Source organism: Hordeum vulgare, chromosome 7H, assembly GCF_904849725.1.
Source record: "Hordeum vulgare subsp. vulgare chromosome 7H, MorexV3_pseudomolecules_assembly, whole genome shotgun sequence".
NCBI classification, from domain to species: Eukaryota; Viridiplantae; Streptophyta; class Magnoliopsida; order Poales; family Poaceae; genus Hordeum; species Hordeum vulgare.
The window spans coordinates 165,448,675-165,520,763 of record NC_058524.1 but is presented as its reverse complement, the minus strand read 5'-3'; the positions used below and the strand labels follow the sequence as shown (position 1 = coordinate 165,520,763).

General features: G+C 45.2%; 1 protein-coding gene across 1 annotated transcript; it reads right to left on the bottom strand.

Moving 5' to 3' along the window:
• Positions 1-36,841: 36,841 nt before the first annotated feature.
• LOC123409854 lies at positions 36,842-39,863 on the bottom strand. The gene is made up of 2 exons (XM_045102724.1): positions 39,556-39,863; positions 36,842-38,997 (listed from the first exon to the last, which is right to left on the bottom strand). The coding sequence occupies exon 2, from the start codon at positions 38,891-38,893 to the stop codon at positions 37,208-37,210; it is 1,686 nt and encodes a 561-aa protein (XP_044958659.1). The 5' UTR covers positions 38,894-38,997; positions 39,556-39,863; the 3' UTR covers positions 36,842-37,207.
• Positions 39,864-72,089: the final 32,226 nt, after the last annotated feature.

The following is a 72,089-nucleotide window of genomic DNA, read 5'->3' as shown; positions in this document are numbered from 1 at the left end:
TGTATATGCGTATCTCTATCAAGATTCAATATGAACAATCCTCTCACATTCGGTGCATGACCATAAAAGAGGTTACTCATAGAAATAGAACAATCATTATTCTCAGACTTAAAAGAGTAACCGTCTCGCAATAAACAAGATCCAGATATAATGTTCATGCTCAACGCAGGCACTAAATAACAATGATTTAAGTTCATCACTAATCCCGATGGTAGTTGAAGTGACACTGTGCCGACGGCGATTGCATCAACCTTGGAACCGTTTCCTACGCGCATCGTCACTTCGTCTTTCGCCAGCCTTCGTCTATTCCGCAGTTCCTGCTTCGAGTTGCAAATGTGAGCAACAGAACCGGTATCGAATACCCAGGCACTACTACGAGAGCTGGTTAAGTACACATCAATAACATGTATATCAAATATACCTGATTTTTCTTTGCCCGCCTTCTTATCTGCCAGATACTTGGGGCAATTGCGCTTCCAGTGACCCATACCCTTGCAATAGAAGCACTCTGTTTCAGGCTTAGGTCCAGTCTTGGGTTTCTTCGGCGGATTGGCAACAGGCTTGCCGCTCTTCTTCGAATTGCCCTTCTTGCCTTTTCCGTTTCTCTTGAAACTAGTGGTCTTGCTCACCATCAACACTTGATGTTCTTTACGGAGTTCAGACTCTGCGACTTTCAGCATCGCAAACAACTCGCCGGGAGACTTGTTCATCCCTTGCATGTTGTAGTTCAACACAAAGCCTTTATAGCTTGGCGGCAGTGATTGAAGGATTCTGTCAGTGATAGCTTCTTGCGGGAGTTCAATCCCCAGTTCAGCTAGATGGTTTGAGTACCCAGACATTTTGAGCACATGTTCACTGACAGACGAGTTTTCCTCCATCTTGCAAGCATAGAATTTATCGGAGGTCTCATACCTCTCGATCCGGGCGTTCTTCTGAAATATGAACTTCAACTCCTGGAACATCTCAAATGCTCCATGACGCTCAAAGCGACGTTGAAGTCCCGGTTCTAAGCCATACAAGACTGCACATTGAACTATTGAGTAGTCCTCCTTACGCGCTAACCAAGCGTTCTTAACATCCTGATCAGCCGTAGCGGGTGGTTCATCTCCTAGCGCAGCATTAAGGACATAATCCTTCTTTCCAGCTTGTAAGATTAGCTTAAGATTACGAGCCCAGTCTACAAAGTTGCTTCCATCATCTTTCAACTTAGCTTTCTCTAGGAACGTATTAAAATTGAGGATGACACTTGCGTGAGCCATGATCTACAACACAAATATATTCAAAGTGGACTTAGACTATGTTCAAGATAATTAGAGTTCAACTTAATCAAATTACATGCTAAACTCCCACTCAAAAAGTACATCTCTCTAGTCATTTGAGTGGTTCATGATCCACCTACACTATCCCAAGTCCGATCATCACGTGAGTCGGGAGTAGTTTCAGTGGTAAGCATCCCTATGCTAATCATATCATCTATATGATTCATGATCGACCTTTCGGTCTCATGTGTTCCGAGGCCATGTCTGCACATGCTAGGCTCGTCAAGCTTAACCCGAGTGTTCCGCGTGCGCAACTGTTTTGCACCCGTTGTATGTGAACGTTGAGTCTATCACACCCGATCATCACGTGGTGTCTCGAAACGACGAACTGTAGCAACGGTGCACAGTCGGGGAGAACACAATTTCGTCTTGAAATTTTAGTGAGAGATCACCTCATAATGCTACCGTCGTTCTAAGCAAAATAAGGTGCATAAAAGGATTAACATCACATGCAATTCATAAGTGACATGATATGGCCATCATCACGTGCTTCTTGATCTCCATCACCAAAGCACCAGCACGATCTTCTTGTCACCGGCGCCACACCATGATCATCCATCAACGTGTCGCCATCGGGGTTGTCGTGCTACTTATGCTATTACTACTAAAGCTACATCCTAGCAAAATAGTAAACGCATCTGCAAGCACATATGTTAGTATAAAGACAACCCTATGGCTCCTGCCGGTTGCCGTACCATCGACGTGCAAGTCGATATTTCTATTACAACATGATCATCTCATACATCCAATATATCACATCACATCATTGGCCATATCACATCACAATCATACCCTGCAAAAACAAGTTAGACGTCCTCTAATTTTGTTGTTGCAAGTTTTACGTGGTGACCAAGGGTATCTAGTAGGATCGCATCTTACTTACGCAAACACCACAACGGAGATATATGAGTTGCTATTTAACCTCATCCAAGGACCTCCTCGGTCAAATCCGATTCAACTAAAGTTGGAGAAAACGTCACTTGCCAGTCATCTTTGAGCAAAGGGGGTTACTCGTAACGATGAAACCAGTCTCTCGTAAGCGTACGAGTAATGTCGGTCCAAGCCGCTTCAATCCAACAATGCCGCGGAATCAAGAAAAGACTAAGGAGGGCAGCAAAACGCACATCACCGCCCACAAAACCTTTTGTGTTCTACTCGAGAAGACATCTACGCATGAACCTAGCTCATGATGCCACTGTTGGGGAACGTCGCATGGGAAACAAAAATTTTCCTACGCGCACGAAGACCTATCATGGTGATGTCCATCTACGAGAGGGGATGAGTGATCCACGTACCCTTGTAGATCGTACAACAGAAGCGTTTAGAGAACGCGGTTGATGTAGTGGAACGTCCTCACGTCCCTCGATCCGCCCCGCGAACAATCCCGCGATCAGTCCCACGATCTAGTACCGAACGGACGGCACCTCCGCGTTCAGCACACGTACAGCTCGACGATGATCTCGGCCTTCTTGATCCAGCAAGAGAGACGGAGAGGTAGAAGAGTTCTCCGGCAGCATGACGGCGCTCCGGAGGTTGGTGATGATCTTGTCTCAGCAGGGCTCCGCCCGAGCTCCGCAGAAACACGATCTAGAGGAAAAACTATGGAGGTATGTGGTCGGGCAGCCGTGAGAAAGTCATCTCAAATCTGCCCTAAAAGCCCCATATATATAGGAGGAGGGAGGGGGACCTTGCCTTGGGGTCCAAGGGATCCCCAAGGGGTCGGCCGAGCCAGGGGGGAGGACTCTCCCCCCCTAAACCGAGTCCTACTTGGTTTGGTGGGAGGGAGTCCTTCCCCCTTCCCACTTCTTCCTTTTTTTTTCTTTCCTTTGATTTTTTCTCTCTTGGCGCATAGGGGATTGGTGGGCTGTCCCACCAGCCCACTAAGGGCTGGTGTGACCCCCCCCCAAATACCTATGGGCTTCCCCGGAGTGGGTTGCCCCCCTCCGGTGAACTCCCGGAACCCATTCGTCATTCCCGGTACATTCCCGGTAACTCCGAAAACCTTCCGGTAATCAAATGAGGTCATCCTATATATCAATCTTCGTTTCCGGACCATTCCAGAAACCCTCGTGACGTCCGTGATCTCATCCGGGACTCCGAACAACATTCGGTAACCAACCATATAACTCAAATACGCATAAAACAACGTCAAACCTTAAGTGTGCAGACCCTGCGGGTTCGAGAACTATGCAGACATGACCCGAGAGACTCCTCGGTCAATATCCAATAGCGGGACCTGGATGCCCATATTGGATCCTACATATTCTACGAAGATCTTATCGTTTGAACCTCAGTGCCAAGGATTCGTATAATCCCGTATGTCATTCCCTTTGTCCTTCGGTATGTTACTTGCCCGAGATTCGATCGTCAGTATCCATATACCTATTTCAACCTCGTTTACCGGCAAGTCTCTTTACTCATTCCGTAATACAAGATCCCGCAACTTACACTAAGTTACATTGCTTGCAAGGCTTGTGTGTGATGTTGTATTACCGAGTGGGCCCCGAGATACCTCTCCGTCACACGGAGTGACAAATCCCAGTCTTGATCCATACTAACTCAACTAACACCTTCGGAGATACCTGTAGAGCATCTTTATAGTCACCCAGTTACGTTGCGACGTTTGATACACACAAAGCATTCCTCCGGTGTCAGTGAGTTATATGATCTCATGGTCATAGGAATAAATACTTGACACGCAGAAAACAGTAGCAACAAAATGACACGATCAACATGCTATGTCTATTAGTTTGGGTCTAGTCCATCACGTGATTCTCCCAATGACGTGATCCAGTTAGCAAGCAACAACACCTTGTTCATAATCAGAAGACACTGACTATCATCGATCAACTGGCTAGCCAACTAGAGGCATGCTAGGGACGGTGTTTTGTCTATGTATCCACACATGTAAATGAGTCTTCATTCAATACAATTATAGCATGGATAATAAACTATTATCTTGATACAGGAATTATAATAATAACTATACATTTATTATTGCCTCTAGGGCATAATTCCAACACAACCTAGTAATGATAAGGATGTGGAGATTGAACCTAGTGTTGATCTTGATAACCCACAACTTAAGAACAAGAGATACGATAAGAACGACTTTATTGCTAGCAAGCATGGTAAAGAAAGAGAACCATGGGTTCAGAAACCCATGCCCTTTCCTCCCAAACCATCCAAGAAAAAGGATGATGGAAATTTTGAGCGTTTTTTTGAAATGATTAGACGTGTCTTTCTGCAAATGCGTTTGACAGATATGCTCAAAATGTCTCCTTATGCTAAGTACATGAGCGCTTTGTTGAAATGATTAGACCTGTCTTTCTGCAAATGCAAACCATCCAAACTGCTTTTCCTATCAGCATTTGCGAGGATGTGCCTGTTGTGGTTGCTAATGTTACTATCTTAACGGACTTTGTTATTTTGGATATTCCCGAGGATGATGCCATGGCGGTCATCCTTGGATGACCCTTTTTAAACACTACAAGGGCTGTTATTGATTGCAACAAAGGCAATGTCACTTTCCATGTTAATGGTAATGAGCACACGGTGCACTTTTCGAAGAAACCATCTCGAGTACATTGCATCAATGCTATTGAAAGAACTTCATCAATTCTTATTGGGAGCTTTGAATGCCCTATACCTACTGTCAAGATGAAGTATGATTTACTTGTTGGGGATATGCACATCCCCGTTGAGGTAACCTAGTGATTATTCGAAAATTCTTTGGTTTCATGCGAGTCGAAAAAAGTTTGTCAAGGAGACTTGATCAACCTCATTGACGGATTTCTTTTGATGACCATGAGATGTATGAATCTAGGAGTCACAACCCTCTGTTCCGAACTTTTACTTTTTGTTGTTTAGAATAAAAATGATAAATTTAGCTTTATTTTCCCGTTTTCTGCTTTTTGCGCCCCTTAGAAAAGTGTCCCAAAAATAAAAGTTCTTCAAATGCCCTGAAAATCAAGTATGATTTTTTCTGGAATTTTTGAAAATTTCTGAGATAGAGAGCTGGTCAGGGGGATGCACCAGTGTGGGCCACAAGCCCAGGAGGTGCGGGCACCCCCCTGGCCGTGCCTGGCAGGCTTGTGGGCCCCATGTGGCCCCCCTCCACTTATTCCAGCTCCCATCTCCTTCTCCTACCTCCAGAAAAAATCATTCCACAGCTCAAACCCGTGTTCTTGCTCTTCTTGCTGCATTTTTCGATCTCCTTGTGCAAAGCCCCATTCACCAAACTGTTTTGGGGGGATTGTTCCTTGGTATGTGACTCCTCCATTGGTCCAATTAGATTTTGCTCTAGTGCTTTATTCGTTGCATATTATTGCTGCCTTAGTGACCCTGTTCTTGAGCTTTGCATGTTAATTTTAGTTGGTCCCAAGTAGTTTTGATGCATGATATGGCCTCTAGGCACTTGTAGGAGTAATTGCTATGAGTTTTGTTGATCCTTGTTCACTTTTATTTTGAGTCACTAAAAATTTCAGAAATTTTCAGAGAAAGAAAAAGGAAAAGATGAGGAGGTTCCTAAGAGGCTCTTCAAGCCGTGACCCTAAGGAAGAGTCCTCCTATGGTTGAGTTCAAGTTATATGATATCCCCCAGCGCATGTCACTTCAGAATTTTTGCAATGTTTGCAAATTACCTTATGTTGCGGATATTCATGAACCTCGCCCACGGGACTTTGAGGCTTTCATTGATACTATTACTGTAGGAGAGGAGAGAGGAGTGTCTTGCGCTAGAGTTGTTGGAATTATGCCCTAGAGGCAATAATAAATGTATAGTTATTATTATAATTCCTGTATCAAGATAATAGTTTATTATCCATGCTATAATTGTATTGAATGAAGACTCATTTACATGTGTGGATACATAGACAAAACACCGTCCCTAGCATGCCTCTAGTTGGCTAGCCAGTTGATCGATGATAATCAGTGTCTTCTGATTATGAACAAGGTGTTGTTGCTTGATAACTGGATCACGTCATTAGGAGAATCACGTGATGGACTAAGACCCAAACTAATAGACGTAGCATGTTGATCGTGTCATTTTGTTGCTACTGTTTTCTGCGTGTCAAGTATTTATTCCTATGACCATGAGATCATATAACTCACTGACACCGGAGGAATGCTTTGTGTGTATCAAACGTCGCAACGTAACTGGGTGACTATAAAGATGCTCTACAGGTATCTCCGAAGGTGTTAGTTGAGTTAGTATGGATCAAGACTGGGATTTGTTACTCCCTGTGACGGAGAGGTATCTCGGGGCCCACTCGGTAATACAACATCACACATAAGCCTTGCAAGCAATGTAACTTAGTGTAAGTTGCGGGATCTTGTATTACGGAACGAGTAAAGAGACTTGCCGGTAAACGAGATTGAAATAGGTATACGGATACTGACGATCGAATCTCGGGCAAGTAACATACCGAAGGACAAAGGGAATAACATACGGGATTATACGAATCCTTGGCACTGAGGTTCAAACGATAAGATCTTCGTAGAATATGTAGGATCCAATATGGGCATCCAGGTCCCGCTATTGGATATTGACCGAGGAGTCTCTCGGGTCATGTCTACATAGTTCTCGAACCCGCAGGGTCTGCACACTTAAGGTTCGACGTTGTTTTATGCGTATTTGAGTTATATGGTTGGTTATCGAATGTTGTTCGGAGTCCCGGATGAGATCACGGACGTCACGAGGGTTTCCGGAATGGTCCGGAAACGAAGATTGATATATAGGATGACCTCATTTGATTACCGGAAGGTTTTCGGAGTTGCCGGGAATGTACCGGGAATGACGAATGGGTTCCGGGAGTTCACCGGAGGGGGGCAACCCACTCCGGGGAAGCCCATAGGTATTTGTGGGGGTCACACCAGCCCTTAGTGGGCTGGTGGGACAGCCCACCAAATCCTATGCGCCAAGGAAGAAAAAATCAAAGGAAGAAAAAAAAAGAGGGAGAAGTGGGAAGGGGGAAGGACTCCCTCCCACCAAACCAAGTAGGACTCGGTTTGGGGGGGGGGGGAGAGTCGTCCCCCCTGGCTCGGCCGACCCCTTGGGGTTCCCTTGGACCCCAAGGCAAGGTCCCCCTCCCTCCTCCTATATATATGGGGCTTTTAGGGCAGATTTGAGACGACTTTCTCACGGCTGCCCGACCACATACCTCCATAGTTTTTCCTCTAGATCGTGTTTCTGCGGAGCTCGGGCGGAGCCCTGCTGAGACAAGATCATCACCAACCTCCGGAGCGCCGTCACGCTGCCGGAGAACTCTTCTACCTCTCCGTCTCTCTTGCTGGATCAAGAAGGCCGAGATCATCGTCGAGCTGTACGTGTGCGGAACGCGGAGGTGCCGTCCGTTCGGTACTAGATCGTGGGACTGATCGCGGGATTGTTCGCGGGGCGGATCGAGGGACGTGAGGACGTTCCACTACATCAACCGCGATCTCTAATCGCTTCTGCTGTACGATCTACAAGGGTACGTAGATCACTCATCCCCTCTCGTAGATGGACATCACCATGATAGGTCTTCGTGCGCGTAGGAAAATTTTTGTTTCCCTTGCGACGTTCCCCAACAAGAGTTGCTAGTGTACATTTTCCCGTTCTTCGGTATCTCTCATTATTTGTGGGAAAATGTTTGATTGGCCGTGGGAAAGCTGGGGCTCTTAGCTCCCCATATCTTGCGGTTTTGTGTGAAGCTCTTTATAATGATAAAACTTATAGCTTCGGCGCTATAGTGGCTCAACGGTTGAACACGAACCGTACTAAAGGCGCTGTTTATGGAGGTACCTATGCTACCCGTCTTACTAAACATTTTGAGGTACCTATTAGACTGTACGAGGAAGAAGAGATGCTTCTTCCTGAAAGATATCTAGATTATGATAGCACGGTTCGCCATGACTTTCTTGATAAAGATATAAATAAGAGGATGATTTATAACTTGGTATTTAGTCAGGGTACTCGTGAGACTATTACTTTGCCTGCTCCTTCTTTGTTCATTCTTCATCTAGGCAGGTACATTATTATGCCCTCGGACATCTACGCATATTGGGGCATAGCGCCACCACAGGCGCCCGTGCCCGAGCTACTAGTCGAGTACCAGTCGCCAGTTTATCAGTGGGAGCCAAAGGAGCTCACCCAGCAGTGGCACCCTCAGTACACTCCGCAGTACCCCGGAGATGGTTATTTCCCTCCATGGGAGTAGACCAACTTGGGCCAAAACCCTAAGCTTGGGGGAGTACGTGTTTCTCACCGACTTTATATTCATGCTCACACATTCACTTTGATAGTCGGTGTTCACACCTTGCCATTGTATCATCCATGCTAGTTTATTTCTTTTTCTCGCTTTCTTCTCGTGTGTCTGTTTGAATTTGAGAAAAACAAAAAAATAGTTGTAAGTTTACTTTCCAGCTTGCTTAGTGGTGTTTAAAAAGAAAACCCAAAAAGATTTCCCGTTCTTCTTTTGCTTGTTGGGAGCTTTCCCGTGTAAATAGTTTTCTTTTTCTTTGGGTCAAGGTAGAAGACCATGGTTAAAATGTTTAGTGGCTCTCACTTGCATATCTGTTTATTCGTCAAAGAGTCGTATTACTTTGTATTCTCCTTTTTGTTTGCTTGCAGATTCCAGCTTAGTCCAATGCAAGAACACTCTCATTATTCACATCATTCGGTCGTGCAAGTGAAAGGCAATAATGACGATATATGATGAAGTGACTGAGCCTGGAAAAGCTGGTATGAACTCGATCTATTTTGTTTTTGTAGATATGACTAGCTCATCGTTCCTAATTCAGCATTGTTATGAGAGAAACATGTTTGCAATGACAACTTAGAGATCATAGTTTCTAATGCCATGCTTAATTAGCTAGGAGCTTATAATGGTTTGTCTTGGATGCCAACATGAATTTCAAGATGATTATGATGTAGTATGATAGGATGGTATCCTCCTTTGAATGGTTCAAGTGGCTTGACTTGGCGCATGTTTACGCATGTAGTTGAAACAAAATCAACATAGCCTCTATGATATTCATGTTTATGGTGATTTATGTCCTGCTCATGCTTGCACTCAATGTTGGTTAATTTCAATGCATATTGATGACCGTTGTCGCTCTCTAGTTGGTCGCTTCCCAGTCTTTTGCTAGCCTTCACTTGTACTAAGCAGGAACACTGCTTGTGCATCCACTTCCATAAACCCAAAGTTGTTCCATATGAGTCCACCATACCTACCTATATGTGGTCTCTACCTGTCGTTCCAAGTAAATTTGCATGTGCCACTCTCTAAAACTTCAAGTAATAGTCTGTTTTGCATGCCTGAACCGCTCATGTGGTGACAACGTGCGGTCAGTATCTTCCATGCTAGGCGTGTTATCCTCGATATGTGTTTATTCACTATCACTCACGAGAAAGGGGCCGGTAATTGGAATGCCCAATTCCATTCTCAAATCGAAAAGATAATTGCAAACAAAACTCCCCCTGGATTGTTGTTGGTATGGACGGCACCCGAGGATTCGGCTAGTCGTGGAGTGCGATTGATTGGTGGTGGGGGAGTCAAAACTTTACTTTTCTGTTTGGGAACCGCCTATAATATGTGTAGCATGGAAGATGGTGAAAACTCTTGGTCATCGCGTTGACAATGAAAGCATGCCACCCAAAATTATTTATCTGTGTCTTCAAAGCTTGAGCTCTGGCACCTCTGCAAATCAATGCTTCCCTCTGCGAAGGGCCTATCTATTTATGTTTCTGTTGAGTCATCCGCTCCTTATAAAGGCACCAATTAGAGGGCACCTCCGTCATTTTTATGCTTTGCTATTAATTGTTATTGATTATGACTGTGACTGGATCTTCTTTCCCATGAATTACAATGTTCAGTCAACCCTTGGTCTTTGAAGGTGCTCTGCATTTATGTTTTGCGGTCTCAGAAAGAGCTAGTGAGATACCACCTGTTCATATTGTGTTATGATTGTTTTGATTGAAGTGTTGACGTTTGAAACTCATTATTATTGCTCGCTAGTTGATTTTGCCATTGATATGAGTTTACCATGAGACCTAAATGTCATTGCTTATGTGGCTAGCCTATGATCTTGCTGAAAATCTGAATATGGGTTAGACATAATTACAACAACAAGATCAAACTGAGTTCGTAAAAGTTTTTCTTTTGTCGCTTTCAGTTTGTTAACTGAAGTGCTTGAGGGCAAGCAAGGCTTTAAGCTTGGGGGAGTTGATACGTCTCCATCATATCTACTTTTCCAAACTCTTTTGCCCTTGTTTTGGACTCTTATTTGCATGATTTGAATGGAACTAACCCGGACTGACGTTGTTTTCAGCAGAATTGCCATGGTGTTGTTTTTGCACAGAAATGAAAGTTCTCGGAATGACCTGGAAATTTACGAGGATTTTTTGTGGAATATATGAAAAATACTGGCGCAAGAATTACCTGGAGGGGCGGAGCCAGGAGCTCAGGCTTGTGGGCTCCTGGCTTCGTCCCTCGAGGTAATTCTTGCGCCAGTATTTTTTATATATTCCATAAAAAATCCTCGTAAATTTCCAGGTCATTCTGAGAACTTTCATTTATGCGCAAAAACAACACCATGGCAATTGTGCTTAAAACAACGTCAGTCCGGGTTAGTTCCATTCAAATCATGCAAATTAGAGTCCAAAACAAGGGCAAAAGAGTTTGGAAAAGTAGATACGATGGAGAAGTATCAGCCACCACCCTGCGCCACCGCCGCCCCTTCTCCTCCTCTCTATCCCGCTGGGCCGTCACATCTCGACGCCTCCCATCCCAGCCATCATGCTCCTGCGTCGTCGGGCCACCACCTTGTGTCCTCGGGCTGCCAGATCTTGATGCTTCTCCACCCGACCACCCAGCTCCTGTGCCGCCACCGCCCCTTCTCCTCCTGTCCATCCCGTTAGGCCGCCTCATCTCGACGCCTCCCCATGCGGCCACCCTTCTCTTACGTCGCCAGACCGCCACCCTGCGCCGCCGCCGCCCCTTCTCCTCCCCTCCTTCATGCTGGGCCGCCACATCTTGATGCCTCCCCGCCCGACCACCGTGCTCCTGTGCCGCGGGGTCGTCACCCTGCACTGCCGCTGCCCTTTCTCCATTTAAATCTAGGTGCGTTTTAGACATTTCAACAGACTATTCATACAACAATCACATGCTAGAATTACAGAAAATAACTGGAGAGACAATTCTGTGGCCAGACGATTCTGTGGGCAGTCTCACAATTATGATTCTGAAGAATAATGAGGTGAAAAGAACTGCCTCTAAGTATGATGTTGAGCTCGCCTACGTCCAGGATTGTGCGCTGACGCACTCTTCTCGGGTGACCTAGCCATCCCGGGTCGGCGTTGGATAACACCATGCTAGATCCTCCGATCGACACCGGCTTCACCAATGCCATCGTCTAGCACCACTTACCACAGATCACTCGAACACGTGTCTCCATCGCCATCTGGCAACAAACCTCTAAGCCTTCATAGCGGCCCGCCTCAAAAAGGATCTCCTTGCCTGCGTCGGCATCATGCAGATTTTTCCTGATGACGCGCCTAAACGGCTAGGGAGGGAGAGAATCTAGGTGACGACAATGGTTTCCTGGTCGCCACACAACCGCCTCTCTCACAGAGGAAAATGTTTCACGTTGGTTAGGACAAATATTATCTCTATCATCTTGTGTAGTGCAACTCATGTCTAAACTATCTTGTGTACCGATTCTCATTGCTATCATTTTTGTCCCTTCGTTTTTAAGCTTTCCAGGTTTGTTAGTGGGCTTAAATTGTCCCAACTTCATATAATTTTTGACTCATACTCCCTCCTTTCCGGTTTATATGACTCATCTCAAAAATTTCAGATCTTCATTATATTAGGCTCACTTTGAGTCCAGTTGAGTTAAAGTGCTTTGAGTTCTATGCCATATTTAATTCATAGAGATAAGAAAAAGAAAATTAGTGGTCATGCATGCATCTTTTTCTACATACATCATGCTGGTCCAATGAAAGCGAATGTGCTACACTTATTGCTCCAGGAATACAAATGTGAAAATAATTCACCTTGGTTGATGAGATTTCAGATTTGAGCTCTATAAACCGGAGTAGCTTCTTATTGCCTCTCCATTACATGTTTGTTTTTGTATGGCATGCCTTAATCTGTTGATAAGGTAATATAAGATGGTGGCTCAATAGCTCACCTATTTATACCTTATTATCCCCTCTCGTTGATGCTAGAGATTATGTGAATTTCAAATTGAGAATTCTAAATGAAGAAATTATGAATCTATGAAAATGAAGTAATAAATATAGAAAATAGACTTGGCAGAATTCAGAGTTGGAAAGGTGGAAAATTATTTCACAAAACATGTAACCATACATGCATTGCACATTTTTGTTAGCATCAATTAGCATGCACCATGTAAAATGATGTGGGTCGAATAAATTGTTCCTAGAGACTTCACACATGTGCATAGCAAATTAATCGATAGGTACGCATGCTAGTAATAGACAACCATGAATGCGACAAGATTTTTGTATGGCTTAAAATATCAAAACTAAAATGGAGTATCTACTCTTGATAACAAAACAATTTGATTTTCTAGAGTGTTTAGACGTGCAGGATAAGGCCACTGTTCTCCACTCTTGAACGTGGATGGTTCAATCATTCGAGCGATGATGGTCGAGCTACAATGTTATAATTGTGAAATTTGTTCAAGACATTGTTCTTCCTTTGATCTCAACCTAGTCCCAAACATACCCGATGGTCTGGTGTGTTGCTTAGGAAATCCATGTTGAACCATCAGTACGATGATTTTAAAGTGAATATATGATCAATATACATATATGTATTTTCCTCCTAGGGGTTGTCACTCATAGTTTCCTTGGATATATATTTTCCCATATGTTTGTCCCTCCATCTACATAATTGCGTATATGCTTCGGGATTTGAATACTAAATTACTTATAGAACAGTGGATCTATACACATTTTCTTTCTAAAGATAATGGCCTATATACATCTAGGTTTTGCTCATATAAGATATGTAGAATCATGGGCTAATCATTTTTTTTCATTTGTAATGGTACAACTCATGTTTGATGTACCTTGTGCATCAATAAATTAGCACTTCTCTCTTCTTTCCCCATTGTTCTGTAATTTTTTCAAGTTAAATTAGTGGGTTTCATTTCTCCAAGTTCACATTATTTTGAAGTCATAACTTCTTATTACTACATATTTTGATACTTTATAAATGCATGGCCTCAAACAAATATTTTGTAGTAGCTTTATATATGGGAAATATGGTAAGTAAAAGAGATCTTCATGCACATGCTCTATAATAATAGTAGACGTGCTCCAAATCAATAGTACATGAGAATTGGACAAGGCTTGATTATGCGGTCCCTCTAGCATTGATAGTACAAGGGTGCTCCCATGCACTATGTCTCCTCATTCCTTACTACCCTAAGTCTCTCCATATAGTACACTGCACATTATTTGTACCTCAAAGCTAGAATGACTTGCCCAACAATAAAGATGTGTTATTTGAGAATTTGTTTTTGATTTGTATGCGCTGAGACTAAGTTATGAAGAGCAATAAAGAGAGTGCATAAGAGCACTGAGAATGGGAACATGGAGGAAAACCCCGCTTGTTTGCTTGGGCGCTTTCTTGATGCCTCTCATTCCTATCGTTCTTGTGCACTCCTTCCTCTTTCGTTTGGCTTATGAAATATCATTGAGGAAGAAACCTTAGACATATGTACCCATATTTAGATAGCATGATACCTCAAAGGCGAGCCGGGAAGCGAAAGAAAGAGGGCACAAGAGTAGTGAGAATAGGAACATGGAGGAAAGCCTAACTTGCTTTGGTTTCATCTCTAGTGTTGGAGATGAGACCTTGATTTGGTGTTTCCCGATGCCTCCCATTCCTATTGTTCTCAATCACTCCTTCCTCTTCCTTTTTTGGCTTGCTTTGTTGCTTTAGATTAGAAACTAGATACTTGTGTGCACATATTCAATGTGAGGGAAAATGCGAGCTAGGAAGAGTAAGATAGAGAGAGCATAAGAGTAGTGGGAATGAGAACATGGAGGAAACCATAACTTATTGGTATCCATGTCTTTTCTTGAGGTAGAAATCAAGTTTGGTGTTTCCCGATGCCTCTCATTCCTATTATTCTTATGCGCTCCTTCCTCTTCCTTTTTGTTTACTAAATATCTTTAGCATGAAAAACAAATATATCTGCATATATTTAGGTGATATGAGATGTCCACTATGAGATATGAAAGGGAAAAAGAGGGTCTAAGAGCAGTGGGCGTGGAAACATGATGGAAGGTTAAGGACCTCAGTTTGTAGTCTAACTATAAAAAATGATTTTGTTCCGAGTATTCCTCATGTCTCCCATGCCTATTTTTATTTGGTGCTCCGTCATATTCTTTTTGTGTGAGAGAATACAAAAAGAAACACACTTTTAAACTTACCAACATGAGACAAACAAGTTTAACACACAGAATAGTACAACTGTTCACTAGTTTCCTTACGTTGAACTCATGTTGTAGACATAAATCGCATCAATGATACAACTTTGTCGACCATATAGTGAAGAGTCTTAATAGAAACCAGAGTTAGAAATGTGGAAATTAGCTCACAAAACTTGTAAACATACATGCATTCTAGATTTTGTTAGCATCAATTAGCATCTACCCTTTAGATGATCTAAATCAAATAAATTGGTCCTAGAGACTTCAGACATGCACATAGAAAACTAATGGATATGTACTCATGCTAGCAATAAACGACCATGAATGCAACAAGTATTATGGGCAGGTTAAATAAAATCAAAACTCAAGTGAAGTATGTACACTTGATAATAAAATAATTTATTTTTCTAGATTGTTTAGACGTGCGAAATAAGGTCCCTTTCCTCCATTCTTGAATGTGGGTGGTGATACGTCCCAAACGTATCTATAATTTATGTTTGTTCCATGCTCTTTTGGGTAACATTGTTATGTGTTTTGCTACACTTTCATACCTTTTTACACATATTTGGACTAACCTACTAACTCAGTCCACCCAGTACCAGTTTCCGTCTATTGATGTATTTTAATTGCAGGGACTTTACCCTAATTTCCAGAGCCCGAAAAATCCCAAGAAAAATATATAAAAATTAGTGTGACAGAAGCTTCAGGAAGCACCAAGGTGGGACAAAGGGGAGCCAGGCCTCACCCAGACGGCCACCTGGCACGACCCCCCTCCTGGCCGCGCCACCAGGTCGCCTGGGTGGCGCCTTCCTTTGGCCTATATTTACTTCCGGAAGCGAAAACCCTAAAGATGTATCCCGCACCACAAATTTCACCACCGTTCCGCCGCCGTAGCGCTTCCGAGATCGGGAGTGCAAGGAGACCTCTTCCCGGCACCCTGTCCGAGGGAGGATTGACCTCCGGGAGCTTCTCCACCATCATGGACGCTTCCGAGATGTGCCGTGAGTAGTCCTCCTTGGACCATGGGTCCGTGAAGAGTAGCTATGTGATGTCTTCTCTCCAATATTGTGCTTCAATGCTTAGCCCTTGTGAGCTGCCCTACATGATCAAGGCATCTATGTAATTTACCTGTTGTTGCTATGGTGAGTTTTCTGAGATCCGATGGATTATGATATTATGTTCAGATTGTGATGAGTTATATATTTGGTTCTTGAGTAATTCATGCATGTTCTTCGTTGCTTTATATTGCTTTGGCCAAGTAGTAGATTGTAACTCCAAGAGGGAGGGTTATGCATGATTGTGGGTTCATGCCCCCTGATGTCTAGCTTGGGTGACATAAACATGAGACTAGGGGATTTGCTGTTGCCACCAGGGAGAAAACAATGGTGCTTGTAACCACGGTTGCAAGGATTGTTACCTTATGCAAAGTTTGTTAATGCAGTTGTCCGTTACTTTGAGTTTACACTTTGGGTGGGGCTTGCAACTTAATACCAGCGAGATGTTCTGGATAGATATCTCAAGGTGGATGATTAGTGAGTAGATGTTGATGGATAAACGGTCTACTTGTCTTGGCGTACTGCCCATACTCATGAGCCTCTAACTTTCTTGTAGCATGATTAGTGTCGTGGGTATAAGTCTGATAGTAGATGTGTAGGGTACGAAAGGATGGGCAGAGCCTTAGCTACGGCGAGGTTGTATGAGTTCAGGCCCCTCTACGGTGGAGGTAAAAGCCCTACGTCTCAATGCTCTTGGGAGCTTAGTGTCGAGTGGAATATAGGTTACAGTAAATGCCAACCCCTGCACCAGTGGGGAAGGGCGGCTTATATAGAGTGCGCTGCCCTTCACAACAGCCCGGTGGACAGGGGTGGAGTAGTGGCGATTAAATGCCTACGTTATAGGTAACATATGTCTTAAATGCTAATAATGGTGTATGAAAACGTATGACCGTTGCCCTCCAGGGAGGTTACGATATACAGAGTGGAATCCAGTCGGTACGTTTAATATGCTCCGAATGCTCGTCACCGACTGGATGATGGGGGAATCGTCACCGACTGGATGATGGGAAGTCCTTAGTTCAGTCGGAACTGTCTAAGGGCCTTGTCCTTTATGAAGGGTAGTCCTTGGGTAGGACCTATAGGGCAGGCCTATGACCCTACCTGGGGACTATAACCCCATCATTAGTCCCCGAATGGATCGGGGTTGGGACGACTAAGTGATGCCTGGAGTACGGATCCGACTGGTATGGATGTGACTTTGGCGTTGTTTGCCTCGATCCATTTTATCCTCTCGACCAGTGATCCGAGTGAATATATCCGCGAAACGAACCGTCATGGACCGAGTGCTTCCGCGGAATTTTTCGATGTGACCGGTCAACTGACAACGGCGGATTTTCTGGGATCCTCAAATTTCGGTTGCCGCGCGCTCAGCGGGGATGACGACATCGTCATCGAGTAGTTTCTGCTGCCTCGATTACCGCGCCTTTATCTTCTCCACTAATATCGCAGCAGCCGGTCGGGGGATAAGATTTTGGGGCCACCTGTTAGTGACCCAGTCGGAAGCTCATTTAAACCTCTCCAGCGGGGGTTTCTCGTTGCGCTCCCCTGGTTACTCGCACTCGCCTCGCTTCTCCCGTAGCTCCCTGTGCGCTCCAAGCCTCCTCCTTCCTCTCCTCCTCTGCGGATCTGCTGCCTCCACCATGACGAAGGGGAAGACGAGCAAGCTCGAGTCGCAGAAGAAGAAGAAGAAGAAGGCCCCTGCTCAACGGCGACAGCGGGCACTGCCGGCGGGTTGGATCCAGGGGGATTTCCTCCCCTCCACGGTGACGGCGGACGACCTGCTGGAGCTGGTGGAGCAAGGCATGGTTGCCAACAAGTCGTGGAGGCTCCCGGCGGAGGGCGAGACGGAGCCGGCGCCGCAGGAGGGAGAGCGCGTCTTGCTGCTCAGCCACATGTACAGGGGCTTCTCTCTGCCTCCTCACCCCTTCTTCAGAGGTATTATGAACCACTTCGGGGCGCAGCTCCATCATTTTCCTCCAAACGCGATAGCCCATCTCGCCGCATTCGTCACCCTTTGCGAGTGTTTTATTGGATGTCCCCCCCATTGGGGGCTCTTTAAGTACATCTTTCCGCTAGGTCCCAGACTGTCAAAAAGCTTAGCCAGTCGGACGACAAAACCCATCTCCTCCAGCTGTGCGGGGGCTTAGGCTTCCAAAAGAAAACGAAGAGTAGCTACCCCTCTCTCTAGTTGTCCGAGTCAGTTAGGAACTGGCAGTCGACATGGTTCTACTGCCAGGACATAGCTTGTCCGAATGCCGCGACTGGGTTGCCACCCTTTAGCCTAGACCGTCCGGCCCCTCCCAGGCAGCTTGCGCTCACAAAGGTGGAGAAGATCCAGATCCAACCTCTGGTCGACGCACTGATTGCTGTCGTCCGCAAGGGGGTCACCGGCATGGATTTGCTGGAGACTTTCCTGGGTCGGCGCATCCAGCCGCTGCAAGCCCGACACCACGCCATGTGGCACTACACGGGGCCTGAGGACTCCACTCGGACTCATCCAGAATGCATAACTGGGGAGGTTGTGACGGCGTGGGTCCGCGGCATCACAGGCGCCTGCGATAACCCCAGAGGAGCCCGGCGAGTGAATCCCTTCCGCGCTGACAATCCTCCTCCGAACGAGGTGAGCACATCTTGTCGAGTGCTTTCAATCTTCTTAGATTTATCGCTTTTTCTTGTTCCACCGCCTGACGTCTGATGTTGTCGACTGTATTTTGTGCAGGAGTGGACCAACTGATATTCTCCCGTCTCGAACGGGAATCCAGCTGAGGAAGAGGAGGGCAGCCAGGAGGGCAGCGTGGACAGCGCCGAGTACGTCTCCGACAGTGGGGAGATGGAGGAGGAGACCGAAGAGGAGGAGGGGGAGGCTGGGGAGCAGAGCTCGCCACCTCCACCATCAGAGCCTCGAACCAAGCGCCGTCACGAACCTGCGACTCCGTCGGCTCCTCCAGCGGCTCCGAGTGCTCCGCCAGCTCCTCCCGTGGCTCCGAGTGCTCGGAGCATGAAGAGGACCAGGGACGCTGCTGCCGAGTCCACAGACCAACCGTCCAAGGTGGCCAAACCGAGTGGGTCCAAGCCTCGGAAAGCTTTGCCTCGGATGAGGATCGTTGTTCCAGTTGCCTCAGCGTAAGTGTCTTGTTCTCCTATCTTCTTTCAGTATTTGATTGAACTCATGCTTATCAGTCGAGTGGATTTTACTCGACAGAGCCGCTACCTCCGCCACCTCTCTGCCACGCCAGGACGATGATCCCATGGATACGGATAACGCTGCCACATCCCAGCAAGGTACGTTGTGACGACTCCGAGAGTTCGCATTATTGTTTCGCGAGTGTTGTATTTAATCTTGCCCTTTTTCTGTAATCTCATGTTGTTCAGTCGGGCTTCCTTCGGAGGCGATTCATCTGGAGGAGGACGACCGAAGGGGTCAGGGCAAACTTTGGCGCCTGTCCTTGAGGCTGTTCCATCTGCTGCTGCTCCCACCATGGACGCGCCGCCGACCGAGATGATGCCATCGACTGAGGCGGTGCCCCTCGCGGCGGAACCGACTGGAGCGGGACTTGGGATGCCCAAGGAGTCTCTTGTCGTGCCGGGTCCGTCGACCGTCCAGTACGACACCCGACACCTCCCGGAAGACCAAGTGGCAGCCGCCAAGGAGGCCATGGTGCAGGTGGAGTTGATGGTGGGTGATGCCAAGGGAGCGTACGACTCCATCGCATCTTTGTACAAGAGAAGCTTGGAGCTCCGGGACGATATCCGAGTAAGTGCGCTAGTAAGTGTTTACTTTCCTCTTGTAACCCACTGGGGGTTTAATGGATATACTTGGATACAGTAGGATTATTTTGCAGTGGGTTCACTCCGAGTGAACCCAGTGGGTGTAGTCCCCGTGACTTCTGTCGAGTGCTTGCACCGGCAGTTGTCTTTATATACATTTTCCATGACTTGATCGGATCAGAGCTGATCTGGCCGAATGGTACCAGTGGGGGCACTCCGAGTGCACCCACTGGAAGTAGTCCCCGAGAGTAGTTTTACTCAGGTCGGGTAATAGTAGTCTCCTAGGCTTGTCTGTTTGTCATGTAGCTCAATAGGGCGGACCTGTTCAAGCTTCATGCCAGTGGGGTCACTCTTAGTGAACCCACTGGGTGTAGTCCCCGAGACTGCTGTCGACTGCTTGCGTCGGCAGGGGTGTGAAGAACTTTGAGCTTTTATTGTTTTCCTTGTTGAATGTGTCTGATCTTCCCTTCGCGCTGATTTGCAGAAGACTTGCGAAATGGGATCCACGTACAATGCTCTGAAGGCTGAAAAGATTCAGCTTGCTGCGGAATTGGAGGCGGCCGTGAATGACTTAGCTGGTGTGAAGGGGACTCTTGCTGACCGAGAGAAGTCTTTGGAGGAGTCCCGGGATACCAACAAGGCATTGGTGGCCGAAATTGAGAAAATGGGCAAGCAAAGAACTGAACTGATGGGTCAGATGAAGTTGATGAACAGTCGGTGCATTTCGCAGGAGAAGTACGTCAGCGACTGGGCAAGGAAGATGAGTGCGCTGCTCGGTGGTAAGCTTTTTGCCGAGTGTTTCCTGAATTTGTAGTTCGTTCTGCGCTTACTTTCTGCTCGTCTTGTCTTTGCAGATTTTTGTATGGACGCTGAGGCTGAAGCAGCTGACGTTGAGCGGTCGGTTATTCCGAACATTCCACTCGGCGACGAAGCCAATCGGGACATGCTCCGAGCGCATATTCGCCTTGGCAGAGTGGGGCCTTTCATCGGTCGCCTGGGAGAAGTCATCGCCGGATGGACAAGGAGCTGTGGCCCAAAGACGATTCCCGGCGGGAAATAGAAGGGTTGATGACTCGGCTGGAGGATGTCCCGAACAGAGTGCAGGCATGGAAGAAGTCTGCCGCTCGTTGTGGTGCGGACGTGGCGCTATCGCTAGTCCGAGTGCACTGCAAGGAAGCTCGTGAAGAAAAGTTGAAGGCGTTGCAGGTCGCCAACACCAAGAAGCTTCGATTCGAAGATTTCATGGAGACCTTCCTTGAGACCGCCACTCGCATCGTAGATCGGATCGACCTTGACACTTTTGTGGAGCCTGCCAGTCCCGGTGCCAGTCCTGGTGACGCTTGAAAAACTTTACCTCGGTATGCCGAGTGGTATCTGTATCAAACTTTGGCCACTGTTGTTGGCCGTCACATTCATGGTTCAGTGTGGATAAGCTTGATCCACACCAAGCCGACTATCGTTGAACCAACTTTGGATTCAAATCGAATATTTTGCTCTTCATTCGCCCAAAAAAATTGACACGATTTTGGCTCGTGGTTTTTGTTTGGCGTTTCTTGGTGAAGCCAGTGGCAAACATGCGGAGCATGTAGTTGTCAGTTGTCTTCACATCCACATGAGCCTCAATGAGGGTCTGCCAAGTCCCCGAGTGCGCACTCGGAGCGAGCTTTTACTTAGGCGACTCTTCGTCGCGGCTAAGTCTCCGAGTGCGAGTTTTTAGTGCACACTCAGAGCGAGTTGTTGCTCATGTAGTTTTCAGTTGTCTTCACATCCACATGAGCCTCAATGAGGGTCTGCTAAGCCTCCGAGTGGATCTCTAGGATACACTCGAAGGAAGCTTTTTACTTAGGCGATTCTGGATCGCAGCTAAGTCCCCGAGCGTGACTGTAAGTTTGCACTCGGAGCGAGTTGCTACTCATGTAGTTGTCAGTTGTCTTCACATCCACATGAGCCTCAATGAGGGTCTGCTAAGCCTCCGAGTGGATCTCTAGGATACACTCGAAGGAAGCTTTTTACTTAGGCGATTCTGTGTCGCAGCTAAGTCCCCGAGTGCGATTTTTAGTGCGCACTCGGAGCGAGATTTTACTTAGGAGACTCTGGGTCGCAGCTAAGTCCCCGAGTGTGACTTTTAGTGCACACTCGGAGAGAGTTTGTACTTAGGCGATGCTGGATCGCAGCTAAGTCCCCGAGTGCGACTTTTAGTGCACACTCAGAGAGAGTTTGTACTTAGGCGATGCTGGATCGCAGCTAAGTCCCCGAGTGCAACTTTTAGTGCATACTCGGAGAGAGTTTGTACTTAGGCGATTCTGGATCGCAGCTAAGTCCCCGAGTGCGACTTTTAGTGCACACTCGGAGAGAGTATGTACTTAGGCGATTCTGGATCGCAGCTAAGTCCCCGAGTGCGACTTTTAGTGCACACTCGGAGAGAGTTTGTACTTAGGCGATGCTGGATCACAGCTAAGTCCCCGAGTGCGACTTTTAGTGCACACTCAGAGAGAGGTTGTACTTAGGCGATGCTGGATCGCAGCTAAGTTCCCGAGTGCGACTTTTAGTGCACACTCGGAGAGAGTTTGTACTTAGGCAATTCTGGATCGCAGCTAAGTTCCCGAGTGCGACTTTTAGTGCACACTCGGAGAGAGTTTGTACTTAGGCGATTCTGGATCGTGGCTAAGTCCCCGAGTGCGACTTCTAGTGCGCACTCGGAGCGAATTTTTTATTTTTTAGACCGGAGTCTGCCAACGCGGAAGAATTTTGAATTTGCAAGAAATCAATCTGCTTTGTATTACTTCAATGATACTTGTTCTTTACATTGCCTCCGTCGGCGGTCACGTGTAGAAGCACTTCAGGAGATCTCCTTTCCATGCTCGCGGCTCGTCCTTTTCCCTGTCGAGGTTGTAGAGTCGATATGCTCCATTGTTCAGCACCTTGGAGATGATGAAGGGTCCTTCCCACGCGGGAGCCAACTTGTGAGGTCTCTGCTGATCCACTCGGAGCACCAGGTCGCCTGCTTGGAATGTACGACTCCTGACGTGCCGCGCGTGAAAACGCCGCAGGTCTTGTTGATAAATTGTTGAGCGAGTTAGTGCCATCTCGCGCTCTTCTTCTAGAAGATCCACTCTGTCTTGCCTGGCTTGCTCTGCTTCGGCTTCGGAGAAGAATCGGACTCGTGGAGAGTTGTGAAGCAATTCACTCGGAAGGACTGCCTCTGCTCCATAAACGAGGAAGAACGGGGATCACCCTGTAGATCTATTTGGAGTTGTGCGGAGGCCCCACAACACCGAAGGCAGCTCGGTGACCCATGCACCGACAGCATGTCCAACTTCTCGCAAGAGTCGAGGTTTCAACCCTTGAAGAATAAGTCCATTCACCCACTCTGCTTGCCCGTTTGTTTGGGGATGCGCCACAGATGCAAAATCCACTCGGATACCTTGGCCTGTGCAAAAACCTTTGAATCTGTTCGAGTCAAAGTTTGTGCCATTGTCAGTGATTATGTTGTGCGGTACCCCGAATCTGGCGATGATGTCTCTGACAAACTTGATGTCCGTAAGGGCGTCGAGCTTCTTGATGGGCTTGGCTTCAATCCACTTGGTGAACTTGTCGACTGCCACCAACAGATGAGTGAATCCCCCTTGGCATGTTCTGAATGGACTGACTGTATCTAATCCCCACACTGCGAACGGCCAAACAAGAGGGATTGTCTTCAGCGCAGATGTTGGCTTGTGGGACTTGTTCGAGTAGAATTGACAGGCTTCGCATCAGTCGACCATATCCTTCGCCATTTCATTCGCCTGCAACCAGAAGAAACCAGCTCTGAATGCTTTGGCGACGATTGCTCTTGAGGAGGCATGATGGCCATAGGTTCCTGAGTGAATTTCTTCCAGGATTAATTGTCCCTCCTCAGGGGAGATGCATCGCTGAAGGACACCTGAAACACTTTCCTTGTACAACTGGCCATCAATGACGATGAAGGACTTTGACCTGCGGACGATCTGCCTCACTTGGACTTCGCCTTCCGGTAACTCTTGCCTCAGGATGTACGCAATGAACGACACAATCCAATCGGGGATGAGAGCAAGAATCTCCATGATCAAATCAACCACAACGGGGACCTCGACTTCAGTCGGATCTGTTGAGCTCTTTGGTTGTACTGGTTCCTCTGTGAAAGGATCTTCTTTTACTGAGGGAAGGTGTAGGTGCTCGAGGCAGACATCACTCGGGACTGGTCCCCGAGTGGATCCAAGTTTCGCCAATTCATCAGCTGCTTGGTTTTTCAGTCGCGGAACATGGTGAAGTTCCAGACCTTCAAACTTCTTCTCGAGCTTCCTCACTGCGTTGCAGTATGTAGTCATGGTGGGGTTCCTTACATCCCACTCCTTCACCACTTGATTAACCACCAAATCTGAATCGCCATAAACCATGAGGCGACGGACGCCGAGTGTGATGGCCATGCGCAATCCATAAAGGAGAGCTTCATATTCTGCCTCATTGTTGGAGGAATCGAAATGTATCTGCAACACATACTTAAGTTTATCACCTTTTGGCGATATGATCACTACGCCAGCGCCGGAGCCATTCAACATCTTGGACCCATCGAAGAACATTATCCAATGAGCCGAGTAGATGTGAGTCGGTTGCTGTTGTTCTACCCATTCTGCTATGAAGTCAGCCAGAGCTTGAGACTTTATAGCCTTCTTGGCTTCGAACTTGATGTCGCAGTATAACATCTCCATTGCCCACTTCGCCACTCGGCCTGATGCGTCCCGATTGTGGAGGATTTCCGACAACGGAGCATCAGAAACGACAGACACCGAGTGGTCTTGGAAATAATGAGCCACCTTCTTCGCAGTCATGTAGATCCCGTAAATAAGCTTTTGATAATGGGGATACCTCTGCTTGGAAGGAGTCAGGACTTCGGAGACATAATATACTGGCCGCTGAACCTTGTACGCTTTGCCTTCTTCTTCGCGTTCGACTGTGAGAACAGTGCTGACGACTTGATTTGTAGCCGCGATGTACAAAAGAAGGGGTTCTTTACTGAGCGGGGCAGTAAGAACCGGCTGGGTGGAGAGCAGGGCTTTGAGGTCGTCGAATGCAATTTGGGCTTCGTCTGTCCACTCGAAAGTATCTGATTTCTTCATGAGTCGGTACAGAGGTAGCGCCTTCTCGCCGAGTCGACTGATAAACCTGCTCAAAGCCGCTAGGCAATCTGTGAGCCTTTGAACATCATGTATTCTGACCGACCGCTCCATTCGGACGATGGTCCCGATCTTTTCGAGGTTGACATCGATTCCTCGTTCGAAAACGAAGAAACCGAGTAACTTTCCGCTGGGAACACCGAATGAACACTTGGCAGGGTTGAGCTTGATATCATACCTACGAAGGTTGGCGAATGTTTCTGCCAAGTCAGTCAGCAGGTCCGAACCTTTGCGTGACTTGACTACGATATGATCCATATACACCTCCACATTTCGACCGATCTGGTCAAGGAGGCATTTTTGGATCATGCGCATAAAAGTTGCTCCTGCATTCTTCAAACCGAATGGCATAGTGATGTAGCAGAAGCACCCGAATGGGGTGATGAAGGCTGTTTTTAATTCATCGGGACCATGCAGACGGATCTGATGATAGCCCGAGTAGGCATCAAGGAATGACAAACGCTCGCAACCCGCAGTCGAATTAACAATTTGATCAATGCGGGGGAGCGGGAAATGGTCTTTCGGGCAGACCTTATTGAGATGCTTGAAGTCGATGCACATTCGGAGAGACTTGTCCTTTTTGGGCACCATGACAACATTGGCGAGCCACTCGGAGTGGTGTACCTCGCGAATGAAGTTGGCTGCCAAAAGTTTAGCCACCTCCTCTCCGATTGCCTTCCTCTTGTGCGCGGCGGACCGACGCAGGCGTTCTCGGATGGGCCGAGCAGCATGATCCACATGCAGTCGGTGCTCAGCCAACTCCCTGGGTACACCTGGCATGTCAGCGGGCTTCCATGCGAAAATGTCCCAGTTCTCACGGAGGAATTGGATGAGCTCGGCTTCCTATTTTGGATCAAGGGTGGTGGAGATGTTCGTCGGGGCAGCAGTGTTGTCCGTCGGGTGGATGCTGACCTTCTTCGTGTCTCCCGCCGACTGGAATGCGGACTCCTAAGCTGGCTTCTTCGAACGCATCAAGTCAGCCGGGTCGGCCGTCTTCTTGTACTCGTCCAGCTCGAGGATAGCCATCTGTTGATCGACGATTCTTGACCCCTACTGCAGACACTCCTCGGCCCGCTGCCGATTGCCTGTGACAGTGATCACACCCTTTGGACCCGGCATCTTCAGCTTCAGATACACGTAACATGGACGGGCCATGAAATGCGCATACGCCGGACGGCCCAGAATCGCATGGTATGCACTCTGGAAGTCCACCACCTCGAATGTCAGCTTTTCCTTGCGGAAGTTCTTGTCGGAGCCAAAAACGACGTCCAACGCGATCTAGCCGAGTGACTTGGCCTTTCGTCCAGGGACGACTCCGTGGAACTGCATGCTGCTCTCGCTAAGTTTGGACATCGGAATGCCCATCCCCTTGAGAGTGTCGACGTACATGATGTTCAAGCCGCTGCCGCCGTCCATGAGGACTTTGCGCAGTCGGACTCCTTCCACCACCGGGTCGACGACCAGAGCCTGCCTCCCTGGGGTGGGCACGTGTGCTGGATGATCCGACTGATCAAAGGTGATCGCAGTCTGAGACCATTTGAGGAACGTGGGGTTGGTTGGGGTGGCCATGTTCACCTCCCTGTTCACCAGCTTCAGTCGACTCTTGCTTTCCACGTCAGCAAAAATCATCAATGTTGCATGGACTTGGGGGAACGGATCCTCCTTGTCCTCATCATCCTGCTCGTTGTCCTTTTCACTCGGCTGCCCTTCGCCGAACCCTTGGATCAGGAGGCGACATTGCCGAGTGGTGTGCTTCGGGAATATGGCGTTGCCTTCTTCGTCCATCTTCGTGTGGATTGGACATGGCTGATCCAAGATGGAGTTTCCGAACTGCCTCTTCTTGGGGGTGTACTGAGCTTTCCCCTTGCCCTTGAACTTGGCATTGGTAACGGCTGCTGCCTCTGCGTGTGGAGTGGACAGAGCTTTCTGCTTCTGCTTCCGATTGTTCTTCCCATCTGCATCGGCGACTGCCTTATGCTTGCCGCTACGAATGCGGTCCTCTTCTTCGCCATTTGCATAGCGTGCGGCTATCTCCATCATCTTGCTCATGGAGATGTCGCATGTCCAACAAAACTTCAGGTACAAATCTCTGTACCGCACGCCTACCTTGAAGGCGCAGACTGCTTGGTGCTGTGTGACGTTCTCCACCGTGTGGTAGAGGGTCGTCCAACGCTGGATGAAATCGCGCAGGGGCTCATTCCGCTTCTGGACACAGTGCTGGAGCTCCACGAGACCAGCAGGGCGTTTGCACGTGCCCTCGAAGGTCCTGATGAAGACTCGGGCCAGATCTGCCCAGTCGTAGATTCTTGAAGGGGCCAACTGGTTCAGCCACGCTCGTGCCGAACCGTCGAGCATCAGGGGGAGATGTTTCATGGCGACCTGGTCATCTCCGCCACCGATCTGGACCGCCACTCGATAGTCGTCCAGCCACGTTTCTGGCTTGGATTCCCGTGTAAACTTGCTGATCCCCGTCGCCAATCGGAAGTTGGGAGGGATGTCAGCTCAACGGATGGCCCGACTGAAGCACTCGGGGCCAGAGACGATGGTCCTGCTTCCACTCGGACGGTCTCTATCGTGACCATCGCAGTGGGCTCGACTCCTGTCGACCTTCCTCTGGGCGATGTATCCTCTTGCGTCGGGCCTTGGATCATACGTGTCACCGACTGAACGCCGATCATCATGATGTCGGGGCTCGTAAGGCCCGCCCGGCGGAGGGGTGCGTGAACGGCGACGATCTTCGGGATTCATGGAACGGCTGCCTCCTCTGCGTCGCTGATGAGAATCGGGGCTGTAAACCGACCGATGCGTGTTCGCGTGAACAAAACTGTTGTGGATCCTGTTGTGCGACTGGGAGACCGCCGAATTCTGCTGCTGCACAGTGTGCAACAGGGCACGGATCTGCTCGATCCCTCTACCAGCCTCTGAATCAGTCGGTTGGAGGGAGTCGGTTATCTTGGCAGCGACAGCCAGGTTGAGGATGGGTGTGCGGAACACCTCCACATTGCTCTGACGAGTGCGTCGACTCGCAGAACGGTGGGGCTGACGGCGAGTGCCGGATGACTCGCCGACCTCGTGCTTGTTCCGACCAGTCTGGCGGGGACTTTCATGGGAATTGGCCATGAGAACTTCGGCTGTAGGCCCGCGACCCAAGTACTCGGAAGGCAACTCAGTCGGAACTGAGTCCAAGCACTAGGACGGCGGCGCGACCACAACCGACTCGAGGACCGCCACTTGAGAGGATGCGTTCTGGCGCGCCTGGGCGTGTCGCACCCAACGCTGGAGCCGTGGACGGCGGGACCGCTTGTTGCGGCGCGTGACGGGGGCGAAGATCGACACTGGAGCCGATTGCTGGAGAAGAAGGACGCCGCGGGCACCGGCACGGAAGTGTGTGGCCCCGCGACTGGGGAGCGCCTCGACGTCGAGAGGTGCATCCCGATGCCATGCCGAATCGTCGACGATGAAGGAGAGTGCGCGGAAGAGGATCTCATGACCCATGCACAAATCTCCACCGGACGACATGATGAAAAGATGAAGTCGCAAACTCGCCGGAAGTCGCTTAGACGCCTGCCCCAAGGTGGGCGCCAACTGTCGTGGGTATAAGTCTGACAGTAGATGTGTAGGGTACGAAAGGATGGGCAGAGCCTTAGCTACGGTGAGGTTGAATGAGTTCAGGCCCCTCTACGGTGGAGATAAAAGCCCTACGTCTCAGTGCTCTTGGGAGCTTAGTGTCGAGTGGAATATAGGTTACAGTAAATGCCAACCCCTGCACCAGTGGGGAAGGGCGGCTTATATAGAGTGCGCTGCCCTTCACAATGGCCCGGTGGACAGGGGTGGAGTAGTGGCGATTAAATGCCTACGTTACATGTAACGTATGTCTTAAATGCTAATAATGGTGTATGAAAACGTATGACCGTTGCCCTCCAGGGAGGTTACGATATACAGAGTGGAATCCAGTCGGTACGTTTAATATGCTCCGAATGCTCGTCACCGACTGGATGATGGGGGAATCGTCACCGACTGGATGATGGGAAGTCCTTAGTTCAGTTGGAACTGTCTAAGGGCCTTGACCTTTATGAAGGGTAGTCCTTGGGTAGGACCTATAGGGCAGGCCTATGACCCTACCTGGGGACTATAACCCCATCAATTAGCATTCCGGTGCGTTTATAATTCTGTCAATTGCCCAGCTGTAATTTGTTTACCCAGCATAGTTGTTTATCATCTTTTAGGAGAGAGACAACACTAGTGAACATCATGTGACTCTGGACCATATTTCCACCATTGTTTACAGCTCCATCATTTACTGCTTTTATTTCCTTTTCCGTTGCAATCACCATCGCTATTCCCGCTTGTGTTTGATCCTTTGCAAACGACAAGGCCGGAGAGATTGACAACCTCTCTGAACTCGTTGGGAGCAAAGTTATTTGTTGTGTGTGTAGGTCCACGTCTTCTACTAGCGCAAGAGTAGCAAACACCTACTTGTTGATCCTTGGATTCCTCCTGATTCGATAAACCTTACAGTCCTCGTGTAAGGGAAATCTGCTGCTGACTATATCTCAACCTTCCACTTGGGGTAACCAACGAGGGGCGAGGAGTATAGTTCCGTCAACTCGTCATCAGGTGGTTTGATCCTTCGAGTGATGACGACCGAGCTACAAAGTTATAATTGTGAAATTTGTTCAACACCTTGTTGTTCCTTTGTGTCTGAACCTAGTCCCAAAAATAATAGGTTATTCAACATGTTGCTTAGGAGATCCATGTTGCACCATGAGTACAATTATCTTGAAGTGAATATATGACCAATATTCATATATGTATTTTCCTCCCATATTTCTGTCGTTCCATGCACATAGTTGTGTATATGCTTCGAGATTCGAATACTAAATTATTTATGGATTAGTAGGCTTATGCACATTTTCTTTCTGAAGATAATGGTCTATATACATCTAGGTTCTGCTGATATGAGATCTTTAGAATCATGGTCTAATAAAAAAATCATCTCTAATAGTGCAACTCATCTTTGATGTACCTTGTGTATCAAAAATTCATCTCTAATAGTGCAACTCATCTTTTCTTGTTGTTATGTAAAAAAATCAAGTGAAATTAGCAGGTTTAAATTTTCCAAGATTATATTATTTTAAGTCATAATTTCTTATTTTCTAAATATTTTGATACTTTATAAATGCATAGCCTCATACCATGTACTAGTTTTAGACACATGCGATAGGGTAAGGAAGATGGATCTTCATGCCCGTGCTCCAAAATAATAGCAGACATGCTCCAAAACAATAGTAGAGGAAAATTGTACACGGCTTGTGATTATGTGGTCCCACTATCATTGATAGTACAAGGGTGCCCCATCCACTATGTGACTTCATTCCTTACTTCCCTAAGTTTCTCCATATAGTGTAATACCCATTATTTATACCTCAAAGCTAGATCACTTTGCCCAGGAATTTAGGTGTGTTATTTTAGAAATTTTATTTTTTGGATGTGTAGGCATTGAGAGTAATTTGTGAAGATCAAGAAATAGAGAGTGTAAGAGAACTGGGAATAGGAACATAGAGAAAAGCCCACTTGTTTCTTTCCACCTGTATTGTTGGAGGAGCAAATATTTTGCTTGGGTGCTTTCCTGATGCCTCCCATTCTATCGTTGTTGTGCATTTCCTCCTCTTCCATTTCACTTATTGTATACAATTTATGGAGAAACCATAGATATTTGTACACATATCCAGATAGCATGAGACCTCAAAGGCAAGTCGGGAAGAGGAAGAAAAGAGGGCATAAGAGCAGTGGGAATGGGAACATGGAGGGAAACCAAACTTGCTTTGGTTTCACCTCTAGTGTTGGAGGTCACGAGGTGAGAAGTTGATTTGGTGTTTCCCGATGCCTCCCATTTCTATTGTTCTCAAGCACTCCTTACTCTTCCCTTTTTGGCTTGTTTGGTTGTTTTAGATTAGAAAATAGATACATGTGTGCACATAGTCAATGTGAGTCAAATGTGAGCTAGGAAGAGGTAGATGGAGAGAGCATAATATTAGTGGGAATGAGAACACCGAAGAAATCCTGACTTATGGGTTATCCTCCTCTTGTGTTGAGGTGGAAATCCAGATTGGTGTTTCGAGTGCCTCTCATTCCTATCGTTCTTATGTGCTCCTTCCTCTTCATTTTTGGTTGTTACACATCCTTATCATAAAAAACAAAATATATGTGCATATATTTAGGTGATACGAGATGTATAATGTGACACACGAAGAGTAAGAAAACAGAGCCTAAGAGCGGTGGGAATGGAAATATGATGGGAGGCTAAGGACCTTAATTCGTAGTCTTATAGTAGAAAAGGATTTCTTCTTAGTTTTTTGATGACCCACAAGTATAGGGTATCAGTCATAGTCCCTCGATAAATAAGATTGTCGAACCCATCGAGGAGTAGAAGGAAATGACAAGTGGTTTTCAGCAAGGTATTCTCTGCAAGTACTGAAAGTAGCGGTACCAAATAATTTTGTAGCAAGGCAATTCAGAACAGGTAATAAGTGGCAATGGTAACAAAGGTGCAGCAAGGTGGCCCAATCCTTTTTATAGCAAAGTACAAACCGGAAATTTCTCTTATATCAAGCAAAGAGTTCTTGAGGACACATGGGAATTCTAATCTAGTCACGTTCATCATGTTTAGTTGATTTTCGTTGGTTACTTTGATAATTTGGTATGTGGGTGGACCGGTGCTAGGGTGGTGTTCTTACTTGAACGAGCAACCCTCTTATGATTACCCCCACTCGCAAGCATCTACAACTAAGAAAGAGGAATTAAGATAAATCTAACCATAGCATGAAACATATGGATCCAAATCACACACTTACGGAATAATGCATAAACTATGGTTTTAAGATTTTATCACTTTCGCAACCCATCATCTACTTATTAATCCCCAATTATTTCCCTTAGGCGCAAGTATGATGAAGTGTCATGTAGTTGACATTCACATGACAGTATGACACCACTAAAGAAAGAGCAACATACATATCATCAAAATATCAAACGAATACCAACTTCACATGATTACTTATAGCAAGACTTCTCCCATGTCCTCAAGAACAAAAGTAACTACTCACAAATCGTATCCATATTCAAGATAAGAGGTGTATTGAATATGCTTGAGGATCTGAACATATAATCTTCCACCAAATAAACCAACTAGCATCAACTACGAGATGTAATCAGCACTACTAGCAACCTAGAGGTACCAATATGAGGTTTTGAGACAAAGATTGAATACAAGAGATGAACTATGGTTTGATATGAGATGGTGATGGTGAAGATATTGATAAAGGTTGGTCCTCCCATGATGGAGGAAGCATTGGTGATGATGATGGCTTCCATTTCTCCCTCCCGGAGGGAAGTTTCCCCAGAGAAAGCTCCACCGGTGAGCAAAAGTGCTCCTCCTAGGTTCCGCCTCGATATGGCGGCGCATCATCCCTAAAGTCCTCCTTTAATTTTTTTTCTAGGGCAAATAACATATTATAGGAAAAGATGGGCCCTGGAAGCATGTTGGTGGAGCCACGAGCTTGCATGGCGCGCCTAGGGCGGTAGGGAGCCCCCTGAGCTCGTGACTCCATGGTGGGGCCCTCTATGGTAATTCTTCCGCCATTATATTTTATATATTTCAAAATAATGTTCCGTAAATTTTCAGGTCATCTCGAGCTCCAGAGAATATCCAACTCTTCTATAGCCTTTTTCCGTCTAGAATTCCAGCTAGCGGCAATCTCCCTCTTTGTATGAGACTTGGAAATTAAGAGAGCAAATGTATTAGGATTGCATCATAAAATGAAGTAACTCAAAACATAATAAATATTAGTAGAAAAACATGATGCAAAATGGACGTATCATTTTCCTCTTGCTTATTTTTCTTCTGTGCTCCTTGACATTCCTTTTGTGTGTAGAACACAAAAAGAAACACACTCTTAAACTTATGAACATGAGACAAACAACTTTAACACCTAGAATAGTTAAACTGTTCACTAGTTTCCTCATGTTGAACTCATGTCGTAGACGTAAATCAAATCAATAACACAACACCACCTACCATATTGCTAATAGTCTTAGCAGAAATGAGAGTGAGAAAGCTAGAAATTAGCTCATAAAACATGTAACCATACATGCATTGCAGAGTTTGTTAGTGTCAATTTGCATCAACCCTGTAAAATGACCTGAATCGAGTAAATTGTTCCTAGAGACTTCACACATGCGCATAGAAAACTAATGGATAGGTATGCATGCTAGCAATAAACGACCATGAATGCGACAAGATTTATGTGCATCTTACAAAATTCAAAACTTAAACGGAGTATGTACACTTGATAATAAAACAATTTGTTTTCTAGATTTTTCAACGTGCGAGATAAGGCCGCTTTCCTCCACTCTGAACGTGGATGGTTCGATCATTCGAGCGATGATAGCCGAGCTACAAGGTTGTAATTGTGAAATCTGTTGAAGACCTTGTTCTTCCTTTGTGTCTGACCCTAGTCCCAAAAATAATAGGTGATTCAGCATGTGGCTTAGGATATCCATGTTGAACCATGAGCACAATGATTCTAAAGTGAATGTATGATCAGTATACATATATGTATTTTCCTCCTAGAGGTTGTCGCTAATAGTTTCGTTGGAGATATATTTTCTCATATTTATGTCCTTCCATGTACATAGTTGTGTGCATACTTCAAGTTGAATACTGAGGTTGTGTTTGGTTGGGCTGTGGATTACTAAAAGCAGTTGTGGAAAATCTGCTATGAGGAAACAGGTGTGGAAAATCTGCTGTGAAGAAACAGGTGTGGAAAATCAGCTGTGAGAAATCTGTAGGCCATTTGGCAAACTACCTGTATAAGTTGTGGCTGCGAAGGTAAATGTCTGAAATACCCTAAGAGCTGATAATAACACCATTATAGATTTATTTACTGCACTAACAAAACATATTAATTACAAAGGAACAAACCCACTTGCAGACGCTGACATGGCATCAATTTCTCATTAATAACAAAGGAATCCCTATTGTTTTGCAAGAAATCCCCTCACACATAGAAAAGAAAAAGCAATCAGATCCTTCTTCTCCAAAGCCGGCTGAGCACCAGCCCAACCCCATCACTGTCCATCTGAGATCCTGATGTGTCGTATGCTCGTCATCATGGCGATGGCCAGTACCCGGAAACCGGGGAAGGAACCGGGAGACAAGGCCTCCCCGAAATGGATCTAGCAGGCCACCGCTTGGATCCAGCAGGCCTTGACCGGATCCACAGGCTAGGAGGAGATGCAGGACAGGAAGACGTTGATCCGTTCTTACCCTCGCCGTTGATGTCGACGCCAAGGTGCGGTGGTGGCTGATCTGTTGCCTCCTCAGGTGGTTGCCCGACAATGAAGGAGCACTGATGCGCTATGGGTATTCGTGTGTCGCTCGGGAAGAGGATAAGAAGAATTGAACCAATATGACTAGTGAATGGTAAGGTGAGTAATTTCATTTCAAGTGGAGGGGTAGGCTCGAGGAAGCATGCGGCCGAAGCGAAGGAAGCACCTTGACCGATGCTTTCACGTGTACGTGCATTTTCATGGTGGCTTTCACAGAATCACGGTCATGCAGTTTGGTGTTTGGTTGAGATTTTGCTGCGACCCAGCGAAATCTGGTAAGAAAAGCTAAACCAAAGAGGGCATGAATTACTTAGAGCTCAGTAGGCCCATACACATTTTGTCTGTGAAGATACTAGCCTATATACATTTAGGTTTTGCTGATATGAGATCTTTAGTACATGGACTAATCACATTTTTTTCATGTGTAATAGTGAAACTCATGTTTGATGTACCTTGTGTATCAATAAATTGGCACCTTCGTCTTGTTTCCCAATTATTCTATAATTTTTCAAGTTAAATTAGAGGGTTTAATTTGTCCAACTTCATATTACTTTTAAGTCACAACTTTTTATTGCTATACATTTTGATACTCTATAAATGCATGGCCTCGTACAGATATTATGTGCCACTTTTATATACGGGTAAAAGGGTAAGCAAAATAGATCTTCATGCACGTGCTCCAAATCGACATTAGATGTGCTTCATATCAATAGTAGAGGGCAATTGCACCAGGATTGGTGATTAGGTGGGCCAACTATCATTAATAGTACAAGGTTGCTCCCATGCACTATGTGTCTTCATTCCTAATGCCCTAAGGTTCTCCATTTAGTGCACAGGCCAATATTTATACCTCAAAGCTAGAACACTTTGCCCGACAATTCAAATGTGTTATTTGAGAAATTTTCTATTTTTCCAGATTTTTAGGCATTGAGAGTAAGCTGGGAAGAGAAAGAAAGAGAGCGTAAGAGCATTAGGAATGGGAACATGAAGGAAAACACTGCTTATTTGTTTCCACATCTTTTGTTGGAGGTGCAAATATTTTGTTAGGATGCTTTCCTGATGCCTCTCATTCTTATCGTTCTTGTGCACTCCTTCCTCTTCCTTTTGGCTTATGAAATATCATTATTGGCTAAACCATAGACATTTTCAACACATTTAGATAGCATGAGACCTCAAATGCGAGTCGGAAAGAGAAAGAAAAGAGGGCCTAAGAGCTGTGGGAATGGGAACATGAAGGAAAGCCTAACTTAGCTTTGTTTTCACCTCTAGTGTTGGAGGTGAGAACTCAATTTAGTGCTTCCCGATGCCTTCCATTCCTATTGTTCTCAAGCACTCCTTCCTCTTTCCTTTTTGACTTGCTTGGTTGTTTTAGCATAGAAACTAGGTACATGTGTGCATATATTCAATATGTGTCAAACAACAGCGGAGTTTGGTGGGGGCCAACCTGGGCCATGGCCCCCCAGCTCAAAAAAAAAAAGTTAAGGCTATATACATTTGTATTAGACTTATTTTTCATTAAAATCAATTGAAGATAATTATGTTTGCCCCTCCTCAAGTCCATTGCCCCTCCATGTTTTCGTCTCAAGCTCCGCCGCTGGTGTCAAATGCGAGCTAGGAAGAGTAACATAGAGAGGGCATAAGGGCAGTGAGAATAAGAACATAAAGGAAAGACTACCTTATCGGTTCTTCACCTCATGTTTAGGTGGAGCTTTTCGATGCCTCCCATGCCTCCCATGCCTATTGTTCTTCCTTGTATAGTTGGATTGCATTTTTTGGTGTTTGTTTTTGTTTGGCATGCCTTAATCTATTGGTAAGGTAATATAAGATGGTGGCTTAATAGTCTAACTTGTTTATACTCCCTCCGTCCTAAAATAAGTGTCTTAACCTTAGTATAACTTTATACTAAAGTTAATAGAAAGCTGAGACACTTATTTTGAGACAAATGAAGTACTCCCTCCGTCCCAAAATAAGTGTCACAACTTTTATACTAAGTTAGTGCAAATTTAGTACTAAAGCAGTGACACTTATTTTGGGATGGAGGGAGTACTTTATTATCCTCTCCGATTGATGCTAGAGATTACACGAATCTCAAATTTCAAATTTCAAATTTTGAATGAACGAGTGACGAATCTGAGAAAATTCAATACTCACTTCGACCCATATTACTCCGTATCTAGTAATATGCAGCGAAGGGAGTAATACATAGGTATCAGTGAAGTATATAACACACTTAGTAAAGTATATAACACACTTGTCAACGATTGTTTGTCACGTAGAAACTGCGCTGCTAGTTTTCATTTTCCGTCAAGTTGAGTACCATTCCATTTCATATAAGAGAAGTGTTCATATAAATAGCTAAAATATGAGTACTCTTGAGTACCATTCCATTTCATATAAATGGTTAACATATACTCCCTCCGCCAAATTAGTTGACCTAGATTTGTCTAGATCTAACACTAAAATATGTCTAGATATATCCGTATATAGACAAGTCTGAGACAACTAGTTGACGGAGGTAATACTCTCCCCGTCATAGTGCTAGATACATATATTTGAGCAACAAGCAATTCCAGACAGAGGTAGTATTAGAGACTGTGTTGACTGAACGGAATGAAAGTTGAGAATAGAGATAATACTACATCAGAATTCAGAAGTAGATAAATATAACAGAGAAAACTGGAGCCTATAAGAATGTACTCCTTCTGTCCTGAATTAGTTGTCTTAGATTTGTCTAGATACAAATGTACCTAGATACGTTAGTAATTTCGGACCAAGGTAATATATAATTGCAGCAAAGTGTCCTTGGAAAATAATTAGGTGTGAGACTCGACTGCTTTGCATATTTGATCTAACAGGATTGCTATCTACTTGTCCTATTGAGCAACTGCATGATACCATAACAAAGGGAGGCTTCAGCCTATTCGACTTCGCAGCAGGAAGCAAAACATTACCCTTATTTACCATGTTAGCTAGATGCTAAGCCAACTCCCATCTCTATAATCAGATATCCTTGTTTGTTGCTTGCAAACTTCAAAGTTTGATGCCCTTCGCCTTTACATTTGCCATGCTAGCCAGCCCACTCGCTGTCTCTGAACCCACCATGGTCGGCGTCTCAACAGGATCCATGAGGTCAACCCCCCTGTGCGGCTTCCTCCTTGTGTATGTGTAAGGGAACCTATGTCCTTCAACTCTTCTAGCAGGGTTCATCAAAGGAGGTGCCTTCGTCTTCAGTCCATCATGATGCTGTATGTGCATGGTTTCAGACTTCATCGGGAAGTTATAAGGTGGGTTTGCACTTGCACCAAGGGTCAGCATCTCAGAAATAATGTCAGGATTTCCTGGGTTGGGGACTTTCGTCAATCCGTTCATTTCATTGCCAATGGCGGTTCTCATATACAGACCAGGAGAACTTTCAGGAACCATGGCACCCAGCCGGCCAAAGTTCTTCAAAAGGTTCTTCTCATGGAAAGATTCTCTTGTGTCGTTTCCTTCATCTGAATATACTGTGATAGGTTTAGCTGCTGACTGATACCCACTTAACGCTGCAGAATGGTTGCCTGTTTTGAGATCCTCTAAAACAGCATGCTGGACTCCAAATGGACCTTTGACCAAGATAGGGTAAGTTTCTAGTGCACCCTCTGACTGCCAGGCTTTTGAGCTTGAACTGCCTAAACAACTTCTCCTTGTGTTTATGTATAAAGGATAAGATGAATTCACAGCAAAATTATGTACATGCTGTGAAAAAGGATAAGGAGAAAAGGTGGAGACCTGCACTCCCAGCTGCGTGAGTGGGATCAGTCCTGGTGTATGATGTATTCCTGCATTGCCATCAGCAATGGAATCACTGTCGGCATTTGTTTTAAGCACAACTTTTGGTGTTTTGCTACATTTTTTACCAGACTTATCTTGAAGGTGAAAAATGTGACTATTTGATGAGCTAATTTCCACTGGTTTTCCTCCATGGACTATCTCCTTGTATTCGGCTGACCAATTGGTACTTGATGTCCCTTCCATAAGTTTAGCTCGCTTCAATGGTGCAAAACTGGCAGCTTGAGCCTCACCAATATTTGATAGTCTCAAAGGAGAACTGTTTGGATCTGCAATTGTGAGAAGCTTCTCTTGCATCCAGTTGTGCCAAATGTGAATCTTCTCCTTGAGACTAGTATCCGCAACACTTCTTCTCCACAGCTTGTCCATGCATGCAAACTTCCAAACAATGCCATCATGATACAACTTCAGAAAATGATAATACCTTCGTCTCTGAAAGTTCATCAGTAATTCTCTTGCCCGAGAAACTTCTGGAGAATAAAATCCACCGTTCAATCTGTCAAAAAAACCTCTAAGTGGACTCCCAAAGAACATAGCACTGCCACTGAAGAGCTCAGTCATTGTTGTAAACAAGTCATGTTGGTCCATGTCCGGGAGGTACGCTGCTAGACGGAATCTATCGTCTTCCGTTAGACATGAGTTCCACGTCTCCAGAGACAGTAAGTCCTTTAACTCAGGCAGATCATAAAGCCCATAAGGCACATTGCACAGCTTGCCTCCATATATTGCAAGCTCACAATCGACCTCCGCATGTTCGCACTCATCAGTAGATTCACGACTAGGAAAGCTCTCAAGGAGTAATCTCTCCTCTTGCGTAAGGTCCTCATTTTCACGGCTGTAACCACTCTTCGCTATAGGCACACCACTTGCAACCTTCACAATGCCCATTGATGAAGAAGAGGCCCAATATGTCAATCAGTATCAGAGACAATCACAGAAGAGAGTCCACGGTGATTTCAGCACAATACCACACTATCCAGTAGAAGACCCCTCTGAAAAAAAAGGAGCAAACAAGCACATATCAGCAAGATAGCACCCAAGATTAACCAATAGTTCAACTTGGAAAACACTGTTCATGAGTTGGCATACAGAAAATGATGCATGCTGAACTAAAACCACTGAAATATAAAAGCCTGCATTACTGTATTGTATATGCCAGAAGTATGAACAACACAACATATTGGATAAATCATTCCTTCTAGCCCTTCTCTTGCAGACAGTAAAACGTATCACATCTTCTCTAACATTTTTGTTTCTGTTGGCCTAACTTATACAGTGACATCTTCTCTAACATTTTTGTTTCTGTTGGCCTAACTTATACAGTCACATAGACAGTAGACAAATCCCATCAGCGAAAAATCTAAAAAAAAAACGACCTAAAATTCGGACCTCCTAAAACCGGATCGCACATTACACGAACTGAAGCACAAACTGAAGCCCCGAGACACGCATGCACCGCATGCGATTCCGGGAAGCACAAGCGCCCCCACACGGCCACCACGAAGTCACACGCACAATTTAGCAATAATCGAAGCAAACAAGCCACCAACCTGCCCACCGTGCGATCCCCCCGCCGATCCTCCCCGCAAATCCGAGCGAGCTACGTGCCCACACCCAGCGAACCGGGCCCGGTCGGATCGGCCGCCCCACCGCGCGGAATCGCGGCAGGAGACGGCGAACTGGCCGGCGAAGCGGGGGATCGAGGGGGTGACGCTGCGCCGAGGGAGAGGAGGCGGCGGAGGAGAGGGGAGGGGAAAGGCGAGTGGAGGAGCCTCCAGGGCTGGGGGCGAGATGGACTGGTGTTGATGGCGCAGTCTGTGCCGCGGTACTGTTTCCGCCGCGCTGGTGCTTTGCCCCCATTTTGTGTCATGTGGAAATAGGAGCGACGTTTACTGCTGTCACCAGCAACAACTGCTTTCCTTCACTGTTTCCCTGGTTTTCCGCTTCTTTATTTTATGAAAAGGGGGCTGATAGGCGCGGACGCGCCGGCCCTAAATTTGGGCCGATCGTTGCGCAGCTGTGCGATCCAGCGAGTAAAATGCATTGGACCTGTTTTAATACTCTAACTTGGTTAGAGGTTAGATTTTACCTCTAGACTAACACTGAACTAACTCTAATCAAAAAGGTAATTGGATGAAAGGGTTAGATTGTTAATAAATGCATTTTTTCAATCATTTGGCTCATTCATCTAAAATTTTGTGTGGCGGAGGGAGAGAGAAAAGTAACTTTTTCTGGACCTCATCTAACTCTAACCCAAAAAAGCACCTCTTGGGTGGGTTAGATTTTTTGGATGGGTTAGATCCATCTAACCAACTCTAACCCACCTGTTTGGATTTTTGAGAGTTAGATGAGTTCAATCTAACCAACTCTAACTCTAACCCTAGCATCCAAACAGGGTCATTGCCCCCAAACTTGTTGGCTAGGTCCAAAACGGTCCTCAAACTCAGAAAATGTATCAGTACAATTCCAGTACTTGTTAATATGTGTCAATACGGTCCTCAAACTTGTTATGCCAGTCCTGACATATGGTCACACATACTATTCACGTATACTACTACTACGTACCGAGCGTGACACGTCAACATTTATTAAGGTCCCACCTGTTGGCGCGAGAAAGATTAAGAGAGTGCAAAGTGTGGAAGGAAATCATGATGGTTCTTGTTCAAATAAAGGTGCAGTCTTTATTATCTATGCTTTCAATCTAAGTCCTTCATCACCGGCGAGCGTCAACGGACCGGCGTCATCCTAAATATTCTTTGCCACCAGCGAGACAGTGAAACAACACATGCAGCAACCGACATCGGCGTTGTCTTCCGTATCTTCGGTTTGTAGCAAGTCCTCACCACGAATGCATGAAGTATATTAGTAGCACGTTCTAGTGCTCCACCGCTTATTGAAGAACGACGTTGAGGCGACGACCGCTTGATCGAAATCACATGTTATACGAACGAAAATGTAGTACCATGTACTCCTTTCGTTTTTAAATATAAGTCTTTTAAGAGATTTCATTGAAAATTAAAAAATAAAGTAAAATAAGTAAATCTATACTCTAAATTATGTCTATATACATCCGTATGTAGTTCATAATGAAATCTCTTAAAAGACTTATATTTAAGAATTGAGGGAATACTTCATAGTGTACTTTTCTGTTATACTCCATACTATTTTTTTAGATATACTCCATACTGCTTTTTATAGATACCGAAAAAGGCTTTTGTCTAGCTTTATAAATAAAGAAAATCGCCAGATCACAACATATGATACACGTTCAGCACACACACACGCACACACATAAATATCACAAAACACCACCAAAGGGTTTTGGTGAGGGCACAACTCAACAAGCCTCAAGAAACAAACACACCCACACCCAAACCCAATAACGGTGTCGTGAAAGCAACTCCAGAGGAATTGAGGAGTGCGCAAGTGAAGAAGATGTGATTGGAGTCCTCCACCACGTCGCACTGAGGAAAGATCCCATCTCCAGGGCCATTGCGTTTGAGCACCTCCACCCCAGAGGCGTACCCGGCCCCGGATCCATTGCCACAAGAAGATTCTGATTTTTAGTAGTAATCTAATGCCCCACACATCAGTGAGGGCTTCCGAGGCAATCGACGGGGCGATGGCCCGCTACACCCCAGCCCTGTAGCTGGCGACCACAACGCGAGCGCGGCAAAGGCTTGGGCTTGTCGTGCGGGGTGCTACCGCGTCAAGCTCGGGGGGCCGACCGCACCAGCTGAGAGGCACTCCCACCCTGGAAGCACCGTAAGAGCCAGCGGCGGCGACGGCAACGCGAGACGACCGGGGGAGCCGCCGAAGACCGGGGCTGTAATGCCTAAGATTCTGATTTTTAGTAGTAATCTAATGCCCCACACATCAGTGAGGGCTTCTGGGGCAATCGACGGGGCAATGGCCCGGTACACCCCAGCCCTGTAGCTGGCGACCACAATGCGAGCGCGACAAAGGCTTGGGCTTGGCGTCCGGGGCGCTACCGCGTCAAGCTCGGGCGGCCGACCGCACCAGCCGAGAGGCACTCCCACCCCTGGAAGCACCGTAAGAGCCAGCGGCGGCGACGGCAACGCGAGACAACCGGGGGAGCCGCCGAAGACCGGGGCTGTAATCCCCCGGACACACCCCCGGCGGTTGTTACTCCTGGCGAGATCTAGACTGGCCCCACATATCAATACTAGTCTTTTCTACGCACTTTGTCCTCACTCATGCGCACCTGAGATCAACTTCTCGGTCGGTCACCCATCGTAGAACTACTCCAAGCCAAGCACGCTTAACCTCGGAGTTCTGTTCGAATGGGCTCCCGAAAAAGAAGGAATTCCTTATTGATATGAGTAGTCTATCATCCGTAATAAGCCAGGCTATCACATACACCACCACTCAGAGGAACCAACGTCCTCGTCGGGACACAGTACTAGTCTTTTCTGCGCATTTTGTCCTCGCTCGTGCGCACCCGAGATCAACTTCCCGGTCGGTCACCCATCCTAAAACTACTCCAAGCCAAGCACGCTTAACCTGGGAGATCTGTTCGACTGGGCTCCCAGAAAAGAAGGAATTCCTTATTGATATGAGTAGTCTATCATCCGTAATAAGCCAGGCTATCACAGGGGCAGCGCCTCCAAGGTGTCCTCCCCCGCCTAGTCGTCCTCCTCCATCAGATCCGCCCACGAGAAGGGAAACGGTGAGGAGAGGGACGAGGGGGAGGGAGGGTGGCAGGAGCTGCGGACGGGGCATCGACAGGGATCCCGGTCAAGGCGTCGGAGAGGGACGGTGGCGGGGAAGGGCCCTGGTCGCCCGGAGCGTCGCGAGGAGCGAGAGGGGTTTCAAACTCCATCTCCTCGGCTGGATTTTCGATTTTTATAGATATACTCCATAGTTCGTGCAAAATAAGAAATACTCAATATTAATATGTAAGATATATTTTTCTTCAATACATTCCATATTACAGTTATATTTTTATTCAAGCTAGCAAACTACGAGCAGACTGTCGTGGCTTAATTGATGTGATGGTTCATTAGTAGTCGTGTACGTTACAACCAGCCGGAGATCCCTGATGCGGCACACCCGGTACGCTGCTGTATGTGCGGCCGTATGTCAGGACCGGTGCAACAAGTTAAGGACTATATAGACACCATATTAATAAGTATTGGGACCGTATTGATACACTTCTTAAGTTCGAGGGCTGTTATAGACCTAGCTAGCGAATTCAGGGGGCAAAGCTGCATTTTACTCTGATCTAGCAGCCAATAACAGTTTGATTCCTCCCTCACGTCATCTTCTTCTTTCACCATTTTTCAATTTCAGATCACACGTTTGACGTGGGATGTCTCTACCCTAGCCACCGCATGCGTGTGCCCCTGGTGAGGCGCGGGAGCACACACGTCCTTCTCCACGCCGCCACTCGGCACAGCACCAGCAGCTTATCGTCGGCACCCTCCCTCGTGCACCACCAGCCGCTCGTTGTCGCCTTTAGCTGGTTGAAGCTTTCCCAGTCAACGGTTGAAGCTTTCTATGCCGCTGGTTGCAGCTTAGATGCGGAGTGCCCGGCGACGAGCTTCTTCGTCTTTTTGGTTGAAGCTTTCCTGTAGCTGGTTGAAGCTTTCTATGTCATCGGTTGTAGCTTTTGTTGCGGGGATGCCTCGACAACCAACTTCTTCGTTCTTCTTTGAAACTTTTTACAACGCCGGTTGCAACTTCACCATAGCTAGTTGAAGCTTTGTCCATTCGACAGTAGCATATGTCACCTCGAGTTGAATCTTTTCTTTCGCCAGTTGTAGCTTTTTGTAAACAACGGTTGTAGCATCTCAGGTGTTGGTTGCAGCTTTCATGGGTACCTGCCCCAGCTTTCGTGTATCTTGGCTGAAGCTTTTTCTTTCACCGGCGGTAGCTTTTCCCGAAAACGGTTGTAGCATCTCAGGCACCGGTTGCAGCTTTCATATGTACCCGCTCCAGCTTTCGTGTATCGTGGTTGAAGACTCTCTTCTCACCGGCTATTCTTAGGTGCCCATTGAAACATCTGTTGTTGTCATCTTTAGCTCTGGCTGGTGCTGGTTGCAGCACCGTCGTTGGGTGGCACCGCTATAGCTTACAGAGCTATAGAAAGGAGATAAAAAGAACCAAGAAAACGGCTCCAAGATCCTCTAGGGATCCATGGCAGTTTAATGTGGGGAGAGGAGAAACGAAGCCGTGGCCGCGGTGAGCTAGCCGGAGTGGAGCTAGGGCTGTGTGGGTTTCGGCACACTCGCCAATGGGGATCAGAGAAACAGGGAAGTGGATGCGGGACTGGCTGAGTTCTTGGTTCGATGGAGACGTGAAAGGAAGATTTGATGGAGACGAAATAAGAACTGGTCAAGGAAAAAGATAAGGAGAAGTGGGATTAGCGGTTCATGGGCCCCACCACATATGGACCCGCGGGAGGACGTGTGGTGTGTTGGATCAAGTTAGATCCAACTGTTAGAGCATATTTCTCCAGATGTGGTTTTGGTAATTGATGACAATCCCTATGGACTAATGGTTGCCTTAAGTTATACTCGAAGGATTTGTCCATAGACACTTCTTGAAGTCCATCTGTTGGTTTCAAGGAGTTTATATGATGACCAAGGTGGTATTCAAGGTATTATCCAAAGAATGGTCATAAAGAAACAAGGTTGATCAAGACTAAGTCAAAGGGTAAATCAAGTTGATCAACACACAAAACGTACAAGATGTACCGAGAGGGATCAAGTGATCCCATGGTATGGTGAGCATTTTCCATTACGCTTTTGTGTACTAACCTATGTTCTTCGTGAGAGTTCTATGTGGGTTTAGGTGTGTTTCCATGGGCTTGCGTCAAGAGGAAGATCTCATTCAACCCATGAAGGATGACATCAAGTGGTGATCGTCATCAAGATTGTGATGTGCAAGTTCAAGTGAAGCATCATGAAGATATCATGCTTGAAGCTTGTCGTCCATTGTGGTGGCAATGGACTTGTGAAGATGTGCTGAAGAGTGGCTCACCCATAGTGAGTTTGGGGGAGCAATCAACTTGTCTTCATCAAGCCAACGCAATCAAGAAAGGCGGTCCATCTTGAGGAAGTCAAGTTCGTCATCATCTAGCTCAAGTGGACTATCTGCAAGGTATAGGTTTGCCCTTGATAGGTTTTTCTATTTTAGGACAGATTGTCGTACTTTCAAGGGGGGCTCTCAAGTGAGTAGCTTGATCATATCGCTCATTGAGAGCTCAAAGCATTTGCATCCTTGCATCATATTTATTGGGTCTTAATTGGTGTTTCTATTTGTGTGTTTTAGAGCTTATGGTCATATTTATGACAAGTTCGAGTTCATCAAAAACGGAGTTCGTGTGCATTTTCTATGATGTTTTTGATGTTGGAGCTTTTGTCGGTTCTTCATTCATAGAGGTTTCACATCTCTATATCATTAGCATTTTCATAAATGCATGTTCTTAATATAACCATTCATTGTTTGGGTAGTACTCGTCGTGTGCTATCCAACAAGCTTGAGTTTGCTCAATTCGGAGCTTGTATGCGAAAGTTATGGTAGTTCTCGATAGGTTTTCTCTCTCAAGCGGAAGTACCGCTCGGGTTGAGCGATAGTAACGCTCTGGCAGTACTGCCGCCCTCCCCTTCCGGCCTCTCTTCCACTTATATTTTCTTTGTGGCTTCATCGGTGCGTTTTTCCACTTTGAGCAGAAGTACCGCTTGGGGGGAGCGATAGTACCGCTCGAGCGGTACTGTCGCCCTCCCCTTTCGTCCCTACTTCCGTTTGTTTTTTCTCTCTGGCTTCCGATGACATGTTGCCCTTTTTTAGCAGAAGTACCGCTTGGGTTGGAGTGGTAGTACCGCTCGGCCCAGCGGTAGTACCGTTTGTGCACGACCAGTGCACACAATGGTTGGATTTGGGGAGCACTAGAAAAGGAGGTCTTCTTCCCCATTGCTCCCCAACTCTTGAGCTCGTGTTCTTCCCCCATTATTTACCTTCTTAGAGCTTGCTAACTCTCAATCCCTCCAATGATTCTTTCTAGTTCTTGAGGGAAAAGAGAGAGGAGATCTAGATCCACATTTCCACCAATCACTTTCTCCTCTATGTGAGGGGAACCCCTTGGATCTTGATCTTGGAGTTCTTTGTGAGCTCCTTGTTCTTACTCTCATATTCCTCCATAGCTTTTGTTGTTGTGGAGGGATTTGAGTGTGAGGGACTTGATCACTTCGTGTGTTCTTGCCATTGCATTGGTTGCATCGGTTTGAGTCCTCGGTGATACGTGGAAGTGAAAAGTTTGAGAAGCTTATTACCCTTCGGTGCTTGGTACCCTAAAGATTGTCCTTCGTGGATGCTTTGGCGTCCTAGAAGATTGGTGGTGCCTTGGAGCTCAATCATTGTGGTGTAAATCTCCAGGCAAGTGTCGGGGTCTCCAATTAGGTTGTGGAGATTGCTCCGAGCATTTGAGGTTACCTCGAAGCCACTTCCGTTGTGGTGAAGCTTCATGGTGTTGTTGGGAGCCTCCAATTAAGTTGTGGAGATTGCCTCAATCTTGTTTGTAGGGGTTCGGTGACCGCCCTCAAGGTTCCCTTAGTGCAATCACGACGTATTGCATTGTGAGAGGGCGTGAGGAGATTACGGGGACTTAGTGGCATCTTGGGGAGCATTGTGCCCCCACACCGCTCCAAACAAAGATTAGCATCCACAAGGGTGTGAACTTCTGGATACATCATTGTCTCCGCGTGCCTCGGTTATCTCTCACCCCAACCTTTTACTTATGCACTTTACTTTGTGATAGCCATATTGTTTCTTGTTATATATCTTGGTATTGTTGGGTAACGTAGCATAAAATCAAAATTTTCCTACGCCATATTCAGATCTTCCTATGGAGAGACCAGCAACGAGAGAGGGGTGAGTGCATCTTCATACCTTTGAAGATCGCTAAGCGGAAGTGTTGCAAGAACGCGGTTGATGGAGTCGTGCTCGCGGCGATTCAGATTGCGGTGTGATTCCGATCTAGTGCCGAACCACGACACCTCCGCGTTCAACACACGTGCAACCCGGTGACGTCTCCCACACCTTGATCCAGCAAGGAGGAGGGAGAGGTTGGGGAAGATCTCCGGCAGCACGACGACGTGGTGTCGATGGAGAGACCAGGTCTCCCCGCAGGGCTTCGCCAAGCACCGTGGGAGAGGAGGAAGGATGGAAGCAGGGCTGCGCCGAGGGAGATGGAGAATTGTGTGTAAAACAGCCCCAAAACCCTGTCTATATATAGGAGGAGGGGAGGGGGTGTGCCACCCCTAGGGTTCCCACCCTAGGTGGTGCGGTAGCCCAGATGGGAGAGGGGGGCGGCGGCCACGACAGGGAGAGGGGGGTGCACCCCTAGGTGGGCATTAGGCCCACCAGCGCCTAGGGTTTCCCTCCCTCCCTCTTTGGTGCGCATGGGCTGGGTGTGGGGGGCACACCAGGCCACCTAGGGGCTGGTTCCCTCCCGCACTTGGCCCACGTAGCCCTCCGGGGCTTGTGGCCCCTCCCGGTGGGCCTCTGGAACCCTTCCGGTGGTCCCGACACTTTGTCGGTGGTGCCCGAAACATTTCCGGCGTCCAAACCCATCCATCCTATATATCATTCTTTACCTCCGGACCATTCCGGAGCTCCTCGTGACGTCCGGGATCTCATCCGGTACTCCGAACAACCTTCGGTAACCTCGTATAACAATTCCCTATAACCCTAGCGTCATCGAACCTTAAGTGTGTAGACCCTACGGGTTCAGGAATCATGCAGACATGACCGAGACACTCTCCGGCCAATAACCATCAGCGGGATCTAGATACCCATGGTGGCTCCCACATGTTCCATGATGATCTCATCGGATGAACCACGATGTCAAGGATTCAATTAATCTCGTATACAATTCCCTTTGTCTGTCGGTACAGAACTTGCCCGAGATTCGACCGTCGATATACCTATACCTTGTTCAATCTCGTTACCGGTAAGTCTCTTTACTCGTTCCGTAGCACGTCATCCTGTGACTAACTCCTTAGTCGCATTGACCTCATGATGATGTTCTACCGAGTGGGCCCAGAGATACCTCTCCGTCACACGAGTGACAAATCCCGATCTCGATTCGTACCAACCCAACAGACACTTTCGGAGGTACCCGTAGTGCACCTTTATAGTCACCCAGTTACGTTGTGACGTTTGATACACCCAAAGCACTCCTACGGTATCCGGGAGTTGCACAATCTCATGGTCTAAGGAAAAGACACTTGACATTAGAAAAGCTTTAGCATACAAACAATACGATCTAGTGCTATGCTTAGGATTGGGTCTTGTCCATCACATCATTCTCCCAATGATGTGATCCCGTTATCAATGACATCTAATGCCCATGATCAGGAAACCATGATCATCTATTGATCAACGAGCTAGCCAACTAGAGGCTTTCTAGGGACACATTGTGATCTATTTATTCACACATGTACTTTTGTTTCCTATTAATACAATTATAGCATGAACAATAGACGATTATCATGAACAAGGAAATATGATAATAACCATTTTATTATTGCCTCTAGGGTATATTTCCAACAGTCTCCCAGTTGCACTAGAGTCAATAATCTAGTTACATTGTGATGTATCGAACACCCATAACATTATGGTGTTGATCATGTTTTTCTCGAGGAAGAGGTTTAGTCAATGGGTCTGCAACATTCAGATCCGTGTGTACTTTACAAATATCTATTACTCCACTCTGGACATGGTCCTGGATGGAGTTGTAGCGGCGTTTGAGGTGCTTGGTCTTCAGATGAAACCTGGGCTCCTTGGCTATGGCAATGGCCCCAGTGTTATCACAGAAGAGTGTCATTGGACCCGACGCGCTTGGAACCACTCCAAGGTCGGTGATGAGCTCCTTCATCCAAATTCCTTCATGAGCCGCTTCTGAAGCAGCTATGTACTTTGCTTCACATGTAGATGCTGCCACGACTTCTTGCTTGCTGCTGCACCATCTCACTGCCCCACCATTCAGAACATACACGTATCTGGTCTGTGACTTAGAGTCATCCGGATCTGTGTTGAAGCTAGCATCGACGTAACCCTTTACGACGAGCTCTTTGCCACCTCCATAAACGAGAAACATCTCCTAGTCCTCTTCAGGTACTTAAGGATATTCTTGACCGTTGTCCAGTGTTCGATACCAGGATCAGTTTGGTACCTCCCTACCAAACTTATGGCAAGGTTTATATCAGGTCTGGTATACAGCATGGCATACATTAGAGAGCCTACGGCTGAAGCGTAGGGGACAGTACTCATCTTCTCTCTATCTGCTGCCGTGGTCGGTGACTGAGTCTTACTCAATCTCATACCTTGCAAAATTGGCAAGAACCCCTTCTTTGAGTTTTCCATATTGAACTTCTTCAATATCTTGTCAAGGTATGTACTTTGCGAAAGACCTATGAGGCATCTCGATCTATCTCTATAGATCTTGATGCCTAATATGTATGCAGCTTCTCCAAGGTCCTTCATCGAAAAACCCTTGTTCAAATAGGCCTTTATGCTCTCCAACATCTCTATATTATTCCCCATCAATAATATGTCATCCACATATAGTATGAGGAAAGCTACAGAGCTCCCACTCACTTTCTTGTACAGACATGCTTCTCCATAAACCTGTATGAACCCCAACGCTTTAATCACCTCATTAAAGCGAATGTTCCAACTCCGTGATGCTTGCACCAGCCCATAGATGGAGCGCTGGAGCATGCACACTTTGTTAGCACCCTTAGGGTCGACAAAACCTTCTGGTTGCATCATATACAACTCTTCCTTAAGATTCCCGTTAAGGAACGCTATTTTGACGTCCATTTGCCAAATTTCATAATCATGAGAAGCGGCAATTGCTAACATGATTCGGACTGACTTCAGCTTCGCTACGGGAGAGAAAGTCTCTTCGTAGTCAACTCCTTGAATTTTTTGAAAACCCTTTGCGACAAGTCGAGCTTTATAAACGGTCACATTACCGTTTGCATCAGTTTTGTTCTTGAAGATCCATTTATTCTCTATGGCTCGCCGATCATCGGGCAAGTCCACCAAAGTCCATACTTTGTTCTTATACATGGATCCTATCTCGGATTTCATAGCCTCAAGCCATTTGTTGGAATCCGGGCCCGCCATTGCTTCTTCATAGTTCGAAGGTTCACCGTTGTCTAACAACATGATTTCCATCACAGGGTTGTCGTACCACTCTGGTGCGGAGCGTACCCTTGTGGACCTTCGCGGTTCAGTAGCAACTTGATCTGAAGCTTCATGATCATCATTATTAACTTCCTCTTCGATTGGCGTAGGCCACAGGAACAATTTCCCATGCTGCGCTACTCTCCGGTTCGAGAGGGGGTGTAATTACCTCATCAAGTTCTACTTTCCTCCCACTTACTTCTTTCGAGAGAAACTCTTCCTCTAGAAAGGATCCGTTCTTGGCAACAAAGGTTTTACCTTCGGATCTAAGATAGAAGGTATACCCAATAGTTTCCTTAGGGTATCCTATTAATACACATTTCTCCGCTTTGGGTTCGAGCTTCTCTGGTTGAAGTTTCTTCACATAAGCATCGCAGCCCCAAACCTTAAGAAACGACAACTTAGGTTTCTTGCCAAACCATAGTTCATACGGTGTCGTCTCAACGGGTTTAGACGGTGCCCTATTTAAAGTGAATGCTGCAGTTTCTAATGTGTACCCCCAAAATGATAGCGGTAAGTCAGTAAGAGACATCATAGATCGTACCATATCTAATAAGGTGCGATTACGACGTTCACACACTCCGTTGCGTTGCAGTGTGCTAGGCGGCATCAGTTGTGAAACGATTCTGCACTTCCTTAGGTGTGTGCCAAACTCGTGACTCAAATATTCTCCTCCACGATCAGATCGTAGACACTTCATTTTCCTGTCACGTTGATTCTCAACCTCACTCTGAAATTCCTTGAACTTTTCAAACGTCTCACATTTGTGCTTCATCAAGTAGATATACCCATACCTACTCAAATCATCGGTGAGAGTGAGAACATAACGGTAGCCACCGCGAGCTTCAACGTTCATTGGACCACACACATAAGTATGTATTATTTCCAATAAGTCGGTCGCTCTCTCCATTATTCCTGAGAATGGAGTCCTAGTCATCTTGCCCATGAGGCACGGTTCGCATGTGTCAAATGATTCAGAGTCAAGAGACTCTAATAGTCCATCGGTATGGAGCTTCTTCATGCGCTTAACACCGATATGACCAAGGCGGCAGTGCCACAAGTATGTTTGACTATCATTATCAACTTTACATCTTTTGGTACTCACACTATGAATATGTGTAACATCACGATCGAGATCCATCAAGAATAAACCATTCACTAGCGGAGCATGACCATAAAACATATCACTCATATAAATAGAACAACCATTATTCTCTGACTTAAATGAGTAGCCGTCTCGCATTAAGCAAGACCCTGATACAATATTCATGCTCAAAGCTGGTACTAAATAACAATTATTAAGGTTTAAAACTAATCCTGACGGTAGATGTAGAGGCAGCGTGCCAACGGCGATCACATCGACCTTGGAGCCATTCTCGACGCGCATCGTCCCTCGTCCTTGGCGAGTCTCCGCTTATTCCGCAGTTCCTGCCTTGAGTTGCAAATGTGAGCAATAACACCGGTATCAAATACCCAGGAGCTACTACGAGCGCTGGTAAGGTACACATCAATAACATGTATATCACATATACCTTTAACGTTGTCGGACTTCTTGTCTGCTAAGTACTTGGGGCAGTTCCGTTTCGAGTGACCTTTCCCCTTGCAATAGAAGCACTCAGTCTCAGGCTTGGGTCCATTCTTTTTCTTCTTCCCGGTATCTGGCTTACCGGGCGCGGCAACGGCTTTGACGTCTTTCTTGAAGTTCTTCTTGCCCTTGCCCTTCTTGAAACTCGTGGTATTATTGACCATCAACACTTGATGCTCTTTCTTGATTTCTACTTCTGCAGACTTGAGCATCGAGTACAACTCGGGAATGGTATTTTCCATCCCTTGCATGTTGTAGTTCAGCACAAAACCTTTGTAGCTTGGTGGGAGAGACTGGAGGATTCTGTCAATTATAGCATCATCCGTAAGTTCGACTCCAAGTGAAGTCAGACGACCGTGTAACCCAGACATTTTGAGTATGTGCACACTGACAGAACTGTTCTCCTCCATCTTACAGCTAAAGAACTTGTCAGAGACTTCATATCTCACGACACGGGCATGAGCTTGAAAAACTAGTTTCAGCTCTTGGAACATCTCATATGCACCGTGTTGCTCAAAACGCCTTTGGGGCCCCGTTTCCAAACTGTATAACATGCCACACCTAACGAGAGAGTAGTCATCACTCCGCATTTGCCAGACGTTCAGAATGTCCTGGGCTGCTGCAGGAGCAGGAGGGTCACCTAGCGGCGCATCAAGGACATAAGCCTTTTTAGCTGCTTCAAGGATGAGCTTCAAGTTGCGGACCCAGTCCGCATAGTTGCTACCATCATCTTTCAGCTTGTTTTTCTCTAGGAATGACGTTGAAACTGAGGTTGACGTTGGCCATCTACAATATTTATAAAGACAACTTTTAGACTAAGTTCATGACAATTAAGTTCATTTAATCAAATTAAGTTTGAACTCCCACTTAAATCGACACCCCTCTAGTCATCTAAGTGATACATGATCCATGTTGACTAACCCGTGTCCGATCATCACGTGAGATGGACTAGTCGTCATGGTGAGCAACTTCATACTGATCGTATTCAACCATACGACTCATGTTCGACCTTTCGGTCTCTTGTATTCGAGGTCATGTCTGTACATGTTAAGCTCGTCGAGTCAACCTAAGTGTTTGGCATGTGTAAATCTGGCTTACACCCGTTGTATCACACCCGATCATCACGTGGTGCTTTGAGACAACGATCCTTCGCAACGGTGCACACTTAGGGGAATACATTCTCGATTTTTTTTAAGAGGGATCATCTTATTATGCTACCGTCGTTCTAAGCAATAAGATGAAAAACATGACAAACATTACATGCAATCATATAGTGACATGATATGGCCATTATCATCTTTGCTCTTTCGATCTCCATCTTCAGGCATCGAATGATCATCATTGTCACCGGTGTGACACCATGATCTCGATCATAATGATCACCATCATCGTGTCTCCGTGAAGTCATCACGCCAACTACTACTACCACTACTACTATAGCTAACGGTTAGCAATGAAGTAAAAGTAGTAAACACATGGCGTTGCATCTCATACAATAAATTTAGACAACTCCTATGGCTCCTGCCGGTTGTCTTGCTCATCGACATGCAAGTCGTGAATCCTATTACAATGGCATGATCATCTCATACATCACACATGCAACATCACAACTTTGGCCATATCACATCACATGTCAAACCCTGCAAAAACAAGTTAGACGTCCTCTAATTGTTGTTGCATGTTTTACGTGGCTGATTTGCGTTTGTAGCAAGAACGCCTTCTTACCTATGTGACAGCCACAACGATGATATGCCAAAGCTATTTACCCTTCACAAGGACCCTTTTCATCAAATCCAATCCGACTAGAGTGGGAGAGACAGACACCCGCTAGCCACCTTTATGCACGGTGTGCATGTCTGTTGGTGGAACCTGTCTCACGTAAGCGTACGTGTAAGGTCGGTCCGGGCCGCTTCATCCCACAATAACGCCGGAAAAGAATAAGACTAGTAGCTGCAAGAAATTGACAAATCATCGCCCACAACCTTTTGTGTTCTACTCATGCATAGAATCTACGCATAGAAAACCTGGCTCGGATGCCACTTTTGGGTAACGTAGCATAAAATCAAAATTTCCCTACGCCATATTCAGATCTTTCTATGGAGAGACCAGCAACGAGAGAGGGGTGAGTGCATCTTCATACCTTTGAAGATCTCTAAGCGGAAGCGTTGCAAGAACGTGGTTGGTGGAGTCGTACTTGCGGCGATTCAGATCGCGGCGTGATTCCGATCTAGTGCCGAACTACGGCACCTCCGCGTTCAACACACGTGCAACCCGGTGACGTCTCCCGCACCTTGATCCATCAAGGAGGAGGGAGAGGTTGGGGAATATCTCCGGCAACACGACGGCGTGGTGTCGATGGAGAGACGAGGTCTCCCGGCAGGGCTTCGCCAAGCACCGTGGGAGAGGAGGAAGGAGGGAAGCAGGGCTGCGCCGAGGGAGATGGAAAACTCTGTGTAAAACAGCCCCAAAACCCTCTCTATATATAGGAGGAGGAGGGGAGGGGGGGTGCACCACCCCTAGGTTTCCCACCCTAGGTGGCGCGGCAGCCCAGATGGGAGAGGGGGGCGACGGCTAGGGCAGGGACACGGGGGGGGGGGGGTGCACCCCTAGGTGGGCCTTAGGCACACCAGCGCCTAGGGTTTCCCCTCCCTCCCTCTTTGGTGCGCATGGGCTGGGTGTGGGGGGCACACTGATGAACCAAAAGTATAGGGGATCAATCGTGGTCCTTTCGATAAGTAAGAGTGTCGAACCCAATGAGGAGCAGAAGGATCTGACAACTAGTTTTCAGCAAGGAAAAATCTGCAAGCACTGAAATTGTCGGTAACAAGTGATTGTGTGGTGAGATGATTCATAGCAAGCAACAAGTAACAAAAGTAGCAACGGTGCAGCAAAGTGGCCCAATCCCTTTTGTAGCAAGGTACAAGCCTGGACAAAGTCTTATAGGAGGAAAAACGCTCCCGAGGACACACGGGAGTTTCTGTCATGCTAGTTTCATCATGTTCATACGATTCACGTTCGTTACTTTGATAGTTTGATATGTGGGTGGACCGGTGCTTGGGTACTGCCCTTACTTGGACAAGCATCCCACTTATGATTAACCCCTCTCGCAAGCATCCGCAACTACGAAAGAAGAATGAAGACAAAGTCTAACCATAGCATTAAACTAGTGGATCCAAATCAGCCCCTTACGAAGCAACGCATAAACTAGGGTTTAAGCTTCTGTCACTCTAGCAACCCATCATCTACTTACTACTTCCCAATGCCTTCCTCTAGGCCCAAATAATGGTGAAGTGTTACGTAGTCAACGTTCACATAACACCACTAGAGGAAAAACAACATACAAGATATCAAAATACCGAATGAATACCAAATTCACATGACTATTATTAGCATGACTTATCCCATGTCCTCAGGCACAAAAGTAACTACTCACAAAGCATAATCATAATCATGATCAGAGGTGTAATGAGTAGCATCAAGGATCTGAACATAAACTCTTCCACCAAATAATCCAACTAGCATCAACTACAAAGAGTAATCAACACTACTAGCAACCTTACAAGTACCAATCGGAGTCGCGAGACGAAGATTGGTTACAAGAGATGAAATAGGGTTTGGAGATGAGATGGTGCTGATGAAGATGTTGATGTAGATGAGTCCCCTCCGATGAGAGGAGTGTTGGTGATGATGATGGCGACGATTTCCCCCTCCGGGAGGGAAGTTTCCCTGGCAGGATCGTCCTGTCGGAGCTCTAGACTGGTTCTGCTCAAGTTCCGCCACGTGGCGGCAGCGAAACCACGAAAAGCTCCCTTCAGATTTTTTCTGGACGAAACCCTCCATATAGCAAAAGAGGGGGGCAAGTGGGCCAACAGGGTGCCCACAAGCCCCCATGGCGCGGCCTGGGGGGTGGCCGCGCCGTGCAGGCTTGTGGCCACCCCCTGGCCCTCCTCCGGTACTTCTTCGGCCTAGTATTTCTTATATATTGGGAAAAAAATCTCCGTTGATTTTCACGGCGTTTGGAGTTGCGCAGAATAGGTATCTAAACTTTGCTCCACTTTCAGGCCAGAATTCCAGTTGCCGGTATTCTCCCTCTTCATGTAAACCTTGCAAAATAAGAGAGGAAAGGCATGAGAATAGTACAGTGAAGTGAAATAACAGCCAAGGAAGCGACAAATATCAACGTGAAAACATGATGCAAAATGGACGTATCAACTCCCCCAAGCTTAGACCTCGCTTGTCCTTAAGCGAAAGCCGAGCTCAATAAATATGTCCACATGTTTAGGGAGAGAGGTTTCAAAAAAACAAGATACGAACATGCATGCATCATGATCATGATCAGAACAACAATACCAACATATAATCTCTCATGCTAAAGTGATAATTCCTTCACAAAGTAAAGCATGGATCAAGAACCTTACCGAGAAGTAACAACCGGTAGCCTTTAGTCATTGAAGCAATTGCAATTTATCACAACATCAGAAAGAGTCAAGTAAGAGCTTGTAAAGCAAATCCACATACTCAACCATTCTTTCGTTCTCTACAATTGCTACAACTCACGTGGTACTCATGAGATCAAAGTTTCAGCTGAACACAAAGAAAGATAGGGGCTTATATTTGCCTCCCAACTGCGTACCTCAAGGGTAATGTCAACAATAATAATTCATGAATGCCTACCTCCAAGTTGACATATGAATATAGATCTTTCCCAAGCATATGACGGTAGCCAAGACAAAGGCAAAAAAGGGAATTGGTGAAGATCACCATGACTCTTTCAAGGGTAAAAAGTAAAGGTACAAGATATGCCCTTCGCAGAGGGAAGTAGAGGTTGTCATGCGCTTTTGAGGTTTGAATGTGTGTCCTCTTAGTGCAGATGAACGTCACTTCATATTGCCCCCTGTGATAAAGAACTTTATTATGCAGTCTGTCGCTTTTATGTCTTCCTCATCACATGTCCGTATAAAGCTTATTTTCCACACACTAATAGATCATACATATTAGAGAGCAATTTTTATTGCTTGCATCGATGACAACTTACTTGAAGGATCTTATTCAATCCATAGGTAGGTATGGTGGACTCTCATGGCAAAACTGGTTTGAAGGTTTATGGATGCACAAGTAGTATATCTACTTTGTGCGGGAGTTTTGGCTAATATGAGGTGGAAGCAATCGTCACATGCTAAGGGATCTCTAATCATATAACATTGTTCAGAGCTAAGAAAACACAATTCATTACATTGTCTTCCTTGTCCAACATCTACTTCTAGGCATGCAATAATTTAGTGAGTGTTCACAATCATAGATGGTGTCAGAGATGATATATTTATAGGTGAACCTCTCCTTACTTATCGCTTCCTATTAATTGCAACAATGACCAAGGTCTACGTTTGTCTACCCTCAACAAGTCTCAATCATCATCCCTTTTATATGTGAAGCTATCACTTCTCATAAGATCATTACATGATCTTTCATGCTTTTGTTCTATTCTCACTCTTTTGATCATGGCAAGAGGCAAAGCCCTTCAACTAAGACACTCGTTATTATATGGCTCACGAGAAAGAATACATCGGGGGTGACACAAAGCAAAACTCAAGACTAAAACACTAAGACTTTACTCAACTAGAAAAAGAGAAAACTGAAAAGGAAAACTTAAAACAAAGGTAAAGGCAAAAGATGTGATGGTGATACGATACCGGGGCAACTCCCCCAAGCTTGGCACAAGCCAAGGGGATTGCCCATACCAATGCTCAGTTGTCTTCCTTTGGTGGTGATGGTGGTAGAGTTGTTGAAGAGGTCTTGAGTTTGTTTAATTTCCACTTGAGCATAAAATTCTGCTCTCTCAGATCATCATTTTCCTCCTCAAGCTTCAACACCCTTTGACAAAGTTCCTGCTTACTCTCCTGAAAGAAACGAGAAGGAATAAACAAGTTCTTAGGCTTCTTCCTTGAGTCAGGGAGGCTCGACTTCTTGAACTCCACATGAGTGCGTCCAGGTTGAGGTAGAGGAGCCTCCTCTTCATCGGAACTCGTTTGTTCCTTCCCCTTGGGATCATAGTCCTCTTCCTCATCAGTGGTCCAGCCATATGGTTCCAAGTCCCCATAGACCTTGGGGTTAGCAAGGTAATTAGCCACATAGCTCTCCCCCTCTGAATCGTGAGAAGACATCTTGACCTAGATCTGCGGCAGAAAACAGGCTCGAAATGAAAAACAGAGGAAATCTGCGTGATACGGGGTCAGACCAAACGAAAGTATATATAATGATTTTTTAGACCAAAAGGAGTCCCGTGCACGAAAACGGAGTCCGGGAGGCGCACGAGGTGGCCACAAGCCCTCACGATGCGGCCAGGGGGTGGGCCCGCACCGTGCAGGCTTGTCGCCTCCTCGCGCACTTTCCAGACTACTTCCAATTTTTGTATTCTTTCAAATATTCCAAAACAGACAAAATTTCCTATGGGGAACATTTTGGACTCTGTTTTCTTACCGAATCTCATACCTCTTCGTTTTCGGAGTCTCAAACAGGCTCATAAATGTCCCTTAGGTATTCTTCCGTTGTTATGGTATTGATGATATTGCTTTCAACATTTATGGGAGTACCTGAGATATAATGCTTGATTCTTTGCCCATTTACCACTCTCGGACAATTACCTTCCGTGTTGTTGATCTTGATAGCACCTAAACGATATACTTCCTGAACAACATAGGGACCTTCCCATTTAGAGAGAAGCTTGCCTGCAAAGAATCTTAAACGAGAGTTATATAGCAAGACATAGTCACCTGCATTGAACTCACGCTTTTGTATCCTCTTATCATGCCACCTCTTAACCTTCTCTTTGAAAAGCTTGGCATTCTCATATGCCTGAGTTCTCCACTCATCAAGCGAGCTAATATCAAATAACCTCTTCTCACCGGCAAGTTTGAAATCAAAGTTGAGCTCTTTGCTTGCCCAATAAGCTTTATGCTCTAGCTCAAGAGGTAAGTGACATGCTTTCCCATACACCATTTTGTACGGAGACATGCCCATGGGATTCTTATAGGCAGTTCTATAAGCCCACAGACAGTGCATCATCGAGCTTCTTAGACCAATTCTTTCTAGACCTGTTGACAGTCTTTTGCAGAATCAGTTTAATCTCTCTATTACTTAGCTCTACTTGACCATTGGACTGAGGGTGATAGGGAGACACAATTCTATGGTTGACATCGTACTTAGCAAGCGTTTTGTGGAAAGCACCATGAATGAAGTGTGAACCACCGTCGGTCATTAGATATCTAGGGACTCCAAATCTAGGGAAGATAACTTCTTTCAGCATCTTGATAGAGGTGTTGTGATCAGCACTACTAGTGGGGATAGTTTCTACCCACTTAGTGACGTAATCAACAACAACTAAGATGTGAGTATACTCATTGGATTTTGGAAAAGGTCCCATATAATCAAAGCCCCAGACATCAAATGGTTCAATGACAAGTGAATAGTTCATAGGCATTTCCTGACGTTTCCTAATATTACCTATTCTTTGACATCCTTGAAGAGAGTGGGCCAATATAAACCTGATTGCAATACCTTGTGTGCAGTTCTATCTCCCGCATGGTGTCCTACGTAGGCCTTGGAGTGACACTTCTGTAGGATCTGTCCTTGTTCATGTTCAGGTACACAACGTCTACTAACGCCACCTACTCCTTCCTTATAAAGGTGAGGATCATCCCAAAAGTAGTGTCTCAAGTCAAAGAAGAATTTCTTCTTTTGCTGGTACATGAAACTAGGTGGTATATATTTGGCAACGATATAATTTGCATAATCAGCATACCACGGTGCACTACGTGAAGCATTGATGACATTCAATTGCTCATCGGGAAAGCTATCATCAATAGGTTGTGGGTCATCAAGAACGTTCTCCAACCTAGACAAGTTATCTGCTACTGGGTTATCAGCACCCTTCCTGTCGACAACGTGCAAATCAAATTCTTTTAGCAAGAGAACCCATCTGATAAGTCTAGGTTTAGCGTCCTTCTTCTCCATGATATACTTAATAGCAGCATGATCAATGTGAATAGTGACTTTGGAATCAACTATGTAAGACCTGAACTTTTCACATGCAAACACGACTGCTAAAAATTCCTTCTTCGTAGTGGCATAGTTTCTTTGGGCACTGTCTAGAGTTTTACTAGCGTAGTGAATAACATTCAACTTCTTATCGACTCTTTGCCCTAGAACATCACCAACATCATAATCGCTAGCGTCACACATGATCTCCAAAGGTAAGTTCCAGTTTGGTGGTGGAACAATAGGTGCGGTTATCAAAGCCCTCTTAAGTATTTCGAAGGCTTCCTCACAATCCTCGTCGAAGACAAAAGGAATATCCTTTTGCAAGAGGTTGGTAAGAGGCCTAGAAATCTTAGAGAAGTCTTTGATGAACCTTCTATAGAAACCAACATGACCAATGAAACTTCTTATTCTTGTGATATCTGTGGGGTACGGCATTTTCTCGATTGCATCAACCTTAGCCTTATCGACTTCAATACATATTTCATAAATTTTATGTCCTAAGACGATGCCTTCATTAACCATAAAGTGGCACTTCTCCCAATTCAAGACAAGGTTGGTGTATTTACATCTCTGTAAGACTCGATCAAGGTTGCTGAGGCAATCATCAAAGGAAGACCCGTAAATGGAGAAGTCATCCATTAAAACCTCAACAATCTTTTCACAAAAGTCACAGAATATAGCCAACACACATCTTTGAAAGGTGGCAGGTGCATTACATAAGCCAAAAGGCATACGTCTATAGGCAAAGGTACCGAAAGGGCAGGTGAAAGTGGTTTTTTCCTGATCTGATTGTGCAACTGGTATTTGGGAGAAACCAGAATAACCGTCTAGAAAGCAGAAGTGTGTGTGTTTGGACAACCTTTCTAGCATTTGGTCGATAAAAGGCACAGGGTAATGATCTTTCCTGGTGGCTTTATTCAATTTCCTAAAATCAATCACCATCCTATAGCCAGTAATAATCCTCTATGGGATCAACTCATCCTTATCATTAGGGACAACAGTAATGCCTCCTTTCTTAGGAACGCAATGCACCAGACTCACCCAATCGCTATGAGCAACAGGATAGATAATACCCGCTTCCAGGAGCTTTAGTATTTCTTTTCTTACTACTTCTTTCATCTTAGGATTCAATCTCCTTTGATGATCAGCAACTGGTTTAAATTCAGGATCAGTTTTAATCTTGTGCTCGCATAGGGTAGGACTAATGCCATTAAGATCATCAAGAGTATATCCAATAGCAGCACGGTGCTTCCTGAGAGTTTTTAGTAACTTCTTTTCTTCATGTTCTGAGAGGCTAGCACTAATAATAACATGATATATCGCCTTTTCATCAAGATAGGCATACTTAAGAGTATCATGCAACTGTTTAAGCTCGAACACAGGATCACCCTTTGGTGGGGGTGGATCCCCAAGCAGTACAACATGTAAGTTATTCTTAAGGATAGGATATTGTTCTAAGACAACTTTATCTATTTCATCTCTTTCATCCATATGCATATCATTTTCATGCTCAAGCAAGTATTGCTCTAAGGGATTAGTAGGAGGCACGACAATAGAGGCTAAGGCAATAGTTTCATCCCTATTAGGCAACTCCTTTTCATGAGGTTGTCTACCAAACTTAGAGAAATTGAACTCATGTGACACTCCTTCAAAGCCAACGGTGACAGTTTGCTTCTCACAATCAATATGAGCATTGACGGTATTGAGAAAAGGTCTACCAAATATGATGGGACAAAAGCTGTTTTTTGCGGTAGCAAGAACGAGGAAATCAGTAGGACACTTCGTTTTACCACACAAGACTTCAACATCCCTAACAATTCCCACAAGGCAGATAGTATCTCTATTGGCAAGCAGAATAGTGACATCTATAGGTTCTATCTCAACAGGTGCAACCTCATCTTGGACTTCATCATATAAGGATTGAGGTATTGCACTAACACTAGCACCCAAGTCACATAAACCATGATAACAATGATCTCCTATCTTAACAGAAACCATAGGCATGCCAACAACAGGCCTATGTTTGTCTGTAGCGTGAGGTTTAGCAATTCTAGCAGCATCTTCACAAAAGTGAATATTATGTCCCTCAACTTCTTCAGACAGAAGATCTTTGATAATAGCAATGCTAGGTTCAACTATAATTTGCTCAGGGGGTTTAGGTGTTCTAATATAGACTCTACGTATCACAGTTGAAGCTTTAGAATGATCCTTTATCCTAACAGGGAAAGGTGGTTTCTCAATGTAAGCACTGGGTACCACAGGATCATTATAGGCAACGACTCTCTCTTCAACTGGAGTGGGTTTAACTACGTTGACTTCTAAAGGAGGATGAAATTTAAACCACTTCTCTTTGGGGAGATCAATATGAGCAGCAAAAGATTCACACAATGAAGCTACTATCTCAGAGTCAAGTCCATACTTAGCGCTAAAGTCACAAAAAGTATTTGTCTCAACAAAGGATTTAACGCAATCAAAAGTGAAATTCATACCTGACTCCTTACCTTGTTCAAGCTCCCAATCTTCAGAGTTGCGTTTAATTCTCTCCAATAAATTCCATTTGAAGTCAATATCTCTCTTCATAAAAGAACCGGTACAAGAAGTGTCAAGCATGGTGCGATCATCATGAGAAAGCCGAGCATAGAAGTTCTGAATGATAATTTCTCTCGAGAGCTCATGACTGGGGCATGAATATAGCATTGATTTAAGCCTCCCCCAAGCTTGAGCGATGCTTTCTCTGTCACGAGGCCAAAAATTGTAAATATAGTTTCGATCACGATGTACTAAATGCATAGGATAAAACTTTTGATGAAATTCCAATTTCAACCGATTGTAGTCCCATGATCCAGTATCATCACATAGCCTATACCATGTGAACGCCTTGTCCTTCAAAGATAAAGGAAAGACCTTCTTATTGACCTCAACCTCGGGCACACCTGCAAGCTTAAATAAACCACAAACCTCATCTACATAGATCAGATGCAAGTCTGGATGTGATGTTCCATCTCGTGTAAAATGATTAGCGAGCAGTTTCTCAAGCATACCCGAAGGAAATTCAAAGAAAATATTTTCAGTAGGTGGGAGCAACTCTTTGTGCTTCCGTTCGAGGTGAAGATACCCCGAACAAGCCCCTCAAAGGATTAGTATCCATAGTGACGAGTGAAAATAAATTTCAGCACACTAAATGAATGTTTCCTTACCAAGTTCCACTTACCAAAGGCGCTTCACTCCCCGGCAACGGTGCCAGAAAAGATTATTGATGACCCACAAGTATAGGGTATCCATCGAAGTCCTTTTGATAAGTAAGAGTGTCGAACCCAACGAGGAGCAGAAGGATCTGACAACTGGTTTTCAGCAAGGAAAAATCTGCAAGCACTGAAATTGTCGGTAACAAGTGATTGTGTGGTGAGATGATTCGTAGAAAGAAACAAGTAACAAAAGTAGCAACGGTGTAGAAAAGTGGCCCAATCCCTTTGTAGCAAGGGACAAGCCTGGACAAAGTCTTATAGGAGGAAAAACGCTCCCAAGAACACACATGAATTTCTGTCATGCTAGTTTCATCATGTTCATACGATTCACGTTCGTTACTTTGATAGTTTGATATGTGGGTGGACCGGCGCTTGGGTACTGCCCTTACTTGGACAAGAATCCCACTTATGATTAACCCCTCTCACAAGCATACGCAACTACAAAAGAAGAATTAAAACAAAGTCTAACCATAACATTAAACTAGTGGATCCAAATCAGCCCCTTACGAAGCAACGCATAAACTAGGGTTTAAGCTTTTGTCACTCTAGCAACCCATCATCTACTTACTATTTCCCAATGCCTTCCTCTAGGCCCAAATAATGGTGAAGTGTTATGTAGTCGACGTTCACATAACACCACTAGAGGAAAAACAACATAGAACATATCAAAATACCGAACGAATACCAAATTCACATGACTATTATTAGCATGACTTATCCCATGTCCTCTGGAACAAAAGTAACTACTCACAAAGCATAATCATAATCATGATCAGAGGTGTAATGAGTAGCATCAAGGATCTGAACATAAACTCTTCCACCAAATAATCCAACTAGCATCAACTACAAAGAGTAATCAACACTACTAGCAACCTTACAAGTACCAATCGGAGTCGCGAGACGAAGATTGGTTACAAGAGATGAGCTAGGGTTTGGAGATGAGATGGTGCTGATGAAGATGTTGATGTAGATGAGTCCCCTCCGATAAGAGGAGTGTTGGTGATGACGATGGCGACGATTTCCTCCTACGGGAGGGAAGTTTCCCCGGCAGGATCGTCCTGTCGGAGCTCTAGATTGGTTTTGCTCAAGTTCCGCTTGTGGCGGCGGCGAAACCAGGAAAAATCTCCCTTCTGATTTTTTTCTGGACGAAACCCTCCATATAGCAAAAGAGGGGGGCAAGTGGGCCAACAGGGTGCCCACAAGCCCCCATGGCGCGGCCTGGGGGGGGGGGGGTGGCTGCGCCGTGCAGGCTTGTGGCCACCCCCCGGCCCTCCTCTGGTACTTCTTCGGTCCAGTATTTTTTATATATTGGGAAAAAAATCTCCGTTGATTTTCACGGTGTTTGGAGTTGCGTAGAATAGGTATCTCAACTTTGCTCCACTTTCAGGCCAGAATTCCAGTTGCCGGTATTCTCCCTCTTCATGTAAACCTTGCAAAAATAAGAATAATATAGTGAAGTGAAATAACAGCCAAGGAAGCGATAAATATCAACGTGAAAACATGATGCAAAATGGACGTATCACACACCAGCCCACCTAGGGTCTTGTTCCCTCCCGCACTTGGCCCACGTAGCCCTCCGGGGCTTGTGGCCCCTCCCGGTGGGCCTCTGGAACCCTTCCGATGGTCCCAACACTTTGCCGGTGGTGCCCGAAACATTTCCGGCGTCCAAACCCATCCATACTATATATTGATCTTTACCTCCGGACCATTCCGGAGCTCCTCGTGATGTCCGGGATCTCATCCGGGACTCTGAACAACCTTCGGTAACCTCGTATAACTATTCCCTATAACCCTAGTGTCATCGAACCTTAAGTGTGTAGACCCTACGGGTTCGGGAATCATGCAGACATGACCGAGACACTCTCCGACCAATAACCATCAGCGGGATCTGGATACCCATGGTGGCTCCCACATGTTCCACGTTGATCTCATCGGATGAACCATGATGTCAAGGATTCAATTAATCTCCTATACAATTCCCTTTGTCTGTCGGTATAGAACTTGCCCGAGATTCGATCGTCGGTATACCTATACCTTGTTCAATCTCGTTACCGATAAATCTCTTTACTCGTTCCGTAGCATGTCATCCTGTGACTAATTCCTTAGTCACATTGAGCTCATGATGATGTTCTACCAAGTGGGCCCAGAGATACCTCTCCGTCACATGGAGTGACAAATCCCGATCTCGATTCGTACCAACCCAATAGACACTTTCAGAGGTACCCGTAGTGCACCTTTATAGTCACCCAGTTACGTTGTGACGTTTGATACACCCAAAGCACTCCTACGGTATCCGGGAGTTCCACAATCTCACGGTCGAAGGAAAAGACACTTGACATTAGAAAAGCTTTAGCATACAAACAATACGATCTAGTGCTATGCTTAGGATTGGGTCTTGTCCATCACATCATTCTCCCAATGATGTGATCCCGTTATCAATGACATCTAATGCCCATGATCAGGAAACCATGATCATCTATTGATCAACGAGCTAGCCAACTAGAGGCTTGCTAGGGACACATTGTGATCTATTTATTCACACATGTATTACTGTTTCCTGTTAATACAATTATAGCATGAACAATAGACGATTATCATGAACAAGGAAATATGATAATAACCATTTTATTATTGCCTCTAGGGCATATTTCCAACAAGTATCACTTAGTTGTTTATCTTGCTTAGCATAAGTTGTTTGTGCACATAGGTGAGCCTAGTGCTTTTAGGTTTTGTGCTTGACAAAGTAAACGTTAGTTTTATTCCGCATTTGTTCAAGCCTAAACCATAATTATTTTAAAGCGCCTATTCACCCCCCTCTATGCGACATCCACGTCCTCTCACCAATGCCACATGCACGTCCGGCTGAAAGCATCCATCGGGAACGTTTACCTTAGGAAAAATGCTTCGTTACAGCCGGATGCAGGTGACCTCATGAGTGAGCGTCTCGTGTGTCGTCCGACCTCCCGAGATCAGACGGGCCTAGTCTGTCATGATCAGGTGCCCATCGGGTCTATTTTATGGTTTTTCCAGCATCTAGTTTTGTTTCGAGACCAACTTAGTTCTTCCAGCATCTATCCTTCACCTCGCGACGGAGGCAATGTAGGCGATAGAGTTTAATTTGGAATCGTGGTGGGGGCAAGGGAGACGAATGCCGCAGGGACGGCAAGGAAACCAGATGTTCAGTCGAGGACAAGTATCCTTGGCCACAACGACGAGCAACACAACCCGTCGATAGGTACGATCCCATGCGCTTCGCCATTTCTCTCCCCCCACCAGCATGACCTCCTCCATTTCATGGAAAATCATAGTAGCTCCTAGTGTTGGATGAGTAGATCCGGGAGGAAATCTGTAGTTTACGTGATTTTTGCTTGATTTTATGTAGTGGGTTTCACTTGAGCCTCTACCCCCTTCATTGCCCCAATTGCTGCAGAGTTTCACCTAGGATTTGTTTGTTAAATCTCATGATTTTGATTCCCGGTTGTTTCTAGGGTTTATATCAAGATTTTGGTAGTAGGGGCGAGATTTTAGAGATGTTGTTGAGTTTTTAGAGGCGGGGGTGATTTTCTCAGTTCTGATGCTACTATTTGGTTAGCCAAGTCATGTTGGATCATGCATGCTGCAATGTGATTTAAATCATGAATTTGTAGTTGGAAGGCAGGGTAGTTAGATGTTTATTGTTTGTTATATTTCTGTATTCACACAAGATTTTTATCTTACTGTATTGTGTTCCACTGCATTTGTTCAACTATTTTGAACTAAATCGAATTGGCGATCATATATGTAGTAATTGTTGTTGCATACTCTAATGGTTGTTTAGAAACTTGTTTTTTGTTTATACATTAAGTCTTTTGCCATTTTACTAACATCTATTTTTGTTTGACCTGCTAGTTTTATGCATTTTTCTGTTGTATCCAATACATTTTTTAAAATTTTGTAGCTACCTGCGAGACTGAAAGGATCGAGATGGACCTAGAGGGGGGGGGGGTTGAATAGGTACAATTCCAAATTTAATTTTTACTTAGGAATTTTAGGCAATATTGTGAAATATGAAAGTAATTCTAACAATTGCTAAGGTGATAATGGTGCAAAGTAGACTACCAAATCAACAAGTAATAAGATAAGAAAGCACAATGTAATACGAGTAAGTGCAAGAGACAAGTAACCACAAGTAGGGAGTTAGGCTCACGAATAACCGCAACTCCGAAAGACGAGGATGTAATCCGATGTTCACTTCCTTGGAGGGAAGCTACATCACCGTTTAGAGAGGTGGATGTTACCACAAAGTCTCACCCTATTCTGTCCTTGAGACAACACCACGAAGACGCTTCTCAAGTGCTAGCGGTAGACCTTGGGGTGGTCTCCAAACCCTCACAAACTTTCCAGGGGTAATCACAATGGTTGATTTCTCAACGAAGAACTCCTACCGCCTAGGAGTCCCCAACCCCCAATAGTAACAAGAACGATGGGGAAAAGATCAAGACTTGCTCAACTCACAAAGGCAGCGTAGTCAAATGTGTATTGTTTGTTATATTGTTGTATTGACACAAGATTTTTATCTTATTGTATTTTGTTGCATGCATTTGTTCAGCTATTTTGAACTGAATCTAATTGAGCACCATATATGTAGTAATTGTTGTTGCGTACTCTAATGGTTATTTAGAAACTTGTTTTTTTTATCCACTAGGGCTTTTGGCATTTTCACTGTTGAAAGGACGTGGATGTCGCCTAGAGGGAGGGGGGTGAATAGGCGCTTTAAAATATTACGATTTAGGCTTGAACAAATATGGAATAAAACTAATATTTAATTAGTCAAGCACAAAGCCTAAAACAACTAGGCTCACCTACGTGAACCAACAACTTATGCTAAGCAAGATAAACAACTAAGTGATAGCAAGATATATAACAAGGAATAATATGGCTTTCACAAAGTAAAGTGCACAAGTCAAGGGCTCGGTGTAGGATCCGAAGTGTTTAAAGGTGGGTGATTATACTACTTTACCAAATTAAAACTTAGCCTTTTCCCAATTTTAGTTGTGGGCCAGTTTTAGCAACTGTAACTAGTCAAGCACACCCACACATGCAAGTCTAAGATTATTGCAGTGGAAAGTAATGACATGCATATGTAAGTAGAGGGTAGGGATAGTAAGAGCAAATGCAAAGGTTGACATGGAGATTTTTGGCGTGGATCCAATAGGTGGTGCCATCGTACATCCACGTTAGTGGAGACTTCAACCCACAGAGGGTAACAACTACGAGAGTCCACGGAGGGTAACAACTACGAGAGTCCACAGAGGGCTCCACCCACAAGGGGTCCACGAAGAAGCGGTCTTGACTATTCCATCGTGGCTTACATCCAGGAAGGACTAGCCTCACTCGGGGTAGATCTACATGAAGTATGCGATCTCCTTGCCCTTACAAACTTCTTGGTTCAACTCCACAACACGAAGTAGGAGGCTCCCAAGCGGCACCTAACCAATCTAGGAGTCACCACCCTTCGAAAGGTAATAGATGCGGTAGAACGATGAACTCCTTGATATTGTGCTTCAAAAGATAGTCTCCTCAACACCGAATTACTCTCGCATAGATTTGGCATGGGTAGAAGAGATTGATTGGGTGGAAAGGAACTTGGGGAGGCTAGAGATCAAGTTTCAAATGGATGGATTGGAATATATCTATCTCAACACATGAGTAGGTGGATCTCTCTTAGAAAAATGAATATCGCAAGTGTATGTGTGTTCTGAGTGCTTTCTCTACAAATGAGAGGTGGTGGAGTGGTATATATAGACATCACACAAAATCCAACTGTTACAATATTATTGCCCAACTCGATGAAACCGAATTGAATGTCGGTGGCACTGATTTGCACAAAATGTGGCAACTTTCGAATTCTCGGCGAGACCGATATAGGAATCTCAGTGGTACCGGTATGGTGACCTACAACAGTCCCCAAATCTTGGTGAGATCGATTCCAAGACTTGGAATTTCTGATTCTTGAAAACGACTAACCAGAAAATTGGTCACTGATTTTTGGTGGCACCGAACGGAATGTTGGTGGTACCGAGATTCTAGGGTTTGGCAAAGGTTCTGTCCCTGAAAAAATCGGTAGGGCCGAAATGGAATTCTTCGTGGCACTGATTTTGATGTGTAGGCATTGGAGAGAGAACTTTGTGAGAGAAATGTTGAGTATTTTAGGTGGCTATCTCTAAGCACTTGAGCAACCAATTCATCATAAATACCTCACCCCCTTTTAATAGTATTGGCTTTCCTATGGACACAAAAGTGATTTCTTACAAATATTAAACGTAGAGTCTTGTAGCTTGAAGTTTGTCCAATCCTATTCCTTTGCTTGCACCAAAGGGTTTCTCCTCACAATCCTTAGCTAATCATCTTAGTGGACTATACTTGAAATATAATAGGTAGAAGTGTTAGTCCAAGAGACAATGTATGTTGTCATGAATTATCAAAACCAGCAAGGGAGCATATGTGCTTTCAATCCCCCCTTTGAAAGGTACATGACAACATACAATAAAAGCTTCAAAATAAAATAAGCAGTGGAATATGACAACTTTGAAAGGTACATGACTAATACATGCTCCCTCTAAATGTGTGCAATCCCTTTTAAGAGATGTTTGCTTTGGACTGCATGAGCACACACATAGTAGAAGGGATAGGACAAGTCATGTGAATCTTGGCTATATGCATCAAACATATGTGAAGGAAAGATTTCCCCGTTCAAGACTCACTCTTGCAAACAATATGTGCAAGAGACAAGAGATCATCTTGAGCAAGGATATGATGCATATACTTACCTTGAGGTTCTTGAGCATCTTAGTAGTAGGAGTACACTTGGGAAAACAAATGTTAGATAAAACAAGAGTATAATATTGTAAAGATGCAAAGAGCTCCAAAAGTACCAAGATATGGAAGATATATGAGAAATATGATTTGATGGTAGATATGTCACCAAAGGTATTTACAACTTTCTCCCCTAAGAATGAATATGTAAGATTACCTCTCTCGCTGAACCATAGCATGTAGATATTGGAGTAGGTGGGGGAGACAATTTCAATCAAAAGTAGGCAATAAAACTCAGATAAAACTTTCTAGATCTATCCCCCTTAATGGTAACTCTCCCCCGGAATGTGTAAGGTTTTATATATCTCTCCCTATGTCAGATCTCCCCTTTTGTAGATCTCCCCTTTTGGTATAAGCATTTAGAAGCTTTGATATATCTCCCCCCTTTGGCATTAATTTCCAAAAAGGTGAGAGGTTAAGGGTTCACTGAGACTAAGGGATCCTAGATTCTTCTCTCTCGGATAAGTGTTCCTTGATTTTTTCTCCCCCTTGACTATAGATAAGAGTTCCTTGAATTTTTCTCCCCCTTGAGTATAGATAAGAGTTCCTTGAATTTTTCTCCCCTTTTTGTTAGGGATCATAGATGTTTCTCCCTCTTATATTGTGGGATCACTAAAGTTTTCTCCCCCTTTGAAGTTTTCTCCCCCTTGTGAATTATGGGTAAACAAGATTATGTCCCCCTTTGGCATAAATAGAAATGATTGATAAGAGCTCGGGAGGTAATAAATTTTGGGATCACTCAGAAGTTCCTCCCCCCATGGCAAAAATCCAGAAATGCACAAAGATCTTAGGCAGTTATAAAATTCAGAGTCTTCGAGGCAATATGGTTCGGTAGGACTGAAACTGATCTTAGGCCTCTCGCAGAAATTGGTTAGACCGAGTTTCCTAGTTCGGAGAGACCGAATTGCAATTAAAATTAAACTTCTCAGCTCAAATAGACTGAAAATATGCAAAAGTTTGATTTTTTATATATACGTACATTCATATAAATGAGAATTGAATGGTTCCAAGAAAGCATACAACAAAAATATGAACCATACAAGCATCTTCATCTAGATGTTGGGCGGTGACTAGGTCACATGTATTATAGTATATTGACTTGAGGAGTCAAACAAGAATGCTTGATCATAGGTCATAGTCATCGTTAAGCACAAAATGGGGTTGCCATTTTTCGATTAAGCATTTTAGTGTATTCATATCACTTGTGTTGCTTTACCTAATTACTTGGTGTAAAGCTTTATCAAGGATACGAGTACATACCTTCGAATGATGTTGATGACTTGGCATGTAGCTGAACTTGTTGTGGATGCTCAATGTTGATGAAGATCATCTTGAGTTGGGAGATATCCTTGTCGTTTTGGTTTAATTTTCACCTACATTTCTTATTCACGCAAGGAAGAACATAATATACCCAATTGACAAGAGTGAATTTATTCATCAAATAGTTGTCAAGGATATGATTTTATTGTATTCTTCCTTCATCATTGAAGAAGTGGTTGTTGATACTTGTCGATGACAAGATTGCTTTTGATGTGAGTTGATGGCAATCTTGTGGAGTGTAGTTCTTCCAAGTACCTACAAAAGGTTAGATGCAATACAAGGGAGAATAGTTTTCCAAGATATAAGATAGTGTCATATCAATAGCATCATGGAATAATCAAGTAAGATCATCCCCTTGCATGCATCCGAGTGAGTCTAACTCAAGTTTGAAGCATCAATGATCTTCAATTCACTCCTCAAATGACAAAACACTTTATCATCAAGTGGTTTGGTAAAGATATCATCCAATTTTTTGTTGATACGGACAATCTTAAGATTAATATCTCTTTTACCAACATGATCACGAATAAAATGATGTTGCAATTGTATATGTTTAGTTCGTGAATGTTGGATGGGGTTACAGGAAATTTTAATAGCACTTTCATTGTCACAAAACAATGGAACATGTTTCACATGAATGCCATAATCCTCACGAGTTTGCGTCATCCATTGTAGTTGCGCACAACATGATCCGGCGGCAATGTATTCCACTTCGGCAGTAGATACAGATACCGAGTTTTGCTTCTTGGATGACTAAGACACAAGAGATCTCCCAAGAAATTGACATCTACCTAAGGTGGATTTTCTATCAACCTTGTCTCTG

Excerpts from the sequence above, each read along its gene's own strand:
- LOC123409854 (XM_045102724.1), bottom strand. The coding sequence starts at position 38,893 with ATGGGCATTGTGAAGGTTGCAAGTGGTGTGCCTATAGCGAAGAGTGGT.